Source organism: Magnolia sinica, chromosome 2 (genome assembly GCF_029962835.1).
Source record: "Magnolia sinica isolate HGM2019 chromosome 2, MsV1, whole genome shotgun sequence".
NCBI lineage: Eukaryota > Viridiplantae > Streptophyta > Magnoliopsida > Magnoliales > Magnoliaceae > Magnolia > Magnolia sinica.
Genome location: NC_080574.1, coordinates 114,123,729 through 114,195,817, shown reverse-complemented (window position 1 = coordinate 114,195,817; position 72,089 = coordinate 114,123,729). Strand labels below are relative to the sequence as shown.

At 39.7% G+C, this 72,089-nt stretch overlaps 1 protein-coding gene, 1 long non-coding RNA gene and 2 other non-coding genes across 4 annotated transcripts; all 4 read left to right on the top strand.

Annotated features, from left to right (window-relative positions):
* The first annotated feature begins 35,851 nt into the window (after positions 1 to 35,851).
* On the top strand, positions 35,852 to 54,714 carry LOC131226966 (uncharacterized). Its single transcript, XM_058222660.1, has 3 exons — positions 35,852 to 36,247; positions 54,576 to 54,596; positions 54,679 to 54,714. The coding sequence occupies exons 1-3, from the start codon at positions 35,852 to 35,854 to the stop codon at positions 54,712 to 54,714; spliced, it is 453 nt and encodes a 150-aa protein (XP_058078643.1).
* Positions 52,067 to 52,173, top strand: LOC131238246 (small nucleolar RNA R71). The gene has a single exon (XR_009167653.1). It is a non-coding gene; the product is annotated as a small nucleolar RNA R71 (small nucleolar RNA).
* On the top strand, positions 53,876 to 53,980 carry LOC131238444 (small nucleolar RNA snoR99). The gene has a single exon (XR_009167853.1). It is a non-coding gene; the product is annotated as a small nucleolar RNA snoR99 (small nucleolar RNA).
* Positions 54,715 to 63,892: 9,178 nt separating the features above from the next.
* On the top strand, positions 63,893 to 64,332 carry LOC131230240 (uncharacterized). The gene is made up of 2 exons (XR_009163939.1): positions 63,893 to 64,064; positions 64,162 to 64,332. It is a non-coding gene; the product is annotated as an uncharacterized LOC131230240 (long non-coding RNA).
* The last annotated feature ends 7,757 nt before the right edge of the window (positions 64,333 to 72,089 follow it).

The window sequence follows — 72,089 nt, the reverse complement described above, 5'->3', positions numbered from 1 at the left end:
CCCGGTCGAATTTTGGTGACCCTCGGCCTGTATCCGACGTTTGCACGTGATCTTAAGCCGAGTTCTATATATCGGACTTGACTCAACTTGAAACTTGTACCCTGGCGACCGCGCTATTGCCATGGTTCCAATGCCTTGACTCACGCATTGATCCGATACCCGGGCCAGGAGATGTGGGCCCGCGTTCATTCGAAGAAACAGCCCGCGTTGCGAATTTCAAGAGAATCTCTGTGACCCGTCACATCAATCAATCAAGTACACATCATTTCACAAGTCAAGTACAACCACCCATGCCCCATGCCACCTTACGCCTCACAAGTCAACTCTCTCTCCCCACCCATCCCTCTTTTACCCAAAATTTAACTAAACCCATACCTTTCCATTCCCTTCCTTACAACACCCATTCCACCCATCCCTTACCATCCCATCACTCCTCTCTCTCTCTCTCTCTCTCTCTCTCTCCCATTTTTAAACTTATTCTCCCAAGCAACCATGGGAGGTGGACATCCAAGTTCTCCATGAGAAAGAGCTAGGTGTGTCCCACCTTCCTACCTCCCATCTCCACCCTCCAAAATCAATCTTAACCATTGAATCTTGATTCCTTGGAGCTCTAGAACCTGTTGGTGGAAGAAGGAAGAAGAGATCTTGAGGTGAGTGATTTTATTATTTGATTTGTGATTTAAGGGCCCACATATGTGGGACCCATCTTAATGTATAAGTTGTATCAAAGAGGGACCCATAGTGACAGGGTCCCTTCGCTACTCTGATCTCTCTCTCCCTCTCTTTATTTTTCCTATTGAGGCCCACCTTGATGAATGGATTAAATCCACACCACTCGATCGTGAGGTCCACCTTGCTGCTGCATGTTTTTTTTTGGACGGACCCTGGATGAAAGGAGAACCTAGATAAAAGCTTGATCCAAACGCATGTGACCCACCATACTAGCGGATTGGCTTGTGTCCACACACTAGCTAGCTAGCTGCTGTAGTGACACAGTAAGTTCTGTGGACCCCTTACAGGTGTCGCAGCTCACCTGTCCATCCATTTTGCTGACAGTGAGGCCCACCTTGATGATGTATGGTATCTACATTGTCCATCCATCTTACCAGATCACCGACCCACCTTGATGATGGGTGATCCAAACTGTTTATATGTGGGTCCCACCAGATGCACAACAAGTTGCTGCTATTGATGTCAGCAGGGTGTGGGTCTGATCATGAAGGTATGTGTTATATCCAAACCGTCCACTTGACGGTGGGCCATGTTACATGTGTGGGTGCATCCAGCCATCCAGGCCTATTTGCTGGACACTGGTTTAAGCAGTTAATATATATAAAATATACATGCATAAAGTACATCTGTTGGGCCCTATGTGGGACCCACCTCTTTGAATAAAATCCCTGAGATCAGTGGGCTGATCACAAGGTATTTGTTATATCAAAACTGTCCATCCATCTGGAGTACGTGACCCACCCCTGCAGGTGCAAGTGGAGCCCATCATGGTGTATTTGTTTCATCCACACTGTCCAGACTTCTGGACGGTGCTAGATCAGTTGGACGATGTCGGGCCACCGTGATGCACGTGTTTGCACACCACGTCGTTCATATGTTTTGCTGGTGGGGCCCGTTGGTGTGTGTGTCGCCCACGCGTGAGGCCCACCTTAGATATGGTATCCACGCCCTCCATCTGACATGTACGACCCACTTTGATGTTCTATATCGGCACCGTCTGTGTAGTGACTCACCATGATGCATGTGTTGTATCTTCACCGTCCAACCATTTTAACAGATAATTTTATGGCAAGAGAAAAAGAATGAGACAAATTTAGTTATCCAGTGGAACACATTGCCAAAATAGTGGGATTGAACGTCTACCATTGACACTCTTTTAGGACACAAAAGTTGTGGACCAATAAGATATATATTTTTTCCTATTGGTTCTGGTCACCTTATGACCAGATTAGATGGATAATACATGTTATGATGGCCCTTTGTGAAATTTTTGTACAGTGGAGATCACTGTCACCATTACTATTTTTGATGTGGTCCAACTGATCATTTGATCACTACCATCACTGTTACTTGTGGTATGATCCAGATGATCTTTTGATATGATTCATATTTTTTTTAATATAATACTCTAAAATGACTTCTAAAAATAGATGAGCGGTGTAGTTGGCGCGGCCCATTGTATTGTAAATGAAGCCCATGTACTGAGGCCAATGTGACGTATGTATGACCCATGGGATGCGGCCTGCTTTGATGTACATGAGGCCCAGGTATGAGGCCCACTTGATTGTATTAGGCCTGTTGATACGACCCACTTGATGTATGTGGGCCCATTGGTGCGGCCCATATGATGTGACCCATTTGATGCATGTTGACCGATTGGAGTGGCCCACTTGATGTATATGAGGCCCATTGAGGCGTATTTGAGGCCCATGGGTTGGAGCCCAATGTAATGTATATAAGGATAATGAGTGGGCCCAATGAGGCGTATGTGAGGCCTTTGTGTGGGCCGAATGTAATGTATATGTTTTATATCGACACTGTCTAAATATCTAGACGGGATCCACTATGATGTATTTTTATCCACGTCGTCCAGGGCAAGCAGGTCATTGTGTGTAATTAGGGCCCATGGGATGTGGCCCTTTGTGATGTATATTAGGTCCATGTCAGAGGCCCATTGAGATTGTATGTGGCCCATTATGTCATGTATGAGGCCCTTGTGGGAGGTCATGATATGTTTGGTCTAATGTGGGCCACTCCTTGGGAGCAATGTTGGTTAAATGTCTTCATTGATGGGCAGTGATGGTTAAATGTCAACATTGTGATCTGCCCTTATGCCTGGTTAGGCCCATTCTCATCATTCTCTAGTGGGTTAACCCAAAAGAATGGGCCCCATTGATATTGCTTGGACCATCATCGGCAGTCCATCTATGAACCCCGCCTTACGTCGAGATCGATTACCGATTCTAATTATCGAGGTCGATTTTGATTGTCGAGGCCGATTCCGATTGTCGAGAGCAATTTTGATGGCCGAGGCTGATTGTCGAGGCCGATTCCATTATTGAGGCCGATTCCGATTATCAATTCCAATTGTCAAGGCTAATTATTGAGGCTAATTCTGATTCCAATTGTTGAGGTCAATTTCGGTTGTTGAGGCCGATTCCGATTATCGATTCCAATTGTCAAGGCTAATTATTGAGGCTAATTCTGATTCCAATTGTTGAGGTCAATTTCGGTTGTTGAGGCTGATTCCGATTATCGAGGCCGATTTCGATTCCTATTTCGATTGTCAAGGCCGATTATCTAAGCCAATTTCGATTGTCGAGGCCAATTCCAATTATTAAGGCCAATTTCAATTGTCGAGGCCGATTCCGATTGTTGAGGCTGATTCTGATTGTCGAGGCCGATTCCGATTATCAAGGCCGATTGTCGAGGCTGATTGTCGAGACCCATATGATGTATATGCGGCCCGTAGTTGAGGCCCATTATGATGTGTATTCAGCCTGTGATTGAGGCCCAATGTGATGTATATGCGGCCCGTAGTTGAGGCCCGTTGTAATGTGTATTCAGCCCGTGTTTAAGGCCTAATGTGATGTATATGAGGCCTATGTGATGAGGCCCATTATGATGCATATGAGGGCCAGGTGATGGAGCCCATTGTGATGTATGTTAGGCCTATGTGAAAGGCCCATTGTGATGTGAATTAAGCTCTCGAGTGAGGCCCATGGTGTTGTATATTTGGCCCTTGTGTGAGGTTATGAGTCCACTATATGTTAGGCTCTATGTGGGCCATTCCTTGGGGGCAATGTTGATTAAATGTCCACATTGTCGATGTCAATTTTTGATGCCGGTTATGGATACCGATTATGAGTATGTGACAGCATAACATCATGATACGTGCCCATATGCATCATCTACATGTTGTTATGAGATGTGGTTGACCATTGCATATGTCATTGGGCAGGTTGTTATGAGACTCCCTGATAGGCGGAGGTTATCTTACATGAGCGCATGGTATGTACAGGATTGATGCATGACTGAATTGTATAATTCATGCACCTTGCATTGTGTGTTGTGATAACTGTACGCCTTACTGACATCAGGGCTGTAGCCTCCACAGGCATATTATGGACGGCCAGATGGGACACTAGAAATCTGTTATTAGCATCGGGCTGCTATAGATGGCCCTAGGTGAAAATCCATAAACCCTCTTGGTACCATAGGATGCCCTAACATCGAGATCGAGTGGATACATGAGCGCCCGAGTGCTGAATACTGGGAGGCCGTGTCTCCCACTGTGTCATGGTCGGTTGGGAGCGGGTGTGGCCTTACCCACCCGAGAGTAGGCGGTATAGCTAGGCTAAGTTTGACCAACTCATGAATAGGTCTGTTATCGATGTGCCGGGTAGATAATGGTTGTCTACTGGCCAGACGAATAATGAGGTCTCTTCCACTTGCATGGTCAGGTGTCAGTGGGCGACGATTTGCATGTAGAGTGTACTAGACCCCGGTGATGATCCCAGAGATGAACAATACTGATATATGGACTTATTGAGCAGGAGGTGCATGCTCATTCATTCATTCATTCACTATCCACTCGGGCTGGTGGTGCGCAACTATTTGTTACGTGTACCTTCACAATAGCCAGGATTTTGGTTGGGGCGCGTGACTAACTTAAGATCAGGAGTTTACCACATTGAGTCTCCCTATCCAAATTAGGTATGGGACTGATTTAGATAGAAGTCCCTTGTAATGGACCCCATAGCCTTCGATACTACGTACTATCATTTTGACTTCATACTCTAGCATGGTCATTCCATTCGCACCACATATTTCATTACATCCGTGGCATATGACACTTTGGGTTACTATGTTTTTGCATTTATATGGTCTAGATACGACTGACGATATTTGTGAACTCATCAGGAATTGTATATTGCATTACATCCTCAGCATCCGATATTTGGCTCTTTATGACTCCTCATTTGCATAGCTGATCTATATTGCGTACTCTGATATTGTTTGACTCATGGACTTGTCAGTATTTTCACTTACTCTGATATTATATGATTCATGATCTTACGAGTATTTTCGATATTGTATGATTATGGCATTATATTGAATACTTGACACTTACCTTGTGCACACACTTACACCACCATCTAATCTTTCTATAAGCTTTTGTACGATAGATGCGCGCAGGTGATGTTAGGTTGCAGCAGCGTGGAGCTTGGAGCATGTAGCTGACTTCTGGAGCTTTGATTTTGACATATGTATTTCCTTTTCAGCATTGTATTTAAATGTTTATATTAGTGGATATGTAATGATGATGTTGCCTTTGTGATTTGGGTAAACTTGTGGTTATGCTTCTTACGAGATAAATGTACGTTGAAAAATCTTCCTTGTAGGATCCCAAGATCGGAACCTGACATATGGGCGCTGGAGCCGAGAATGGGATACTACGGAGGCTGTCGGTTTCGGATTTGGAGATCGGGATTTCTGTAAATCCAATTTCCGAGTTTGGGGAGTGACAGAAGATGGTATCAGAGCATAACTTGGGAATACCTAAAGATAACATCACATATTTGCTGATAGCTACCCTGCACTTTATGATTGCTAAGAACTTATAATGGTTAGATCCCCGAGTTCAGATAACTTAGAAATTTTCTGACATAGCTCCCTACTATTGAGATTATGAGGCTGCATAGTATTCTAGTTGTGATCGCTTCTGATTCGGAATCCGAGGATCAGTGGATTCATTGTAACGTTGATGAGGCATCCTGAGGGCGTGAGGTTCAGATTAGAGAGTGCTATTTGTTTATAGATTGATTATGCCTTGTATGGTATTGATTAGTATATGTATAGTCGATGCTTCCTCTTCCCTTGCTTTATCCTACGTGATAGTAAATTTCGAGGATGAAATTTTTATTAGGAGGAGAGAGTTATGAGACCTGTATCCTAGACCATACCATTCCATAGGCTTCAGCGGTCCTTCCGGTCGAATTTCGGTGACCCTCGACCTGTATCTGACGTTTGTGCGTGATCTTAAGCCGAGTCCTGCATATCGGAGTCGATTCAACTCGAAACTTGTACCCTAGCGACCGCGTCGTCGCCGCGGTTCCAACGCTGTGACTCGTGCATTGATCCGATACCCAGGCAAAGAGATGTGAGCCCGCGTTCATTTCAAAGAAACGTCGCGCATTGAGAATTTCGAGAGAATCTCTATGACCCTTCACATCAATCAATCAAGTACACATCATTTCACAAGTCAAGTATAACCACCCATGCCCCATGCCACCTCACCCCTCACAAGTCAACTCTATCTCCCCCCACCCATCCCTCTTTTACCCAAAATTCAACTAAACCCATACCTTTCCAATCCCTTCCTTACAACACCCATTCCACCCATCCCTTATCATCCCATCACTCCTCTCTCTCTCTCTCTCCCATTTTTAAACTTATTCTCCCAAGCAACCATGGGAGGTGGACGTCCAAGCTCTCCATGCGAAAGAGCTAGGTGTGGCCCACCTTCCTACCTCCCATCTCCACCCTCTAAAATCAATCTTAACCGTTGAATCTTGATTCCTTGGAGCTCTAGAACCCATTGGTGGAAGAAGGAAGAAGAGATCTTGAGGTGGGTGATTTTATTATTTGATTTGTGATTTAAGGGCCCACATATGTGGGACCCATCTTAATGTATGTGTTGTATCAAAGAGGGACCCATAGTGGCGAGGTCCCTCCGCTACTCCGATCTCTCTCTCCCTCTCTTTATTTTTCCTATTGAGGCCCACCTTGATGAATGGATTAAATCCACACCGCCCGATCATGAGGTCCACCTTGCCGCTGCACATTTTTTTTTGGACAGACCCTGGACGAAAGGAGAACCTAGATAACGGCTTGATCTAAATGCGTGTGACCCACCATACTGGCGGATTGGTTGGTGTCCTCACACCAGCTATATAGCTACTATAGTGACACATCAAGTTCTGTGGACCCCCTACACGTGTAGCAGCTCACCTGTCCGTCCATTTTGCTAACAATGAGGACCACCTTGATGATGTATGGTATCTGCACCATCCATCCATCTTACCAGATCACCGACCCACCTTGATGATGGGTGATCCAAACCGTCTATATGTGGGTCCCACAAGATGCGCAGCAAGTTGCTGCCATTGACATGAGCAGGGTGTGGGTCCGATCATGAAGGTGTGTGTTATATCCAAACTGTCCACTTGACGGTGGGCCATGCTACATGTGTGGGTGCATCCAGCCGTCCAAGCCTGGTTGCTGGACACTGGTTGAAGCAGTTAATATATATAAAATATACATTATATATATATATATATATATATATATATACATAAAGTACATCTGTTCGGACCTACGTGGGACACACCTCTTTGAATAAAATCCCTGAGATCAGTAGGCTGATCATGAGGTATTTGTTATATCAAAACCATCCATCCATCTGGAGGACGTGGCCCACCCCTGTACGTGTGGGTGGAGCCCACCATGATGTATTTGTTTCATCCACACCGTCTAGACCTCTGGACGGTGCTGGGCCATGGTGATGCACGTGTTTGCACACCACACCGTTCATCTATTTTGTTGGTGGGGCCCGCTGGTGTGTGTGGTGCCCACACGTGGGGCCCACCTTAGATATGGTATCGACGCCCTCCATCTGCCATGTACGGCCCACCTTGATGTTCTATATCAGCACCGTCCATGCAGTGACTCACCATGATGCATGTGCTATATCTTCACCGTCCAACCATTTTAATAAATAATTTTATGACATGAGAAAAAGAATGAGACAGATCTAGTTATCCAGTGGACCACACTGCCAAAACAGTGGGATTGAACTTCCACCATTGACACTGTTTTGTGATACAGAAGTTCTGGACCAATATGATATTTTTTTCCTATTGGTTCAGGTCACCTTATGAGCAGATTAGATGGAAAATACATGTTATGATGGCCCTTTGTGAAATTTTTGTACAGTGGAGATCATTGTCTCCATTGCTATTTGTGATGTGGTCCAACTGATCATTTGATCACTATCACCACTATTACTTGTGGTATGATCCAGATGATCTTTTGATATGATTCATATTTTTTTTTATATAATACTCTAAAATGACTTCTAAAAATAGAGGAACGGTGTAGATGGTGCGGCCCATTGAGCGGCCCATCGTATTGTAAATGAAGCCCATGTACTAAGGCCCATGTGATGTATGTATGACCCATGGGATGCGGCCTGCTTTGATGTACATGAGGCCCACTTGATTGTATTAGGCCCATTGATACAGCCCACTTGATGTATATGGGCCCATTGGTGTGGGCCATATGATGTGACCCATTCGATGCATGTTGGCCCATTGGAGTGGCCCACTTGATGTATATGAGGCCCATTGAGACATATTTGTGGCCCATGGGTTGACGTCCAATGTAATGTATATAAGGACAATGAGTGGGCCCAATGAGGCGTATGTGAGGCCTTTGTGTGGGCCGAGTGTAATGTATATGTTTTATATCCACACTGTCCAACTATTTGGACGGGATCCACTGTGATCTATTTTTATCCACGTTGTCCATGGTAAGCAGCTCATTGTGATGTAATCAAGGCCCATGGGATGTGGCCCTTTGTGATGTATATTATGTCCATGTCAGAGGCCCATTGAGATTGTATGTGGCCCATTATGTCGTGTATGAGGCCCTTGTGTGAGGTCATGATATGTTTGGTCCAATGTGGGCCACTCCTTGGGAGCAATGTTGGTTAAATGTCTACATTGATGGGCAGTGATGGTTAAATGTTCACATTGTGACTTTTCCTTGAGCCTGGTTGGCCTATTCTCATCATTCTCTAGTGGGTGAACCTAAACGAATGGGTCCCATTGATATTGCTTGGACCATCTACGAACCCTGCCTTGCGTGGAGATCGATTACCGATTCTATTTATCAAGGTTGATTTCGATTGTCGAGGCTGATTTTGATGGCCGAGGCTGATTGTCGAGCTGATTCCGATTATCGAGGCCGATTCAGATTCCAATTGTCGAGGCCGATTATCGAGGTTGATTCTGATTGTTGAGGTTGATTCCGATTGTTGAGGCCGATTCTGATTGTCAAGGCTGATTTTGATTATCAAGGCCGATTTCGATGGTCGAGGCCGATTGTCGAGACCCATATGATGTATATGCGGCCCGTAGTTGAGGCCCATTGTGATGTGTATTCAGTTTGTGTTTGAGGCCCAATGTGATGTATATGTGGCCCGTATTTGAGGTCCATTGTTATGTGTATTTAGCCCGTGTTTAAGGCCTAATGTGATGTATATGAGGCTTACGTGATGAGGCCTATTGTGATGCATTTGAAGACCAGACGATGGAGCCCATTGTGATGTATGTTAGGCCCATGTGAAAGGCCCATCGTGATGTGTATTAAGCTCTTGAGTGAGGCCTATGGTGTTATATTTTTGGCCCTTGTGTGAGGCCATGGGTCCACTAAATGTTAGGCTTTATGTTGGTCATTCCTTGGCGGCAATGTTGGTCAAATGTCCACATTGTCGAGGTCGATTTTCGATGCCGGTTATGGATACCGATTATGAGTATGTGACAGCACAGCATCATGATACATGCCCATATGCATCATTTGCATGTTTGTTATGAGATGTGGTTGACCATTGCATATGTCATTAAGCAGGTTGTTATAAGACTCTCTGATAGGCGGAGGTTATCTCACATAAGTGCACGGTATGCGCAGGAATGATGCATAATTGGATTGTATGACTCAAGCACCTTGCATTGTGTGTTATGATTACTGTACGCCCTAGCGACATCGGGGTTGTAGCCTCCACAGGCATATTATGGATGGCCAGTTAGGACACTAGAAATCTGTTATTAGCATCGGGCTACCATAGATGGCCCTGAGTGAAAATCGCTAAACCCTCTTGGTACCAGAGGACGCCATAACATCGAGACCAATTGGATACATGAGTGCCCAAGTGCTGAATACCATGAGGCCGTGTCTCCCACTGTGTCATGGTAGGTTGGGAGGGGGTGTGGTCTTACCAGCTCGAGAGTAGGAGGCATAGCTAGGCTGACTTTGACCAGCTCGTGAATGGGTCTGCTATCGACGTGCTAGGTTGATATTGGCTAACTACTGGCCAGGCGGATAGTGAGGTCTCTTCTACTTGCATGGTCGCATGTCAGTGGGTGGCGATTTGCATGTAGAGTATATTAGACCCCGGTGACGATTTCAGAGATGAACAATACTGATATGTGGACTTATTGAGCAGGAGTTGCATACTCATTCATTCATTCATTCACTATCCACTTGGGCTGGTGGTGCCCAACTATTTGTTACGTGTACCTAAGCAATGGCCAGAGTTTTTGGTTGGGGTGCGCGACTAACCTGCGATCAGGAGTTTACCACATTGATTCTGTGATGTAGAGCGGGTTGCGGACAGTTACATGGCCAAGATGGATCAGAAAAGGCCCGGTCGACGACAGAAGTGATCCAGACTATCGAACCTTAAATCGGGCGTATCTTGCAATCCGGAATGAGTTATCTAACGTAAAATATATGATTTTAGGGTAGAACAAGCTACTGAAGCCAACCAACCCTGCTATGCTAGGTTACGCAGCCCGAAATTGTGAAAAACCTCTGGATCGATGGTCGTTTCCCTGTTTTAATTTCGTTTTTACTATAAATAGTAAGTTTTAGTTTGATTATAACTCTTCATCCGTCGGGCTTTAGAAGTTGTGCCCAATGTGAAAAGAGCTTAGAATAATTAGGAGAACGGTTTGGTGAAGCCAAATAGGACACTTACTATTTTTGGCCGAAAACCTTGCACACTAGTAGACATCACGACCTTCTATAAATCGTAAGTTTACTATTTATAGTAAGTCGCGGATTCTAAGAGTTTGAGTTATAGTTTGATTCTAATTTCTTTCCCATTGCTTGGTACCCCTATTTAAAGGGTTGTGAACTCATTTTTATTCATTAATTAATCAATTTCGAATTTATTAGAATTTATTTCTATTTTCTGCTTTCTTTCCTCGTGGATTCGAGAAGTCTCTGTAAGGAGTCCAGAGAAGCTCCGTGGATTTGGAGTAGTTATCCTCATCACGTTCATCCCTGCATCAATTGGTATCAGAGCGAGGATTCCTCTCGGGCCGATGGCAAACAACAAAGGTATGAATCAAAATCCTGTGGACGGTGATCTAGGGATTCGTTATCTTTCGGAAAGAATGAAGGCTTTCAACCGGGAGAGTTAGTTGACCATGCAAGGGCTGCAGGCAACTCTCAACCGTCTTACGGATGCACTACTTCCGCCCCAAGCCCTAGGCGGTGCTCCACCACCCATGGTGGCTCCATCACTTATGGTTGCTGTACGACACAACCATGATTTTCATAGAGCACTACCAGTGGCAAACCGTAGGGCTACACCAGATGATTCAAGTTCTAGCGATGAGGACCTTAATGAGGGTTTTGCTCGACGACCAATCCATGGAGGTGATCATCTAGATCGTGCTAAAAGAGACTATCGAGGTAAGGCTGAACTTCCTAGTTTTAACGGTTTATTACGTATAGAAGATTTTCTCGATTGGCTAGCCGAAGTAGAGAGATATTTTGATTACATGGACATGCCAGATCATAAAAGGGTAAAATTGGTAGCGTTTAAATTAAAATCTGGTGCTTCTGCATGGTGGGAACAATTACAACTCTCACGAGCTCGCCAGAATAAGGCGCCCATCTCATCATGGCCACGGATGAGACGTCTTCTTTGATCACGATTTCTCCCTAGTGATTATGAGCAGATATTATTCCAGCAATATCAAAATTGCAGACAAGGAAATCGAACCGTCACAAATTACACTGAAGAATTCCAACGGTTGGCTACACGAAACGATCTGTCAGAATTTGAGTCATAGAAGGTGGCACGATTTATAGGTGGGTTGCGACCGATAATTCAGGACCGAGTCAGATGTACCCAGCCGGGACCATGGATGAAGCAGTTTAGTTGGCAGATAGGGCAAAAACACAACTTGCAAGAGCTCCTGCTCGTCCATATCCTTCAAATCGACCCCCCATGACGGGTCCTACGCAGGATCCAGTGCTGCCACGAGGAAAACATCCAGTACCTCAACTTCCTACAACTGCAAACCGTGATACGGTGAGCGGCTCATCTAGACCTCAATGTGCAGCACCCACAACAGCAGGTCCGAGTAAGATTCCAAATCTTTATACTCGGCCAAGGTCGAACAATTGTTACCGCTGTGGCTAACCAGGCCACTTATCAAAAACTTATCCTCAACGTCTCGCAGTGCACTTGACTATAAACGAAGGGGGCACTGAAGATGAGGCCGCAGAAGAAGACCATTCTTTGATGAATATGAACAAACCACTGAAGAAATAGCAGGTGGAGATGAAGTGACGGGCGAGGATCGTGGCGAATTTCTAGTTGTGAAGCGATTACTGTATGCCCCATGAAAGAAATTACATCCACAGCGACACAATATATTTCGTACTCGGTGCACCGTCAACGGAAAGGTCTGTGATGTGATCATAGACAGTGGTAGTAGCGAAAACATCGTTTCGAGAGTAATGGTAGACAAGTTGCGGCTACCAACGATGAAACATCCTTCCCTAAACTCAATTGGCTGGATAAAAAAGGTGAATGAGACTAAGGTAACTGAACAATGCACTATCTCGTTTTCAATTGAGAAAAATTATAAGGATCAAATACTTTATGACGTGGTCGATATGGAAGCTTGTCATATGTTACTCAGTCGACCCTGGCAGTCGGACCGTGATGCGACCCATCGGGGATGAGATAATGTCTACGAATTCGTCAAGAATAGTCGAAAAATAATCCTTACTCCTATGGCACCAGAGAATCACCCTGAAGCCTCTAAAGTGGAGGGTAGCTTCCTCTTGACCATTCGGGATTTCGTGGAGGAATCCAAGGAAACTGGCGAGGTATACGCCATAGTAGTGAATGGCGAGGAAGAGGAACCCTTAAACATCCCTCCAAGTTTAAGACTGTTGCTAAACGAATTCAAAGAAGTCTAGCCTAAGGATTTACCTGATGGATTGCCCCCCATGAGGGACATCCAACATCACATAAACCTCGTCCCTGGGGCTAGCCTGCCCAATCGCCCTCATTATCGGATGAGTCTGAAGGAGTGTGAGATACTTCAGGGGCAAGTGGAGGAATTGATCCATAAGGGTCTCTTGAGAGAGAGCATGAGCCCATGTGCTGTACCAGCATTATTAACGTCAAAAAAAGATGGAAGCTGGCGCATGTCTATCGACAGCCGAGCAATCAATAAAATTACCATCAAATATCGGTTCCTAATACCACGGTTGGACGACATGCTCGATATGTTAGAAGGGGCCAAGGTGTTCTCTAAACTAGATCTAAGGAGCGGGCACCATCAGATTCGTGTTCGACCCGATGATGAGTGGAAAACGGCATTCAAGACCAAGGAAGGGTTGTATGAGTGGCTAGTCATGCCCTTCGGCCTATCGAACGTACCAAGTACTTTTATGCGTTTGATGAATTAAGTTCTAAAACCGTTCACTGGCCGATTTATGGTAGTATATTTTGATGACATATTGATATATAGCCAGGATGCGGCGGAGCATAGGAAACATCTCAGGCAGGTGCTACAGGTCCTACAACTTAACAAGTTGTACCTCAACTTGAAGAAGTGTAGTTTTTTAACTAACAGCCTATTGTTTCTAGGATTTGTTATAACGTCCACAAGCATTCGTGTGGACGATGAAAATGTGCGAGCTATTAGGGAATGGCCGATCCCAACAAACATTCATGAGGTGAGGAGTTTTCACGGGTTTGCGACTTTCTATTGTCGATTTGTGTGAGATTTTAGCACCATAGTCGCGCCTATAACAGATTGCATGAAAAAAGGACCGTTCCAGTGGACTGATAAAGCTGATAAGAGCTTTCATGAGATCAAGCATCGTTTGTCTATAACACCGGTCTTGGTGCTTCCTAATTTCGACAAATTGTTTAAGGTTGAGTGTGACGCTTCATACGTCGAAATTGGAGGAGTATTATCACAGGAAGGCAGGCCGGTAGCCTTCTACAGCGAGAAGCTCAGCGAAGCCTGAAAGAAGAGGTCGACTTATGAGCTTGAGTTGTACGCAGTTGTTCAGGCGCTGCGACATTGGCGGCATTATCTGATTCAAAGAGAGTTTGTTTTGTACACTGACCATCAAGCATTAAAGTTTATTAATAGTCAAACTAACGTGAATCATGTGCATGCTAGATGGGTTACGTTTTTATAGGAATTCACGTTCGTTCTGAGGCACAAGTCAGGGCAGCAGAACAAGGTGGCTGATGCACTTAGCCGTCGTACATCACTACTAGTTACAATGAGCAACGAGGTAGTTGGCTTCGACTATCTTAAGGAGCTGTATGTCGAGGATGATGACTTCAAAGATTCTTGGATGAAGTGTCAAGAAGGTCACCCCAGTGACCTTCATATACATGACGATTTTCTCTTCAAAGGGAATTGATTGTGCATCCCCAAAAGTTCTCTGAGGGCGCAGATTATTCAGGAGCTACATGGAGGTGGCCTTGGTGGACACTTGGGGCGAGATACGATGCTAGCTCTTGTGGAAGAGCAGTATTATTGGCCGTAGTTAGTACGGGATGTAGGAAAAGCCGTACAACGTTGTCATGTTTGTCAGACCTCTAAGGGGCAATCTCAGAATACGGGCCTCTACACCCTGTTACCTATGCCTGACTGTCCTTGGGAGGATTTATCAATGGACTTCGTGCTTGGTCTCCCACGAACACAACGCGGCATGGATTCGGTGTTCGTGGTGGTAGATCGTTTCTCAAAGATGGCGCACTTTATCCCATGCAAGAAGACCCTCAATGCAACACACGTGGCGAATTTATTTTTCAGGGAGGTCGTTCGGCTACACGGGGTCCCCAAGACCATTACTTCTGATCGTGACACAAAGTTCATTAGCCACTTTTGGTAGACTTTATAGAATCGATTCGATACACGACTTCAATTTAGTAGTGCTTACCACCCACAGATTGATGGGCAGGCCGAAGTTGTGAATCACACATTGGGAAACCTCCTTCGCTATATTTTAGGAGAAAAATTGAAGTAGTGGGATTTGTCCTTGTCCCAAGTAGAGTTTACATTCAACAACATGGTGAACCGCTCGACAGGGAGATCACCGTTCCAGATTATCTACGGACGAGTGCCTCGCCACACACTTGACTTGGTCCCTCTACCCAAGCACCTAGGCAAGAGCGTTGCAGCAGAACATATGGCAGACAAGATCTTGGGCATCCATGCAGAAGTGCAGACCAAGCTACATACCTCGAACAAGAAGTACAAGGAACAAGTGGATAAGCATCGGCGATAAAAAGTGTTCGAGGTGGGAGACCGCGTTATGATCCATCTGCGCAAAGAGAGATTTCTGACCGAGACGTACAACAAGTTAAAAAATAAGAAGATTGGATCCATCCCAATCATCCGAAAGATCAATGACAACGCTTATATTGTTGATCTTCCAGATGACATGACAATCTCACAGACTTTCAATGTCGCGGACCTGACCGAGTATCATGAACCAGAGCATGACGAGAACTCGAGGACGAGTTCTTTTGAAGTGGAGGACACTGATGTAGAGCGGGTCGCAGACAGTTACATGGCTAAGATGGATTAGAAAAGGCCTGGTCGACGACAGAAGTGATCCAGACCATCGAACCTTAAATCGGGCGTATCTTGCAATCCGGAATGAGTTATCTGACATAAAATATATGATTTTGGGGTAGAACGAGCTACTGAAGCCAACCAACCCTGCTATGCCAGGTTATGCAGCCCAGAATTGTGAAAAACCCCTGGATCGATGGTCGTTTCCCTGTTTTAATTTCATTTTTACTATAAATAGTAAGTTTTAGTTTGATTATAACTCTTCATCCGTCGGGCTTTAGGAGTTGCGCCCAACGTGAAAAGAGCTTAGAATAATTAGGAGAACGGTTTGGTGAAGCCAAATAGGACACTTACTATTTTTGGCCGAAAACCTTGCGCACTAGTAGACATCACGACCGTTTATAAATAGTAAGTTTACTATTTATAGTATGTCACGAATTCTAAGAGTTTGAGTTGTAGTTTGATTCTAATATCTTTCCCATTACTTGGTACCCCTATTTAAAGGGTTGTGAACTCATTTTTATTCATTAATTAATTAATTTTGAATTTATTAGAATTTATTTCTATTTTCTGCTTTCTTTCCTCGTGGATTCGAGAAGTCTTTGTGAGGAGTCCAGAGAAGCTCCGTGGATTCGGAGTAGTTATCCTTATCACGTTCTTCCTTGCGTCAGTCTGTCTATCTAAATTAGGTATGTGACTTATTTGGATAGAAGTCCCTTGTGATGGACCCCATAGCTTGCAATACTACATACTATCATCCCGACTTCACACTCCAGCATGGTCATTCCATTCGCATCGCATATTTCATTACATCCGCGGCATATGGCATTTTGGGTCACTGTGTTTTTGCATTTATATAGTCTAGATACGGCTGACGGTATTCATGAACTCATCAGGAATTGTATATTGCATTGCATCCTCGGCATCCGATATTTGGCTCTTTATGACTCCTCATTTGCATAGTTGATTTGTATTGCGTACTCCGATATTATTTGACTCATGGACTTATCAGTATTTTTGCTTACTCTGATATCGTATGATTCATGATCTTACCAGTATTTCTGATATTGTCTGATTATCGCATTATATTGAATACTTGGCACTTACCTTGTGCACACACGTACACCACCATCTAAGCTTTCTATAAGCTTATGCATGATAAATGTGTGCATGTGATATTAAGTTGCAGCAGCGTGAAACTTGGAGCTTGGAGCTGACTTCTAGAGCTTTGATTTTAACATATGTATTTCCTTTTAAGCATTGTATTCAAATGTTTATATTAGTGGATATGTGATGATTATGTTGCCTTTGTGATTTGGGTAAACTTGTGGTTATGCTTCTTACGAGATAAATGTACGTTGGAAAATTCTACTTGTAGGATCATAGGATCGAAACCTATCATATGGGCGTTGGGAGCTGAGAATGAGGTACTACGGAGGCTGTCGGCACCGGATTCGGCGATTGGGATTCCTATGAATCCGATTTTCGAGTTTGGGGAGTGACAAACTGTGTCTTGGAAAAGCGTGAAATAGTCTACCACAGCCTCATCCACCATGGAAGCTGAATTTATTGCATGCCATAAGGCATCTAATCAGAGACTATGGTTATAGAGTTTCTTCTCAGGTTTGTGGGTATTGGAGCATATCTCGAAACCATTGAGAATATTTTGTGATAATTTAGCAACTATTTCCTTCTCTAACAACAACAAGCATTCATTAAGGTTGAGACATATCGACATCAAATATCTTTTTGTAAAGGAAAGAGTTCATAATCATCAAGTGTCCGTAGAATTCATTGGCACTAAGCAGATGATTGCAGATCCACTCACTAAAGGGCTCCCGATCACGCCATTTCAGGAGCATATGACATCCATGAGACTCATTAATCCCACAGATGTTTTCAAATAGTGGGAGTTGAGCGTACTTTAATTTTCACAGATATTTAAAGATTTCATTTTATACAGTTTTGTTGATTTTGATATAAAGATTTATTTCTGATTCTCTATATATATGCACAAATTTTGAGTAAGTAGAAGTACAGTTATGTCTCGTTGGAAACATGTAAAAGCTTCAGGACCTCTTAAGGATAGGCACATATCATCACACTAAGTATGTAATCCTTATACCGCATTCCCTAGTTCCTGATCTATGTCATTAAGGTTGAAAGTACTTGTGATCGCGCTTAGCCTTACTTCACCTAAATTAAATGTTGTGACGACTACCACGGTTCGATACTAATAGCCTTGATGGACCAGATTGAATGGCACTACATATATTGTTCAACAATTTCATTGGTTAACCATTTAGATATTTTTTTAAATTAAAACTTATTTTTCAAAAGTATTTCTACATGATTAATCATTGACGTTGCTCAGCGTGTCCCAAGTGGGAGAATGTAAGAAATCTATAAGGTGTGCCTATTGATCAACGGTTTAGATTGATCTGAATGTTGGACTGTGTGATTATCTAAACTAGTGAACCCCACTTCTATGTGATTTACGCAGATACTCCACATTAGGGGTGGAGTGCTATAGCCTTACGCAGGGCTGTTTGAGTAGAACTTGGATACAGCAATGTGGAGCAGAGAGAGAGAGAGAGAGTTATGATGGGATTCAAATTCTCATCTCCATAGATTTTATATAAGAGAGAGCTAGGTCCCCAATCCTACACAACGACAGAATCATAAGTCCCATCTATCATTCTGTATATTGGTGTGAAGGAGAGGAAGATTACAACATAGGTTTTCTGGAATTCTAATCTGGCATATATGGTGTCTCAATTAGGTATGCCGTTTAAACCCTATATATCCATGTCCTGTGTATGAGAAATAAATCCAACCTTCAGAAGTAAGTTAGATCTTATGAAGTAGAGACTATACATTAATTTGTATCAGCAGAGTGGGTGCTCTAACACCTATCTCTGTAACCATGGTCCCTGAACTCGAATCTCTGACTGCAGATTAAGAATTCATCCTAAGGGTTGGGTATCTTCGAATCATCTTCCTTAGTATTTTTATGGGGTCTGACCGACTCTAGAGGCAATGTAATTGGCTAGTAATGACTTTGGTCAAATATATCATCATTTTAAATGTACAGGCACAAAAGGCTCTTGCAAGAGGCAACCCATGGAAGCCACGAGTCGATTCCGTTCGGTAAGTGTTTACATGCTCAAGCGACTGTATTTTAAGTTACTTTTTGTAAGTTGAAAATCAAAAGAAAAAGACAAGAAATTAAGTTACTTTGTGTTATAAGTTACCTCATTAAGTTTAATAATTAAATTAACTTAAAACAGTAACTTATTAACTATATAAGTTAAAAAAATTACTTGCTGGCTGGTATCCGAACAAGCCGTGATGACTGCAATAATTCTTCACCGAGTCAACCCAATCCTATCATCGCCGAGTGAACCCAATCCGGCTCTTATGGAATAGAGTCGATCGAGTCTGTGTACTCGAGCTACCGCTGGATACTGGTGCACCTGCTAGTTCAGTACTCGTTGCAACACCTACCAAATTGTGAGACTCAAGCCGCTCGCTAGGTGGGCCCATCAGTAGATTTCTGGGCCATATATAACATATGGTTGTCTGATCGTTAGCTAAGCCCAACGGCTGAATTAAAATCTTAAGGGAAGCTGACTAATGATCGACATTCAACATACTTTTGTGGCGCACCATCTGATCCAATCTGCCTGAGTTTTGATAGAAAGATTCGACAAAGTGGGGCCCACCTGATGAACGGTTGAATCTTGCATGTCGGGCTACTTCGGCAAGTGGGCCACTAGGCAGACGGGGCAGACTACCAAAAAAATCACACTCACTGATCCTAGACATCAGATCAGTTGCCTATTTTTCACACAGACGCATTAATCGTCCAACCGTGGGGCCCACTTTTCAAACTAGGTGATTTGGAGATGAGGTGGGTCCCAATTTTAATGCCACACAACTCAACCACCCCCTCCCAAGTCAGGAGATGTGCCATACATTCCAAGGTCAGCAAACGACGCGTCATAAAACCACGTGTGTCATTTCTACCATTAAAGCAGAAAAGAACAAAAAAGATATGCATTGCCCATGTGCTCGTATGCAAGACATTTCAACTCATGGATAGCGTACCCATTCGAACCATGTGAAGACAAAGATTGAATAAGAGAGTTACGTTTATCCACGTGCTGCTGTGTGGGCTACATGGATGCATGTTCGGATGTTCAGATCCATCCATCACATGGATGCTATCAGAGATGGGCCATGGTACGACTTTCAGCAGAGGGGAGTACTGGACAACTGTACCACCCATTTTTATCATTGAATATGCCCACATTTTTCTCATGAAATATTAATGATTTTCCGAAAAGATACTATATATATATATATATATATATATATATATATATATACACACACACACACACACACTAATCTAGCTGAATGACACGTGAAAAGTAAGTCAAAAGTTGAAAATTTGTCAAGCGACAAGGGATAATTAGTCGGCGAAGAAATCGCCGCAGAAGGAGAAAAACAAGGAGAGCTGACACGTGAGATAATTGCCTGTGATGTTTGAAGGTGGTCCAACAAGTCATATACATGATCTACCAAATTGTAGGCTTAGATTCCGAGATCTGTTGAAGTGGTGGCTATTCATGGTACTAAGGCTGGTGTGGAGCGGTGCATCAGGACCATTTTCAAATATGAAACGTCTCTTCTCTCGTCTATCAACCTGTGTACACGTGAAGTCTAATTTCTTAAGTTTTAAGCAAGCTTTTTTTGAGTTTAATGGAACATATGTAGAAAGTGAAGGCATCTTCTAGAGTAATTTTTTAGTGATGGATTCCTTATGCAGTGGAAGAGAGAGAAGCATGCTTTGCCTTCTCTAATATCTCTTGTTTAGAAAAGAAAAACTTTCTTTGTTGTCCCGTGTGCGTTTGCCGAATACGGTAAATCCTTGTCTATCTCTCCGTGTGCACAATAATTTGCATTGACTGTATGGTGTTTTTACACAATAATTAATATCAAAGCGCCAAAGGTTGAAAAGCCTCTTAGCACAAAATCGATGTCAACTTTTGTCTTTTATGTGTTTCATATGATTAGATTGAAATTTACTAGATTCGAGCCTTTGAAGTTCGAGGGATATAATTACATATTGTAGAAATTGAAGATGAACATGGATTGGTGAAGGAAGGCTATGCAATTGCGATCAAAAGAAAAGAAAATAAGCTTGAAGAGATTAAAGATGAGACTTTTGAAAATAAAAATTAATTAGTTGGAAAACTTATTGGATGATGCAAGGTTTATAAAGTGTTTTTTTTCTTGGTTATGCAGATGGAACAAATCGATATATATTGTAAGATCCTACTGCCCATAAGTTATTGATCAGCTTAAATATCATTTTTAATAAAGATTTAATGTAAACTGACAAGGAACTATCAAGCTTAGACTTACGAGAGATAATTGAATTAGAATCTTCGAATGGTATTCGAAATCAACCCATTGACTTAGAAGATTTACAAATTGACGATATCGTTGAAGATGAAGTTGATACAGAGCGAGTAGATGATCGGATGCCAGATGTTAAAACTCAAAGTGATTATAATCGACTAAAAAAACTACAAAACCTTTCTGTTTGGCTGAAGGATTATATAACAAAAGAGCCAAGTCTTGTTAATTCATACAGAGAGGCATTTGAATTTATGAATGCTAGTAAGTGGAAACCATCTATGGAAAAAGAGATAGAAGATCTACATAAAAGCATGACTTTTTTTTTTTTTAATTGCCTAAACAGTAGAAGGTTATTAGTTGCAGATGGATTTATAAGGTCAAGAAAGATACTACTGCAAATGTTGAAATATGGAAAGCCCAATTAGTGGTAAAAACGTATAGTAAAAAATTAGGTATTGATTTTAATGAGATCATCTTTTCAATTATCTAATTTGTATTATATTTACTGTGTTGAGTATGGCAGCAACCCTTGACTTAGATCTTGAGTAGTTTGATGTAAAAATTACCATTTTGCATGAGAATCTTGGTAAAGAAATTTATATGATTCAAACCAAATATTTTATTGAAGAAAACAAGAATAACCTCTTATCAGTTAAATTTACTTTATAGTTTAAAGAAGGATCTAAGGTGTTGTTACAAGAAGTTTGATTTTTTAGTTTGAGAAGATATGTGAGATAAATAATCATACCTATATTCATAGCTATAGTGTCGTTAAAAAGGATGTCTTAAATCTTACTGTCCGAGGTTCTCGACTAGTCGAAGGTCCCTTCGACTGGTCGAAGCCCTCCTTCGACTAGTCGAGGGTTACGCAGACGGTGCGCAGTTTATGCGCGGACTGCATAAATTTGAGGTGGTTTCTAGGGAGGTGCGTAAGTGGGGTTTCCTCATTTATAAATAAGAGTCCCTGGGACAATTCTTAGGTATGTTAAGGCTTTCTAAAGTATTCTAAAGGGTTTCTAAAAGGGTTCTAGGGTTATCAAAGGGTGTAGCAAGGGTGAGATTCGAGGTTGTTCAAATCAGGTAAGTCCTTTCTCTTTGTAATTTATGCTTTCATAGTGAAATTCTGTCATTTTGTGCCATAGTTTTTTCCCGAAAGGGTTTTTCATGTTAAATCTTTGTATTCTCTTGTGATTGTTTAATGCTCTTGGATTGTCATCCTAGATCTAGATTTGTGTGATACCGCAACACAAATCCCAACAAGTGGTATTAGAGCAATCGTTGCGACACAGATCTGAATCTGAGGGATAAGGAATAATGGTAAGCATTAGGTATAGTATTGAAAAGTACTCAGAGAAAATTAACTGAGTGATGGAAGATCAAGATGATCAGTTCCTTAATCAAGTAAGGCGAAGACGGTGCTCTTGAGGAGGAAAGTCTACTATGACTGATGATGATTGCAATACTCTTGATAAGAAGACCTTATCCTCGATCCGTTTATGTCTCACGGATGAGATTTTCTATATTTTCATGAGAGAAAAAACTGCAGCTAAGTTATGAGCGAAGTTAGAGGATGTCTATGTGAAAAAATTCTCCGAAAATCGCCTACACTTGATGCTTCAGTGGTATAACTTCAAGATTGCAGAGGGTTGAGATCTGTAGGCTCACATCAGCAACTTTAATAAATTGGTTTGTAAATTGCTGGATATGGAGGAAGTGATGAAAGATGAGGAATAAACATGTATATTGCTGAATTCTCTTCTAGCATCATATGAATCATTCAAGGACACTATGTGCACCACAAATAAAACTATGAGTGTCGACATCGTTATCTCAACCCTTCAAGGAAAGGCCATAAGAAAGTTAAATGGCGACATGGGGACATCTTCTGATGCACTATTTACGAGGGTCAGGAATTCTAAACAAGGTACAGGATCTTCATGCTCTAGATTCAAATCCAATGGCAGGAGTAAAGAAAAGGTAAAGTATTGAAACTGTGGGATGGAAGGACACATGAAGATGATTGTGAAAATCCTAAATCGAAGAGAGAAGAATCTGAGGCTTCGTATAGGGAGGCCAACACTACCACGTTAGATGGATCAAGTGGATGTGATGGTGATGTCTTGTCTGTGTCTACGATCAGATGTCTATACAATAATCGTAGGGGCGAGTGGATTCTAGACATAGGGGCATCCTTTCACATGACTCTTCATCAGAATTGGTTCACTAGCTATAGAGAGCGCAATGGTGGACAGGTATTTATGGAAAAGACAGTGCCTGTAATGTTGTGGCTGTTGGTACGGTGCGTATCAAGATGTTTGATGGGATAGAGCATACCCTGACTGATGTAAGGCACGTTCTTGACATGAAAAAGAATCTTATTTCTCTTGATGTACTTGAGGCAATAGGCTACAAGTTCACAAGTATTGATGGTGCTCTTAAAGTATCTAAGGGGACACAGGTAATTATGAAAGCGCAGCGACTTAATAACATGTATAGGTTGATCAGGAGCACTTCAAAAGGTGGAACTGCAGTGGCTATAGTGGATTCCACCTCTGCATGTGTGTGGCTTGCTGGGCATGGCCACATGAGCGAGCAGGGCAGGAAGGTTATGACGCGTAGACAGAGATATGGAGTAGGTGAAGTAGCCATCTGTGAGAAGAATCACACAGCATAATCACAGGATATCGGCGAGGTACATTGACGACTCCAATATCTCATATGCTCTCATTATAGCGAGGAGGATCCGTCTACTATTTAGATGTCATTAAGTGAGCCTGGTGCTGAGAAGTGAAAGGTAACTATAGACGATTTGATGAACTCGTTGTACTAGATCGACACATGGGAGCTGGTGGAGCTTCTAATGGAACCGAATGTGGTTAGATGCAGGTGGATCTTTAAGGGAATTTGGTATAGATACAGAGAGAGGTTGGTAGTGAAGGGTTATGTCAGAGAAAAGGGAGTGACTTCTTAGAAATATTCACGCCAGCAGTATAACAGGTGTCTATTAGATTCGTATTGCCACTGGTTAGTCAATGCGATCTCGAGCTAGAAAGGATGGATGTGGAGTCTGAACTTCAGTAAGGAAAATTGGAAGAACAGATCTACATGAAGCAACCAGAGGGCTTCAAAGTTTAAAAAGGCTAAGAAAAAAGTTTGTAGGAGGTCGTTGTATGACCTATCTCCAAGGCAATGGTTTATAATTTAATTCCTTCATGTTGAGTTAGGTATTGTATGTTGATGATATGTAGATTTTCAATCATGATTTGTTTGAAATCAATGTACTAAAGACTCGGTTAAGTGGGACAGTCAAGATGAAGGATAGGAGAGCTGCAAAGAAGGTTCTCGGTGGTGATATTCATAGAGATTGGAAGAGGAGCAGGTTTTGGTAATTACAGGCAGAATACCTTGAGTAGTTATGTGATGACCAAGTAAAGACGGTGAGCATTCCCTACATGGCTTACTTTAAGTTTTTCTCAGGACATATCCCAAAAAAAATGAGGAAAAGCAAGATATGTCTCATCAGCCTTATTCGAATGCGGTTGACAGTGCATGCCATGGTCTGTATTAGACCGATTGTTTCATAGGCTATCGTGTTGTGAGAAAATACCCTGGCTAGCAACATTCGATGGTAGTGAGATGGTTACTTCGATACATTCAAGGTACAGAAGACTACGTCTTGCTTTTGAGAAGACAGGAGCAAAGGTGGTTGTGCATGTGGATTCAGATTCGAAAGACATGCTCACCAAGGTCGGTCCTACAGAAAAGTTCAAGTTTTGTGTAACTTCTCTAGGCTTGGCGATGGTGTAAAAGAAGGACGGAGTGTGCACGAGAAGCTATGATGTGATGCAGAGATAAGAGAAGAGGTCAAAAAGCTACACGGTTGAAGATTGAAGGCATAGTGGAGATTGTTGTTAAAAAGGATGTCTTAAATCTTGCTGTCGAGGTCTTCGACCAGTCGAGAGACTGCCTCAACTAGTAGAAGGTCCTTTCGACTAGTCGAGGGTTACGCAGACGGTGCGCGGTTTATACGCGGACTGCATAAATTTGAGGTGGTTTCTAGGGAGGTGCGTAAGTGGGGTTTTCCCATCTATAAATAGGAGTCCCTAAGGCTTTCTAAAGTATTCTAAAGGGTTTCTAAAAAGGTTCTAGGCTTATCAAAGGGTGTAGAAAGGGTGAGATTCGAGGTTGTTCGAATCGAGTAACTCCTTTCTCTTTGTAATTTGTGCTTTTATAGTGGAATTCTATTGCTTTATGCTGTGGTTTTTTCCCAAAAGGAATTTTCACATTAAATCTTTATGTTCTCTTGTGATTGTTTGGTGCTCTTGGATTGCCATCCTAGATCTAGATCTATGTGATTCCATAGTACAAATCCCAACATATAGTAATGGTGGCTTCATTATCTTGTTACCATATGTGGATAATATGTTGGTTGTAAATACTAGTAAGATATTATTATAGCATTAAAAGCTTATTTAGCTAGGAAATTTGATATAAATGATTTTGGTGCCGTTAAACAGATTCTTAGGATGACTAAATTTAAAACTAGAAGGAATAAGAAATTCTAGTTATGTTGAAAAGTTCTAACCATTCAATATACATAATTTTAATATAGTTAGTATTTTATTTCCCACCCTTATAAGTTATCTTTAAATCAATGTCCTAACACAAAATTCAAATGTAGATATGTCTCAAGTACCATATTAATCGGCAGTAGGAAACGATCTATTTGTCGTATTATGCATTTGACTAAACATTTCACAAGTAATGCAAGAAGTTAAAAAATACATTGTGAACTTAGGGAGAGATGATCAGACTGCTATGTAGTGAATCCTTCATTACTTGAAGGGTACTTCTGAGTTAGTTATTTGCTATAGTGGCCAAAATTTGGAGTTGGTTGGGTTTATGGATATAAATTATATAAGAGATCATGCTAAAAGAAGATCTATTACACTTTATATTCTCTCTTTATTGCTAATGCAATTAATTGGATATTGGGATTGTAGTTCTTGTGGGGAAAATTGAAATGGTCCCTCACATAGGAAGAGTGACCGTTATCTGCAGTGACATCCCTCCGAGTTGGGATGACCAAGGTCCAAGTTGAAGGACCATCAACAGGGAACGAGTAGTTCCTTCAGCTTAGAGACGAGCTATAGAGCTAAGCCGTTAGAGGGTGGAGCTCGATAAGAGAGGATTCGCACTGCCAGGAATGTCTACAACACAAGCAAGGAACCTATGGGGAAGAAACTCAGGTTCTGAGCCCCGTCCCCAGCATTCCAAGTTGATTAGGTTGATCACTGCCAGAGAGGCAGTATGAGAAATTAGAAGCGAGTCTCGCCTCGAATCTGAAAGAGAAAGATTCGGCCTTATCTCAGCTAAAGATCACTTCGACATATTTAGGCTCGGTCGAAGATCACTTTGAAAGATTCGAGCTCAGCTAAAGATCACTTTAAAAGATTCGTGCTTGACTGAATATCACTTCGGGAAATCTAGGATAGGAATCCCATTAGAATAACACTCTCTAGCGTAGCATGTTAAGAGATGGAGGTACAGAACCTCCTCCAGGACACTATATATACAACCACTCTAAATAAGAAAAGTGGGAGAAAAAGGTGACATCTAAACCCTAATCTACACATTTCAGATCATTATCTATAATTTTGACTTAGGCATCGAAGGGTCCACAGCCGGCCACTGGCACCCCCACTGCTCATATCTTCTCTAGCTTTTGCAGGTCTATTGGAGGGCGCAGTTCTACATTGATCTCATTTGTTAGCTAGAAATTGACAACAATAGATTGACGTCAACTGTAAGAATTTGTTAAAGTCGTGTTCTCACCATCTTTACCTATAATTATTTCTAATCTTCCCTCCAATGACAAGGAGAATAGGGAAGGCCCCAGCCACAACTGAGTCCTCCCACTAGGCCCTATCTGGGGAGGACCAGGCTTCATGGTCTCCTCCCTAGTTCCAACCGCCCTCGTAGGCCATGATCACAAATCATGGAATCAGGGAGGCCGACTTGGAGTCCTATCCTATCCCATTGGAAAATATATCAATAAAACCAAATCTAAACTTCCATTGTCCTAATTCTAAATGAAGGAGAACTATGATAATTGGCAAGGATTCCATCACCAAACCATGCCTAGGAGACGATGGCAAACAATAGGATTTACCAATCCCATAATCTCAAAGCAGGAGAATTGTGAAGATTAGGAAGGATTCCATCACCCTACCATGCCCAAGGAACGATAGTGAATAACAAGACTTACTAATTTCATAATCTTAAATCAGAAAAAGAAGATATTCAAAGCTATTGAAGATCTATTGTACTTTGAGTCAATAAACCATTAAAAACTGAAAGTATTCCTTAAATATCAAAATAGAATCCATGGAGTTCAACATAAACATGAATCAAAGCAATAGAAACATCCCATCATGCTACAAGCTTCACCTCTTAGCCTGAGCTAAGAGGTTTAGCTAACTATAGACATGATTGGGCCAAAGTCTCTTAAGAAAAACATGAAAACAACCAAGGAAGAAGAAAAAAAACTCATGACGATGATTTCTCTACCCTTTTGCTCCACTCTTTAAACCCTAGAAGATGTCTAAGAACATCCTAGGGAGTCCTATTTATAGTTGTGGAACTCCAACTTTCGCACCTAATTGGGAAACTCTAGAAATTATCTCAAATTTATGCAATTTACTAAAATAGACTTCACTCCATGCAGTTTCCCAAAATAGACTTCACTTTGCGCAATTTTAAAAAATGACCCAGAGTTTCAGAATATGCTTTTTCATGATGATTTCAGGATTCATTTTCTTCACTTCAAATCTTTGATTCTCTTAATTCCTCACTTGGTTTTCTTAGATCTTTGACATGTGAATTCTTCAATCTTGGTCTGCTAAGATCCATCCCTTTCCTTGGTGATTCTTAAGCATCAAATCTATGCTTTTAACACCCTTTTCAATCTAAACTCTTATATTCACCTTGTAACATAAACATGAGTAAAATAGAACATTAAACATTATCATGTTCATAAAACTAAGATATAAATGGTGGATAATATGTAATATTTGACCCTCAATAGATCTCAATCCGGTAATTCCCAATTACACGAGCAATGGTTGGGCTACCAGGATCTTTGTATTTCTGTGGCACATCTTGCTTCAGGATGACACTCACTTTTTCTGTTAAAATGATTTTTTTAATATTTTGCCGTCTTTTGGTCATACATAAGTCTTTCAGAAATTTAACATATGAAGGTATTTGTTTAACGGCATCCAGTAAAGGAATATTGACCTATGCTTGTTTTAGTACCTCTTGAATGTCCTGAGAGTTAAAGAGAGGTTTTAGTGCAATCAACTATTGGGGGAATGGTGCAATCGTCTTGCCTTAAAGTTCTGGTTCTAATTCTTATGGAGCAATGCTAGGTCTATCAGTTTCATGTATTTATAGGTCCTTAGACTTTTTAGCGCTTACCAAAATAGATTTTTCAGTTGTTTTTCCACTCCTAAGGGTGGTGATAGACTTAGCTTGCTCCATTTGATTTGAAGATCTTGGATCACTTATTTCGTATTGCAGTTTAGGATTGGGGAAAGGTTGAGCAGGAAGCATCACCTTCTCTATAACCATAACATGTGAATCCACCTTTTGTATAAATTTTATAAGTTCTTGTAATGCTTGGGTAAGCTCCTGAGTTTGTGTGGAATTTTGAACCGGTTCCTCTTAAGGTTTCCCTTGATTAGGAGTTTGATTAGGGAATCCTTGAGGAGTAACAGTTTATCCATTCCTCAAACTGAAATTTAGATGATTTCTCTAACTAGGATTGTATGTATTGGAGATGGGTGCATTGAAAGGCCTTTGGTAATTATTCATGGCATTATATTGCTCATTCAGTACCTCTTGAAAAGTAGGTATTGTTGGGCAAGTTTCAGTTGTGTGAATATTGCAAGCACAAATATTGCAAACAGTTTCCTTAGCCTTATCCTTCTTTAGTTCCATAGCCTCAAATTTCCTTATGAGATTAGCTACTTTAACACTGATATCATCATCCTCTTTCAGAAGGTATATTTGTAACACTCTACACTCTTGGTACACGGGTGTTACTATTTGAAGTTGTAGCTAAGGGTACCAACACTCGACTAATAAATTAAACTGATGCAGGATGAGACTTCCGGTCGACATTGAGGCCATCCATCAGGGTCTTTAGGAGTCAAAACACACCCTACATCAATTAAGAAGGTGAGGTTATCTGAACACTGCAAATTAAAACCACTATATCAAAGGATACTGATACAATACACTTGTTATCAACACTTGGGGATTACATAGTGACCAAAGAGGCACTCAAAGCCCCTCAAATCCTCGTTTAGCCATCAAAACAAAGTCTCAGACCCATTCGACCATTGGGTTACGACGTATGGGCCAAGTGGAGTCCCGAAGGGCATTATATGGCCCACCTGGGCCTCACTATCGGCCCAAAACTGGGCCTGGACCCCTACATGGGGATCCCAAGATGAATGGACGGAATAGATTTGTCACAAACATTATGGTGGACCCCACACGGAGTGCATGTGCCCCCCATGCGTTCCTACATGACGTGCACTAGGACAATGGACTCAGTCAAACGAGCTTTGACTGAGCTCCTTCCAAAAATGAGAGGAATGACGGAATTCTCCCGCCAACGTGCATTTCAAAACTGACGAATTTCACCTCCCAAAGTGGCCCACCCTGGACACTTTCCAGGTGATCCAAACTGTTCACTTTGCTTGTGGGCCCCGCCTTAACATAATGATATAGGCTTTTAAACCCACGTAAAGGGACGAAGGAGATAGGTTGCAACCATCCAATGGGTTGCATGTGGTAGATATCCACTAGGTGGGACCCATATGGGATAGTATGGGTGGCCCATGATCGTCCTGATTAGTCTATACCAACCATCCATCGCCCTAAGGGAACCATGCTCTCTCTTTTCCGAAAATGGCTGGGCAAGACCTGCATATGGGAAAGCAAAGAGGAGACTTTCTTCTCTAGGAAAGCATATGCTAGCATGATCTCAGCCATCCCCTAGCCACGTGGAGGAATCCCAACCATCCTTTGTAAAGAAAAAAAGAGATTTTGGAGAGAAGTTGCTCCATCTCACAGAAGAATGGTGAGAATCTGAATATCTCATGAGATATTCCCAAACTAACATTTGAGGCCTAAAAAGTGGATCCCACATTGATCAGAGATCTCATTTGGTTCGTCCAAACGAACCAGATCTCTGGAATATACTACATCTGGGGAGTTGCCATTAGTGGCTCCCTCATCTTCTTCATTAAAACATCCAAACCCAACCACGAGATGGGCCCCACCAGATCAGAAAAGTTACTTTTCTGATGGGCTTGGGGGTCAGCTATCCATCCTAACACGCAGATGTGGCCCATTCAGGGCCACCTCTTGATCTTAACCATTGTAAAGTGGACCGTCCTTTCCCAACCGTTAAAGCCTCCTCTCCCTTTTGCTATAAAAATGGGCACTGCGGCCTCAAAATTTGTTCCAGCAAGGGAAAAGGAGAGAGAGAGAGAGAGAGAGAGAGAGAGAGAGAAGGAGAGAGGAGAGGAGTGAGTTGAGTACGGGTCAGCCCGACTCGCCCTGCTCTCAGCTCAACTCGGTCAAGTTGGTGGCTACCCCATCGAGTTCTAGACCAGGTATCAGGCTATCATCCCCATTTTTCTCTCACAGCATGATGGGTAGTATACGATCTAAAAATTGGGCTAAACAATGGTTGTAGTTTGGGTCGAAACCATGCCAATCCATGGCTGCATTTTGTGCTGAAACAAGGCCAAAATTATAGCTCTGTTTCAAGTCGAGAGTAAGCCAAATAATGGCCAAGTTCTAGGTCAAAACTGTGGTAGAAACGGGCCTTGTTTAGTGTTGGGTTTCGAAGCTTAGACAGGTTAAGAAATGGCCGTGTATGGGGTCCAAAATCAGGCCAAACAGGGGCAGTATTGTTAGAAGAAAATAGACCTAGATACGGCTCTGTGTTGGGGCGGGATCAGGCCAAATGATGGCTGAATTTTGGGCCAAGATTGTGGCCAAAAGCAGGCTCTTAAACGAGTTTTGTATTAAGCTGAAATGGCCAGCAAGTAGGCCATGGTTTGAACAAAAAATCGGGGCATTATTCTAGCCTTCACCATGGCTGTGCAACGGGTTGAAACCTACCTTTCCATCTGCGTAAGTGGACCCAAAAACCAAACCTCAAGCAGAACTTGGTGCGGGCTGTGTATATGCTAAAAGCAGCCATCAGTTAGGCTATACTGAGAGCCGGTGTAGGGCTCTTAAAGTGGGCCCTGGACCAAGCTAGAAACCAGCCCAGAACTGGGCCAGAAATCAGCCCAGAGTTGGGCTGGTAACAGCAAGAAAATAGGTGGGCCACACCATAAATAATAGTGTGTTGCACCCTGTTTGAAATAGGTGGGCCACACCATAAATAACAGTGGACCGCACCCTGTTTGAAATAGGTGGGCCACACCATGTATAACAGTTGGCCGTACCTTGTTTGAAATAGGTGGGCCACACCATAAATAATAGTGGGCCGCACCCTGTTTGAAATAGGTGGGCCACACTATAAATAATAGCTTACAGTAATTTAAGTTGATCTATTTATCCTGCCTTCTACCTACATTCATGTTATTTCATCTGGCCTTTTTCATGCCTTTAAAATTAATTATCCTACCTTTCATATTTACATATTTTCTGGGAATTATCCTATCAATTGATTTAGTTAATATCATCACAATTATTGGCCCTTTTGGGATTATGACATGATGTCAAATACAAGTGATTTCTCTGAATTTATGTGGGGCCATGGATACAAGCCTTGCCCTTGCCCTATCAAATTTATTGAGTTGGCCCTGCCACTCGTCTTTATATTTGAGTTAGCCCTGCCACTCGTTTCTATATTTGAGTTGGCCCTAACACTCGTCTCTATATTTGAGTTGGCTCTGCCACTCGTCTCTTTAATTGAGTTGGCTCTTCCACTCTCCTTATTATTTAGTTGACCTTTGTCACTCTTCTCTTGTTATGTTAATCATTGCCACTTTTGTTGAGTTGACCATTGTCACTCTTCTCTTTATTATGTTGGCCCCGTGTTGTCTATCTTTAAGGATTGGGCATGTGCCTTGATATTCCAAAACCTCCATAATTCAGTTTACATTCTTTATAAGTGCAAGTGATATGTTAAGAGGTATCACAACTAGTAATTCAGATATCCTATCATGGACATAATGCGTTACGGGTAGTGGCCCTCTTAGTCGGCACATAATTCCATGGGTTGGTTGGTGTGGTGCACAATTAATGTATGTAAATCGGCATACATATTACATCAACTTTTCAGGATTGGATGTCGCAAATAGTCACTCCATGAACACATCGTGTTACGTAAATCCCCCAACCGCGTGTTGTGTTGCCTCGAGATGTTTGTGTAAATTCATGTTAGCGTTGATCATGCCGCCGAAGATCCGTAGTTATGGGATGCGGGTCGAGTTGGATTTTCTATAAATTGTATTCCACGTTGTGATGATCACTACGTATGATGAGCTGCACACACTATGCTAGGTATGCATCTTATGTAGTTTGTTGCGTATATTGATATCTCATATATTAATGAAGTGCGAGACATATCAGTACCCTTACTTAACTTTTATGAATCTCTTGAATTATTGTTAATCTTAAAGGGTAACCTTCACTATGAGTAGGGCATTGACCCTCTCCCAACCATATAGATAATGTAGGTGACAAACAGATGGAAGAACCAGAGGATCACCAACCCGAGAAAGAACATGATGAATAAAATAGTGAATGGGAATTAGTTTTATTTACATTTCCACTATTAATGGAATTTATGTTATGCTCCCATTGTGAGAGCCTTTGACAATTTATTTATTTTCTTTTTAGAATAAGAAAGGCAGTTAATTTCATTCTTATGGCTGGTTTCCATCACAAGTATAAATGAATGTGATATCGATGGGAGAAAATCTCAAGGCAAGTCCTCAAAACATTCTCACTTTACATTATTAACAACTGGTTTCCTCGAGCATGAGTATAAACTCTGGCCGTGAAAATTCGGGATGTTACACCCCTTCACTTTGAAAGGGAAGGGTAGACATAAAGAATTTAAGAGCTTGCAGGCTTTAGAGTAAGCCGAGACTATGGAAGCTACCATCAGACAAATACTAGTGGTACAAGACTTCCTCGAAGTATTTCAAGAAATACTAGGCTACCTCCTAAGCGGGCGGTAGATTTTTGCATCGATCTTAAACCAGGGACCACCCCTATATCACTTCTCCCGTTTCGCATGCCCCCTTGTGAGATGGAGGAGCTGAGGATTCAGATCGATGAGCTGCCGGCTTAGGGGTTCATCCACCCCAGCATTTCTCTTTGGGGAGTGCCAGTTCTTTTTGTCAAAAAGAAGGACGGGTCAATGCGGCACTGTATAAACTACAGAAGACTGAACGATGTGACGATCAAGAACAGATATCCCCTAGCGCATCTCGACGATCTATTTGATCAGCTGAAGGATGCCAAGTATTTCACCAAGATAGATCTGCACTTGAGATACCATCAGTTGAGAATTGGGGATGAGGATATCTCAAAGACGGCTTTTAGGACTCGCTATGGGCACTATGAGTTCTTGGTGATGTTGTTTGGCCTCACAAATGCTCCGGCAGTTTTCTTGGACCTGATGATAGGGTTTCATGTCTTAGATTAGTTCATGATCATATTTATCGATGATATTTTGGTTTACTTGAAAAGTCGAGAAGAGCACGAGTAGCACTTGCGCACAATACTGAATACTCTGAAGGAGAATCAGCTGTATGCCAAGCTAAGTAAATGTGAATTCTGGGAAGAGGAAGTGAAATTTCTAGGGCACGTGGTGATAGCGGAAGGAATAGCGATGGATCCAGCTAAGGTGGAAGTAGTATCTAAGCGGGAGCAGCTCGCTACAGTTATTGATGTTCGAATTTTTCTAAGCATGGCGGGGTACTACAGGCGATTTATTAAGGAATTCTCTAGGATTGTGTGACTACTCACCCAACTGACGAAGAAGAACAACTGGTTTATGTGGGATGAGAACATGAAAGCAGCTTTCCAAGAACTAAAAATGAGGCTGACTTCCACACCAGTACTCACCCTTCCACAAGAAGGAGAGACGTTCGTGGTGTACAGTGACGATTCTAAGTGGGGACTGGGGTGCGTATTGATGTAAAATGATAAAGTGATCGCTTACGCTTCGAAGCAGTTGAAGAAACACGAAGAGAACTACCCGACTCAAAAACTGGAGTTGGCAGCAGTAGTCTTCACCCTGAAGATATGGAGACACTACCTCTACGGAGAGGAATTTCAGTTATTCTGCGATCACAAAAGCCTAAAGTATATATTCACACAGAAGGACTTGAACATGCGTCAACGTCGATGGACAAAAACACTCAAGGACTTCCATTTCGACATATCTTATCACCCAGGTAAGGTAAACTCTGTGGCCGATGTGCTGAGCCGTGAGAAGAAGCACGAAGTAGTAGCCACCTTGATGATCAAGGAGTGGGAGATGATGGAATTCATACATGACTTTGACATCCAGCTTACCTTAGCCAAACCTAATGCTTATGTGGCTCTATTGACTGCAGAGCCAACTCTGGTTCGACAGGTAATCTTCGTTCAGGACCAGGATAAATGGCTTGTCAAGATGAAAGGAAGGTGTAAGAATGAGGAAACGCCTGGCTGGAGGGTTGGTAGTGATGGTGGTCTTCGATATCAGGGGTGATTATGCGTTTCAAACAACACCGATTTGAGGAAGTTATGGTAGAAGCTCACCATTCCAAATTAGCTATCCACCTGGGTAGCACTAAGATGTACAATGATGTTAAAAGGCAGTACTGGTGGAATAACATGAAGAGGGACATTGCAGGCTTTATGGCGAAGTGCATGGTGTGCCAGAAGATCAAGGTTGAACATCGTAAGCCTGCTGGCATCCTTCAGCCGCAGCAGCTGGCTGAATGGAAGTGGGACAACATCTCTATGTACTTCATATCCAGTCTTCCCAGGATGCAGAGGAAGCAGGACTCAATCTGGGTCATCGTCAATAGGCTGACAAAGGCTGCCTAATTCCTCCCGATTCGCACGATAAATTCCACCAATGATTTGGCAAAGTTATACATTTGGGAAGTTGTACGATCCTACGGAGTTCCGCTAGAGATTATATCAGATCGAGGCTCCAGGTTTACTTCTGCCTTTTGGAAGAGGTTGCAGGAAGAGATGGGCACAGAGTTCAAGTTTAGCACAACATTCCACCATCAGATAGACGGGCATATTGAGAGGGTGAATAAGATTTTGGAGGATATGCTGAGGGCATGCATTCTAGACTTTCAGGGTAGCTGGGACGATCACTTGGCCTTAGCAAAATTTACATATAATAACAGCTTCCAGTCCAACATAGGCATGCCATCGTATGAGGCTCTCTATGATCACCCTTGCTGAGCCCTCAGTGTTGGGCAGAAATCAGAGAAAGGAGCTTGTTAGGGCTCGAGCTTGTTCAGGCCAATACCTAGGTCATCGATGTGGTTAGGAAGCATTTGCGTATCGCCCAGAGCAGACAGAAGAGCTATGCAGACAATCGATGACACAACCTGGAGTTTGCGACTGGCGACCATGTATTCCTGAAGGTGTCGCCTATGAAAGGTTTGATGAGATTCAGACAAAAAGGGCAGCTAGTGCCTTATTTCATTGGACCTTTCGAGATCTTGGATCTTGTGGGAGCCGTAGCATACCGCCTTGCGTTACCTACTGCACTAGCTGGTATTCACAACGTCTTTCACATATCTATGTTAAAGAAGTACATGCCAGATGAATCACACATCGTTAGCTGGGAGCAAATCGAGCTTACAGATGACGCATCTTATACCGAAGAACCTATCCGCATCTTGGACCACAAGGAGCAAGTCTTGCGAACAAAGACGATACCATTAGTCAAGGTTCTTTGGTCACATCATGGAGAAGAGGAGGCAACATGGGAACGAGAATCTGAGGTTAAGGATAAATACCCCCACCTATTCAACGACATACCGCAGGTAATTTTGTGGACGATTTTTTTTAGGGGGGTAGACTGTAACACTCCGCACTCTTGGTACGCGGGTGTTACTATTTGAAGTTGCAACTAAGTGTACCAACACTCGACTAATAAATCAAATTGATGTAGTATGGGACTTCTGGTCGACATTAAGGCCATCCATCAGGGTCTTTAGGAGCCAAAACACACCCTACATCAATCAAGAAGGTGAGGTTATCCGAACACTCTAAATTCAAACCACTATATCAAAGGATATTGATACAACACACTTGTTATCAATACTTAGGGATTAGATAGTGACCAAAGAGGCACTCAAGGCGCCTCAAATCCTCATTTAGCTGTTAAAACAAAGTCTCAGACCCATTCGACCATTTGGTTGTGACGTATGGGCCAAGTGAAGCCCCAAAGGGCATTATATGGCCCACCTGGGTCTCACCATTGGCCCAAAATTGGGCCTGGACCCCTACATGGGGATCCTAAGATGAATGGATGGAGTAGATTTGTCGCAAACATCATGGTGGACCCCACATGGAGTGCATGTGAACCCATGCACTCGTGCACGATGTGCACTGGGACAATGGACTTGGTCAAAGGAGTTTTGACTGAGCTCCTTGTTAAAAAGGGAGAAATGGTGGAATTCTCCCGCCAACGTGCATTTCAAAGCTGACGGATTTCACCTCCTAAAGTGGCCCACCCTGGACACTTTTCGGGTGATCCAAACTGTTCACTTTGCTTATGGGGCCCACCTTAAACATAACGGTATAGGCTTTTAAACCCACGTAAAGGGATGAAGGAGATAGGTTGCAACCGTCCAATGGGTTGCACGTGGCGATATCCGCTAGGTGGGACCCATTTGGGACAGTATGGGTGGCCCATGATCGTCCTAATCAGTCTATCCCAACCATCCATCGCCCTGGGAGAACCATGCTCTCTTTTTTTCGAAAATGGTAGGGTAAGACCTGCATATTGGAAAGCAAAGAGGAGACTTTCCGCTCTAGGAAAAAAGATGCTGGCATGATCTCAGCCATCCCCTGGCCATGTGGAGGAATCCCAATCGTCCTCTGTAAAGAAAAAAAGAGATTTTGGAGAGAAGTTGGTCCATCTCACAAAAGAATGGTGAGAATCTGAATATCTCATGAGATATTCCCAAACTAATGTTTAGGGCCCAAAAAGTGGACCCCACATTGATCAGAGATCACATCTGGTCCATCCAAATGGACTAGATCTTTGGAATATACTACATTTGGAGAGTTGCCATTAGTGGCTCCCTCATCTTCTCCGTTAAAACATTCAAACCCAACCACGAGATGGGTCCCACCAGATTAGAAAAGTTACTTTTTTGGTGGGCTTGGGGGTCAGCTGTCCATCCTAGCATGCGGATGGGCCCCATGCAAGGCCACCTCTTGGTATCAACCATTACAAAGTGAACTGTCCTTTCCCAACCGTTGAAGCCTCCTCTCCCTTTTGCTATAAAAAAGGGCACTGTGGCCTCGAAATTCATACCAGCAAGGGAAAAGGAGAGAGAGAGAGAGAGAGAGAGAGAGGAGAGGAGTGAGCTGAGTACGGGTTAGCCCGACTCGCCCTGCTCTCAGCTCGCCCGACTCGCCCTGCTCTCAGCTCGAATTGGCCGAGTTAGTGGCTACCCCACCGAGTTCCAGACCAGGTATCAAGCTATCATCCCCATTTTTCTTTCATAGCATGATGGGTAGTGTAAGTACTATGGTTGAAAGCCCCTTTATGTTGTCAAATTTGTGGTGCCAAAAACACTACTTGTACTTTGTGAAATTACATAAATGCAAATGTTCGAGACACAGTACGGATGAAGCATGTATGGATGAAGCGAGTCTCAGTGTATGGATGTTGACTACATTAGTGATTAGTGAAGCACAATGCTCAACTCAAGATATGTCAAGCCACGACATTGTCTCGCAAGATCGACTTCGAAAGACAAGACATGTTTACAAGTCAAGACTCGAGAATGTTCAACTGAATTTACAAGTTACAAGTCAAGATTCAAGATTACGTAGTTGAAGCTTTTAAGGAAAAGCTACATCAAGATTTCAAGCTTTACTTTCTTTAAAGGTTACATATCTTAAGGGTTCAATGTCCTTACTTCACTATTAAGGTATGTTTGACCTTAGGTTGACCTTTAGAGCAGGTCATTTTGGATACATAATGCAAATGTTTTATATTTGGGAATCTGGTCTGCTCTAAGACTAGTCCTGGATCTTTCTCGACTAGTCTTAGCACTACTTCGACCTTTCTAAGATTTTTCTGGACCAGTCGTACTTGTTGAAAAAATTCAAAATTTTTTGTTAAGCTTCGACTAGTCCTAGGGTCTGTTCGACCAATCGTATGAACAATGTCAACTGTTCCTTCGACCAGTCGTGAACTTACAACTCAAACTATAGCGATGTATTTTGCTTGGCTTCAACTAGTCGTGCTCAACCTAAGACCATTCGAAGGTGTCCTTCGTCCAATCGTAGACTACCTACGACCAGTCGTGAAACTGCCTTATTTTATCGCGCTCAAATTTTCAAATATCCGTTGGTTCTAAGACCATTCGTAGCAATCTCTGGACCAATCGAAGATGCGATTTGCTCACCTATAAATAGAGCACAAATCTCTGAATATTGAGGACATCTGAAGTAATTGTAATCCGGCCTTCTGAGAGATAAGTCTGTGCTCCATTTTAAGCTAAGTGTGCATATTTAATATTCTCTTTCTTTAGCTTTTTAAATTGATTTTGTTTCTTGTATTCCAATTTGATATGAAAAGAGGAAGTGTTATTTTCCTTTTTTTGGAATCAAAATCAATTAAAGCTAGCCCATTTTGGTTTAATTTAAAATCTATTAGAACCTAGAACCATTATAAAGTGAGTATTGGACATTGAACTTTGACATTCAAACCTCTACTCCGACTTGGTTCTTCCGGGCTGCTACAAAGGAGAAATCCAGGTATTTTACATTATTGTAATTTATATTCTATTTTTGGTTACTTTTGAGATTAAGCCAGAAAAATCTCATTGTATTTGGTTATCTGAGGAGAGCTAGAAAACTCTGAAAGTGTGGGTTTTTGGATTATGTAAGCCCAAGTTAAAAAGCCACAACTTTGAAGGTTTTAGGTGAACCTGTGAAACCTATTTTGATAGTGAACGCTAATATCCCTTGTGTGAGGATATTAGGAGTGGAGTAGCATTCTGTGTGGCTATTGTTTAACAGTTGGTGAACACACGGGCGAACCACTATAACTCCTTATGTATTGTAGTTTGAATGTTTGCTTAATTTCCTATCTTTTATCATTCAAGTTGTGGAATGTATGTGTTGATGTGAATGTTGTAATATTTACATTTCAAGAACAATGGGGAATGTTGTAATAATTTAGATTTAAATTCTTACAAATTTTTAATTCTTTGCTATTTATTTATTCCTCTTTAGTTTGAGTTTTTGATACAAAGAACATTCTAGAAATAAGGTTGTCCTGCCATAAACCCTTGGTTTTTATGGTGTAAGGTTGTCCTTAGAACTGTATTTGTTTTAATCTCTCAATACTTGATTATTGAGGCTGCTTTTCATATTAAGCATTGTAAATTGATTTATTTTATTTGGTTATCATTTTTCCGCTGTTAAAGTCTAAATTTGGCATAGTCCTATTAACACCCCCCCCCCCCCCCCCCCTCTAGGACATATAGCTTGGCCTTTTCAATTGGTATCAGAGCTTAATAGCTCGTTTTTAATTCTTTATTCTTAAATTCATTTCCTGAGCTAACAATCTAAGCCATATATATAAGATGTCAAATTTTGATAGCCTTTCAGTCACTAGGCCTCCACTATTTGATGGCTCCAACTATATTTATTGGAAAACTAGGATGAGGATTTTCCTCAAATCAATGGATGAGAGTGTGTGGCAAGCCACAGTGACTGAATGGAACCCACCTACCACTGAAGTGATTGGGATCGATGGTTCAAAATCAATGAGAGTAACACCGTATTTCTCATGGATCACTTTTCAGAAAAATGAGAGTAATGTCAATGCAAAAGCACTAAATGCAATCACTTGCGCACTATCACCGGATGAGTTTAAAAGAATTATATCCTGTGATACTGTAAAGCAAGCTTGAGATATTTTAGAAATGACACACCAAGGTACTTCAATTGTCAAGAAATCTAAAGTCCAACTCCTCACAACCAAATTTGAAGAAATTCATATGGAGTAAAATGAAATGTTTATGGACTTTTATACAAGATTAAATGACATTGTAAGCTCTATGTCGGGTCTTGGCGATAAAATCACAGAAAGTAAAGTATGTGCAAAGATACTAGGCTCACTTCCTGAATGGTTCAACTCTAAGGTAACCGCGATCCAGGAACTTCGTGATATGGACAATATGAAGGTAGAAGAACTAGTTGGGTCTTTACAAACCTATGAATTAAATTTTAAAGATCTTAAAGGTAAATCTATCACTCTTAAATCTTCTAAATGTATTACTTAAGAAAATTCTGATTTAGAAAATTCTGAAGATGATATGGCGCTTTTAGCAAAAAAGTTTTACAAGATCTTCAAAAGTAAAAATAGAGTTGATTTTCAAAAATCAAATGATAAGAAACGACTTAAATCTAAATAAAAAACTTGAAAATCTTTGAAAGATAGTCAATGTTACAACTGCCAAGAATATGGGCATTTAGCAAACAAATGTCCTAAAAAGGAAAAACTCAAAAAAAAAGGGAATGTTGGCTACTTGGGATGAATCGTCTGATTCTAAAGCCTCTTCTGAATCAGAAGATTCTGAAACCGAGTCGGGCAATGAAGTTAAAGCTTTTATGACTCTAGCCAAGTTCGCTTTTTCATATCATGATGATTTAACTAGTGAAGAAAATCTGAATAGTGAACATGAAAATGAAGAAGATCTTCAAGATGCTTACAATGCCCTATACAAGGAGAGTTGTAAAATTGCCGTAAAACTAAAACTTCAAAAATAAAAGTTTTTAAAACTTAAAGAAAATTTTGAGTCTCTTGTTGTAGAAAAATCCCATATTTCAGACTGTTTTGACAAGACTAAATGCGATTTAGAATTCAAAACCTCCCTGATTAATAATCTGAAATCTGAAAATGAGAAACTTAAAAATGAAGTACCTTCTCTTCTGAGTTTGAAGGATACATGGAGGTATGCTCAATGTGATCTGAAGTTAGAAAAAACTTCTATCCGGATCTAGAAAATATGGTGATAGATCCGGGTTGGGCTATGATAAGAATATACCTTCTAAACAGAAGAATGCTCCTCCCAAGTTTGTAAGAGGAGAAACCTCAAACTCAAAAGGAAAAAGCACTAATCAAAGTTTTTCTAAAATCTTTTCAAAAATCTAAAAGCAACTATGTCAACTATAAAAATCAGAACCGAAATCCTTTAGCTAAAAAGATAGTTGATTTTCTTAAGGAGCTCTTAAAATCTAACTCAGTGGGTCATTACAAATACAAGAAGTCCAACTATACTTCTAAACCCAAAACAGTTATGAAATGGGTTCCTAAGGTTACTTGCTTAGTTGCCCATACCACTTTCAAAGCTACAAGTCATTTGAAGTGGTACCTTGATAGTGGATGCTCCAGGCATATGACAGGCGACAAGGCTTTATTCACCAATCTTAAAGATATGACTGATGGATTAATCACATTTGGTGATGGTAGCAACTGCAAGATTATTGGTCAAGGTACGGTTCAACTCTATAACCTCCCCTTATTTAAAAATGTTTTATATGTTGAGGGACTAAAACATAACCTGTTAAGCATATCTCAAATATGCGATAACAATCATAGTGTGAAATTTTCTAATAAATGTTGTGAAATTTTAAACAAAAAGGGTTCTGTAATATTAACTGGTCGCAAGACTTTTGAAAACTGCTATATTGTAAGCGATGGTAGCTCATCGAAACAATTGTGTTATATGGTCCATACTGATGAGACTGAATTATGGCATAAACGCCTTGGACATATACACTACCGTAATTTATACAAATTAAGCAAGAGAGAACTAATAACAGGTCTACCAAAATTACAAAAAGTAGACAAAATATGTGGTGAATGCCAGTATGGCAAGCAAACAAGGAGCTCTCACAAAAAGGTGAACTCCAATGCCACATCAAGACCACTCGGGCTTCTCCATATGGACCTTATAGGACCTACCAGGATGGAGAGTCGAGGAGGCAAAAAATACATACTGATAATCGTAGATGATTTTACCAAATTCACTTGGGTAGCCTTCTTAAGGGATAAATCAGAAACCCTTGATGAAGTAAAAAAGATTCTCAAACGGATCCAAACTGAAAAAGGCTCTCAAGTCTGTAAGATCTGTAGTTATCATGGATCTGAGTTTGGGAATAGGAGTTTTGAGAAATTCTGTAATGATCAGGAAATATTGCATGAATTCTCTGCACCCAAAACACCACAACAAAATGGAATTGTAGAAAGGAAAAATAGAGTGCTTCAAGAAATGGGAAATGTAATGTTGAATAGTATGAAGCTCCCTAGAAATCTTTGCGCTGAAGCCGTAAATACTGCATGCTATATTATCAACCGAGTGTATACATGTAAGTCTGATAATAAAACTACTTATGAACTTTAGCTTGATAAGAAGCCTGCCATCAAATACTTTCGAGTTTTTGGTAGCAAGTGCTATATTTTACGTGACTGTGAAAATCTGGGAAAGTTTGATATAAAGAGTGATGAAGGGATCTTCTTAGGATACTCTTTAAACAGTTGGGTATATCGTGTTCTGAACAACAGGACTGGTGTGATTTAAGAGTCCATCAATGTAGTCATTGATGATCACTTGAATACACCTTCCACAAGTTCAGATAATGATGAAGTTCTTTTGATTGAAAAATCAGATACTTCATCAAATCAAGTTAATTCTGAACTAAGGACTGTCAAAGATCATCTAACCAATCAGATACTTAGAAACCCTCTCACTGGTGTGCGCACTCGTAGACAATTAGAAGACATATGTAACTACATGTGTTTTACATCCCAGATTGAACCGGTAAATGTAAAAGAAGCGCTTTCTAATGAAAACTAGGTAATAGCTATGCAGGAAGAACTTAATCAATTTGTTCAAAATGATGTTTGGTATCTTGTTCATAGACCTAAAGATAAATATATTATTGGAACAAAGTGGATTTTTAAAAATAAGTCTGACGAACTTGGTAATATTATTCGAACCAAGGCAAGACTGGTTGTTCAACGGTACACTCAAATAGAAGGCATTGATTATGATGAAACCATTGCCCTAGTTGCTCGCCTTGAATCAATCAGACTTTTCGTATCCATTGCATGCTTTAAAAAATTTAAAATTTATCAAATAGATGTAAAGAGTGCCTTTTTGAATGACGATTTACATGAAGAAGTATATGTTGAACAACCTACAGGGTTTGAAGACCCTAAGCTTACTGATCATATATATCGTCTTAAAAAGGCTCTTTATGGTCTAAAACAAGCTCCCAGGGCATGGTATGAAAAATTGACCAAGTTTTTACTAAGTCATAATTTTTAAATGGGGAGTGTCGATAAGACGCTCTTTGTTAAGAAACATAACGATGATATTTTAATGGTTCAAATCTATGTTAATGATATTATTTATGGATCAACATGTACTAACATGATTGTTGAGTTTGCAGATTTAATGAAATCTAAATTTGAAATGAGCATGGTTGGGGAATTAAATTATTTCCTAGGGTTGCAAGTAAAACAACAATCTGATGGTATTTTTATTTCTCAAACCAAGTATGCCTTGAACCTGATTAAAATGTTTGAATTTGAATATGTTAAGAATTTTGATACTCCTATGAGTACAATTTTGAAACTCTCAAAAGATTCTGCAGGTAAAAATGTGGATCTAATATTATATCGGAGTATGATTAGTAGTTTACTGTATTTAACTGCTAGTAGACCTGATATCGCTCTAAGTGTTGGTATTTGCGCTAGATTTATGCGATCCTAAAGATATCGCACTTGATTGTCAGCGAATTATGAGACATGTGCTTAAGTACTATTAATCTAAACGAGTCTCTGGTATCCACTTGAGACTATTGTTCAAAATTAAAAATCCGGGTACTCGGATTGCTTGTTATTACTTGTAATCCTAGATGATAGAAATTAATCAACCATCTATTCGAGAATGGTTGCATTTTATAATCGAAAATTGTTTATGTTATCTTAGTTATTAGCATATGAAACAAAGTTCTATATCACTTTCAACGGCTGAAGCATGAATTATATCATGCATTTGGATCGCACTCAAATTGTTTGGATGAAACGTATGCTAAGTGATTATAGAGTTAAACAGGATTCTATATTATTATATTGCGATAATTCCAGTACCATAAATATTTTAAAAAATCCAATTCAGCATTCTCGTTCCAAGCACATTGACATTAGATTTCATTATATTCATGAATTAGTAGAAGAAAAGGTTATATCTTTGGAATATATCCCTATCGAGAATCAACGTGCTGACATTTTCACTAAACCGCTCGATAAAAGTAGGTTTAACAAATTGAAATTTGATCTTGTTATGTGCATTTTAAAATAATTATTTATGCCTATTTATATCATATTATATATATTTCGTTTAGATTTCAAATTTTGTAAAATATGCTGGAAATCAGATTTTTGGTGGTACTCGACCAGTTGAGGATTTCCTCGACCTGTCGTGACACGACTAGTTGAAGAAAGCCCACGACTAGTCGTAAATCACGCTGTTTGACTTAAATTGCAAAAAATTTCATTTCTTCCTTATTTCAACTTCCTTCTCCAACAAGCCGATGCCCGACCAGTCGAACCCACCTTCCAAATCCGTCGAGGTTAGTATTCCATTTACTTATTTCTTGTGGATTTGTGCCAAGTTTGCTTCTATTTGTTACTTGAAGTTGTCTATTTCTAATTTTGTTGAGATTTGGAGTTTTTCTTCACCCAAATCTGATTTGAGAAAATCCATTTATCAATCCATTGCAACACTTTGTTTCCTTCATATCTTTGTTACATATGGCATCTAGAGGTAGAAAGACAACATCCCGTGGTCCATCTTCTTCCAAATATACTCCTATTACCAAGCGTCATCTTCGGTTCTACGAAGAAGATCCATCTTATGTACGGGACATTAGATTGAGGAATGTTATTGTAGAACATCCTGTTTCTGTAGATCATGTTGCACCGTATGATATCCTTCGTATTCTTTAAATTATAGGTTGGGATAACTTATTGCATTGGGGTGGGCCAACATACCGATCCATTGCCCAGTCCATGTTCACTTGCATAAGTGAGCTTTCGTTAGAAAATTTAACTTTTAAAATAACCACAAGAGAAGGACCATTTGACGTTGATCGTCATTTGATTTCAGCTCTTATGAAAATTCCTGTGAATGATGAGGGCATTCCCATCCATATCTTATCTGAAAAACCCTCAGAAACTGAAAAACGTATGCTCACTAGATCCTTATGTAATTTGGACGTACATTGGACGCATAAGGGAAATGCGCACCCCTCAAAGTTTCTGTTACCTAAATACAAAGTTCTTCACAAAATCTTTGTGTCTAACTTGTATCCTCGATCGGGTAATAAATCCAAATTGACATCCTTCATGGTTCGTGTTCTTCATTACATTGCCAGAGGTGTTCATGTTTGTTTACCATCCTTGATTTGTCACTCCATTATTCAGTTTTGACTCTATCCAGGTCACAGTGACATCCCTTTTGCTTATTTGATGACTGTATTGGCTACACATATGTTAGTCGATATGCTTGTTGGAGAGGCCCCGATCCATCATTTGATATTTAACAATTCTAACCTTAATAAGACGAAGCTGGATTTACTTCCTGGCCAAGGTGATGGTAATGGTGGTGCTGAAGCTGGAAATGAGGAGGATGCTGGTGATCTTCCTCATGATGACATTAACATGGATGATATTTTTGAAGAACTTGAATCTGATTTTGTTAATGATCCAGATTATGAGCCTTCTGAGTTTGATGCGCGTTTATGTGCATTGGAGGAGAAGGTTGAGAATATGTATATTTTTAATGTCACGCAGTTCAAATATATGCACAAATATCTTAGGCATTTGAACAAGGGCATGCATCAACTTGATCCTTCCATCCCTACTCCTTCATTTGGCTCAAATTAGTTCTTTTTATTCTACTGGACTGTAATAACATTGTTACTCTTCTGCTCTCTCTGTTTATGAGATTGTTACTGCTTTTAATACATCTCTGTTTATGGATTATTATTTTTTTACTCTCTCTTTCATTTTAACTCATTTGCCATTTGATCCTTGCTTCTTTTGTCCTATTGTGACAAAAAGGGGGAGAATGGATGTCTAATGGATGTCTATGGTATTAGATTTATGTGATGTATGTTACTCAGGGGGAGTATGTGCAGGTATGTGCAGAGGTGGACTATATGTTGAATTGATTATGAATGTGGGCCAGTTAATAATAACCGGTGCATGACTCTTTAACCATATATTCTACTTTATGTAATATATCTTGAAAGTGTGTTTTGTCACTAATTTGACAAAGGGGGAGATTGTAAGTGCTATGGTTGAAAGCCCCTTTATGTTGTTAAATTTGTGGTGCCAAAAACACTGCTTATACTTTGTGAAATTACATAAATGCAAATGCTTGAGACACAGTATGGATGAAGCAAGTCTCAATGTATGGATGTTGACTACATTAGTGAAGCACAATGCTCAACTTAAGATATGTCAAGCCACGACATTATCTCGCAAGATCGACTTTGAAAGATAAGACATGTTTACAAGTCAAGACTCGAGAATGTTCAACTGAATTTACAAGTTACAAGTCAAGATTCAAGATTGCGTAGTTAAAGCTTTTAAGGAAAAGATACATCAAAATTTCAAGCTTCACTTTCTTTAAAGGTTACATATCTTAAGGGTTCAATGTCATATCTTAAGGGTTCAATGTTCTTACTTCACTATTAAGGTATGTTTGACCTTTAGAGTAGGTCATTTCGGATACATAATGCAAATGTTTTATATTTGAGAATCTGGTCTGCTCTAAGACTAGTCCTGGATCTTTCTCGACTAGTCCTAACACTGCTTCGACCTGTGTAAGAATTTCCTGGACTAGTTGTAAGTTTGTTGCAAAAATTTAAAATTTTTTGTTAAGCTTCGACCAGTCCTGGGGTTTGTTTGACCAGTCGTATGAACAATGTCGACTGTTCCTTCGACCAGTCGTGAACCTACGACTCAAACTACGGCGATGTATTTTTCTTGGCTTCGACTAATCGTGATCAACCTAAGACCAGTCGAAGGTGTCCTTCGACCAGTCGTAGACTACCTACGGCTAGTCGTGAAACTGCCTTATCTTATCGCGCTCAAATTTTTAAATATCCATTGGTTCTAAGACCAGTCATAGTAATCTCTGAACTAGTCGAAGATTCAATTTGTTCACTTATAAATAGAGCACGAATCTCTGAATATTGAGGACATCTGAAGTAATTGTAATCTGGCCTTATGAGAGATAAGTCTGTGCTCCATTTTAAGCTAAGTGTGCATATTTAATATTCTCTTTCTTTAGCGTTTTAAATTGATTTTGTTTCTTGTATTCCAATCTGATCTGAAAAGAGGAAGTGTTATTTTCCTTTTTCTGAAATCAAAATCAATTAAAGCTAGCCCATTTTGGTTTAATTTAAAATTTATTAGAACCTAGAACCATTATAAAGTGAGTATTGGACATTGAACTTTGACATTCGAACCTCTACTCTGACTTGGTTCTTCCGAGCTGCTACAAAGGAGACATTCAGGTATTTTACATTATTGTAATTTACATTTTATTTTTGATTTTTTTAAAGATTAAGCTAGAAAAATCTCATTGTGTTTAGTTATCTGAGGAGAGCCAGAAAACTCTGAAATTGTGGGTTTTTGGATTGTGTAAGCCCAAGTTAAAAAGACACAACTGTGAAGGTTTTAGGTGAATCTTTGAAACCTATTTTGATAATGAACGCTAATATCCCCTGTGTGAAGATATTAGGAGTGGAGTAGCATTCTGTGTGGTTGTTATTTAACAGTTCGTGAACACACAGGCGAACCACTATAACTCCTTATGTATTGTAGTTTGAATGTTTGCTTAATTTCCTATCTTTTATCATTCAAGTTGTGGAATGTATGTGTGGATGTGAATGTTGTAATATTTACATTTCAAGCATAGTGGGGAATGTTGTAATAATTTAGAATTAAATTCTTGCAAATTTTTAATTCTTTGCTATTTATTTATTCCTCTTTAGTTTAAGTTTTTGATACAAAGAACGTTCTAGAAATAAGGTTGTCCTGCCATAAACCCTTGGTTTTTATGGTGTAAAGTTGTCCTTAGAACTGTATTTGTTTCAATCTCTCAATACTTGATTATTGAGGCTGCTTTTCATTTTAAGCATTGTGAATTGATTTATTTTATTTGGTTATCATTTTTCCGCTATTATAGTCTAAATTTGGCTTAGTCCTATTCACCCCCCCCCCCCCTCTAGGACATATAGCTTGGCCTTTTCAGGTAGTATACAATCTAAAAATTGGGCCAAACAATGGTTGTAGTTTGGGTCGAAACCATGTCAATCCATGGCTGCATTTTGTGCTGAAACAAGGCCAAAATTATACCTCTGTTTTGGGTCGGGAGCAAGCCAAACAATGGCCGAGTTCTAGGTCGAAACTGTGGCAGAAACGGGCTCTGTGTAGTGTTGGGTTTTGAAGCTCAGAAAGGCCATGAAATGGCCATGTATGGGGCCTAAAATCAGGCCGAACAGGGGCAGTATTGTGTGAAGAAAACAAACGTAGATATGGCTCTGTGTTGGGCTGGGATCAGGCCAAATGATGGCCAAATTCTGGGTTAGGATTGTGGCCAAAAGTAGGCTCCTAAACAAGCTCTGTATCAAGCTGAAATGGCCAACAAGTAGGCCATGGTTTGAACTGAAAATCGGGGCCCTTTTCCATCCTTCACCATGGCTATGCAACGGGCTGAAAACCCACCTTTCTGGTTGCATAAGTGGACCCAAAAACCAAACCTCAAGCATACCTTGGTGCGGGCCGTGTATATGCTGAAAGCAGCCATCAGTTGGGCAATGTTGAGAGCTGGTGCAGGGCTCTTAAAGTGGGCCCTGGACCAAGCTGGAAACCAGTCCAGAACTGGGCTTGAAATTAGCCCAAAGCTGGGCCAGTAACAGCATGAAAACAGGTGGGCCACACCATGTATAATAGTGGGCCGCACCCTGTTTAAAACAGGTGGGCCACACCATAAATAACAGTGGGCCGGACATTGTTTAAAACAGGTAGGCCAAACCATAAATAACAGTGGGCCGCACCCTATTTGAAGCAGGTGGGCCACACCATGTATAACAATGGGCCACACCCTATTTGAAACAGGTGGGCCACACCATATATAATAGTGGGCTGCACCCTATTTGAAATAGGTGGGCTACACCATATATAACAATGGGCTGCACCCTGTTTGAAACAGGTGGGGTACACCATATATAACAATGGGTAGCACCCTGTTTGAAGCAGGTGGGCCACACCATAAATAACGGTGGGCCACACACTAACAGTAGGTGGGCCACACCACACTAAGGATAGGTGGGCCACACACTAATGATAGGTGGGCTGCATGTTATTAGTTGATAGGCTAAATCTGGGCTAGTAACAACCCACTTTGCAGGGTCACTACTACATGCCAGTGGATAGACCTAGCCTAGGCCCAATTCGGCTCTCAATGAATAATGGGTTTGGGCCCAAAGATGGGTCACCAGTTTTAACAAGAGTCTAATGGGCCTAGCTACCTTAAGTCGAGCCTAAATAGCCTTATACATGAAACCTTCCACATCTCACCAATTGTCCATATACTGGAAGCTCTAAGGACTTACTGTCTAATGCGAACAAACTTCTCTAGGGAACTATTTGAGCAGAGTGGGACCGCTAGCTTCTCAAGGGAATTCGTATCAAGGGACGCCCTACAACTTGTCTGGTGATAATTTTCTTCCCCTTGAGCTTTTCATTTTTAAACTAGATCAAGAATAGTCTTTGCTATAGTTACTAATGATCCCTCAAGGGTGGGTGATCATTCAACCTGTTTAATTAGCTGTATGCCTCATAGTTTAGTTACCACTGGTTAGCAATCGTATGCATATTTTTAAGATGGGTCAAACCCTTAATCTATGTTGACAAATTTATCACATGTTCCTGGAACCTGTTAAATCACTAATTAGCTTAACTTAGAAGCATGACTTGGATTTACTAAAATACTTGATTGTTAAATTGAGATTCACGCTTTAGAACTTGTTAAGTTAGGATTATAGGATTCTTGAACTGATTGTATACATGAGGTTTACTTTGATTATTAAAGCATATCTAAATCTCTATAAGGTTATACAGGTTGTAAAACATTCATTACTTGAAATCTCTCTATGAAGACTCCTATTTAAAGAAAGTTCGTGCTTAAGATGCAACCGAACTAATTATGATTAGACTTAACCCTTAACATGGAGGTTATGAATCATGACATGTGATTCATGGGGTTCACCATCTATAGAGTGATTCCGTTTACCTGATTAAGGAATGAACCTTGCGACATTTGCCATCATCGATCTTTACTTGTATTGAATCATGCATACTGCCTCATTTAGTTGTTGTATTTAAATGATTTCAACACTTCATTCCTAGTCAGCGTACGGTGGTGGTCCCCTTATCTAGAGAATTGATTGGCCACATGTTAATCGGTTCTTTGCACACCCTAAGGCGGTAGCCTCATGAGCCGGGGATGGTGGTATGGGACCTATGCCCGAGTTGTCAGCCTACGCTGGCAACTAGCACCTGTAGTGACCTTTTAGCATGTGCAAATTGCCTGGGTGTAATTGGGCTAATAACGTGTTAGTTAATCATGCATACATGGCATAGACCAACATCTATTTCTATCATACGTGATATACATATTTATCCGTCTGGATGTTTTTTCTAGGACAGTGATTTCATGGGTGATGAGCCCAATGTCCATCTTGATGTTTTATCCGGGACAATGATTGCATGGGTGACGAGCCCAATGTTCACATGAATGAGCATCCCTGGGGCAATGATTACATTCACGCATTCATGCACACAATAAGATTGCATTTGTTATGTTTTGGATTGACTGTACGTTTTATGCTATTTTTGTCTAGGGTGGTAGTGTGTAATCTTGAGGGGTGATCACACTGAGCTGGCCACTCATTCATCAATATTCAACCGTATAGAGGATACAGGGGCCGATGGACTCGTAGCAGATCCGGAGGCAGCTACAGTCAAGGAGGAGTCTTACAATGAGGAGCCGTTGCTTATTTTGGATTAAATCAGTAGACCATTTGTTTATTACCATTTTAGTACATTTAGAGATTTGAGGTTTTGTATATGGGCCCCAGCTAAGTGGCACTAGATATTGTTTACATTTTGATTGTATCTATACTACACTTAATTCCGTAAATTGCACTTTGATTTGGTTTGATTACCATTTAGGATTATCAGTTAACACCCGAGTTTTTAGGAAAATGAGTCATATACTCGGGTTTGAAAACCAGGGTGTTACAATATTCCACCCCTCTCCTTTGATTGAGCGGGCTTAGAGGTGGTGCTCGATTTTGAGGAGACGTCCCATGATTGTGCGTTTTCAGCAAGTCTATCCAAATAATCCCACACATCATCGACATTTTTGTTCATGAATTCCCCATTGCATATTGTCTTGACCAATTAGCACATGGAGGATGTCAATCCATCATAGAAAAAGTGTGTAATGCGCCATGTTTCAAAATCGTGTTGTGGGCATGAATTGATAAGATCCTTGAACCGCTCCCAACATTGGAAGAATGTTTCATCTTCCTTTTGGGTGAAGTTCATGATTGACGTTCTGAGGGTGTTCGTTTTATGGTGTGGGAAAATTTTCTTTATGAACTCCCTTGTCATATCGTTTCATCTACTAATAGATCGAGGACGTAGCGAATGCAACCATTTCTTAGCTTTCTCTTTCAAAGAAAAGAGAAAGTGTTTCAGCCTGACTATGTCATCAGACACGTTAGGAAAACATAAAGTGGCTATGATCTCATCAAACTCTTTCAAGTGTAAATATGGATTTTCATATTCAAGTCCATGGAATTTTGGAAGGAGTTGGATCACCCCTGGCTTGATATCCATATGTCCCGTATTTTCTAAAAAAATCATACATGAGGGCTTGCTCACCCCTGCCGGTTGTAAATAATCTCATAAAGTATGAGGTGGGGGTGCTTGATGCACCTCATTCTTATCCCGGATTTCCTCAACCCTAGGTTGAGGTGGATTTGGAGGTTGATTGGCCACTACCAAAAAATCGAGTAAAGGCTATGGACTTTGAAAGCTTTTAATCCATAGCAATTTAGCTACAGATTAAATCCATAGCTAAAGCCTAATTGGTCTGTAGCTAAAGCATACCTCCTCACCTAAACCTTATTAAACATAGCTGGTGCTTAAGGGGCTCCATGGGGTCCATTGGAATATACGTGTTTGATCTAAGCCGTCCATCAATTCTAATATATAATTTTAGTGGATGAGCTCAAAAATTATGTAGATTAAATGTGTAAGTGGACCACACCATAAGAAATAATAAAAATTAAATTTCTACTGTTAATATGTTATGTGGTCTCCTTAATGATTCGATCTGACTCATTTTTTGTATTATCACTTAAAATAATAATTTAAAATTAATGGAAGGAGTGGATATATAAAATGCATCACAGTGGGCCCCACGGTCCTAAAACTCAAACGTCCCAAAGGGGCCGTCCGTCATGCACCCCTCCAAAACCCAAAATGCCCTCCCAAAACCCAAAACCCGTCCATCCGCCCTTTTCTCCCGCGCGTAGTAGACGAAAACCTCTCTCTCTCCCTCTCTCTCTCTCTCACACTCAACCTCTCTCTTTCCCTTGCCCTCTCTCGACCTCCCGTTCTCCCCAACCCTCTCTCCTTGTCTCTTGGCCGCATTCCCCTCTCTCTGTTTTCAAAACCCCCTTTCGCCGTAAGAAGGAGAAGGAGAAGGAGAAGGAGAAGGAGAAGGAGAAGAAGCACGGTTAGTCTCTTTCTCTCTCTCTCTCTCTCTCTCTCTCTGTTTCTGAAATTTGTTACGTTTGGATGCTCAATCCTTCAATCCCTATGATTCCCTATGAATGGAAACTGATCATGTCGCCTTGAATCCTTCAATCCCTATGCATTCTTTCAATCTTTCAATCCGCATTTCCCTCTCTTTGTTTCTGAAATCTAAAAATGCTTTGTGGGCTCCACCATAATATGTGTATGCAGGCCATTCATTTTTTCAGCTCATTTTAGGGCTAAATCTCAGGTGGACCACACCGTAGGAAACTGTGGTGATTGAATGCCCACCATTAAATATTTCCTAAGGTCATAAGAATCCCTCATTTTGTGATTTTTGAATTTTTTTTAAAAGTGTGTTTTTGGATTTGTTGTCATATACACAATAATGTTTGTGTATGTGCTTGTTTGCTTTTTTACATCGTGGGTTATTCTATAGGTGGGTAGTTGGGTGTTTGTAGTATTGAGACTAAAACGTCTGCCCTATTGGCCGATATGTTGTGTGCCTCATGCGATGAACATGTCCCTTACATAGGACTCCCATCTCATTCACTTTGTTATGTAATTTCTATTTGGTATTTAGTTAATCATAGACGATGGGATGTTTCATTTTCTATTTTGTTTGTTTAATTGATACTTTAGTAGTGCATGCTTGATACACAGGCACATTGAATGAATTGTGGAGTTGTGAGTCGGTTCTGTTGAGCATTTCTAGCTCTTTTTCATCTACTATAGTTTTTCGGGTGTTTTTCATTTCTGACCATCCAATAATGTCCCTCCTATCCAATGATCAGGTACCCAAATAAGAATGATTGTTGTTCATGATGGATCTAAATTGGCACATGGATCATCTACTACCCTCTGCCAGAGTATCAAATTTTTCTCTTTGGGTTGTAGCATGTAGCATACAAGTATTCAAAATAAACTGCCCAAATTCAATAATTTGACTATCGGATTGGTGGACATTTATTGGATGGCTAAAAAATATCCAACAGTGATATTTCCACAAAACAGTGTACCCGAATCAGAGGTTGGGATTGTTCGGCCAATTTGATCTTGAGATTGTGACTTCGCGATAGAAGTCAACGAAAATTGAGATTTTTATATTTCTTTTGTTATTTTCTTACTTTTTGAATTTGGGTTGGATTTGTTGTTTGACTAATGTTCTTCTTTTGGGTAATGGGTTTTGGTCTTCGTTGCAGTTTTGGGTGGTTTCAGCTGAGGTTTTTTTTTTTTTTTTGTGGTATGATGTTGAATTGGGTTGTTTCTATATCTGTTTGGTTTTGATTTTTGTTTGTGTAGTAGGAGTGTTCGGGTGCTGGATTGAAACAAGAATGCTGATTTGGTCACACATTTTATAATGTGAAAGGTTTTAAGTAAGTGTTGATTTGCTATATTTGGCAAGGATTTGCTATATATGGCAAGCATTCAATCCTTGAATAGTATAGTCAAGTCTTTATCTTGAATTTTTATTCAATTGGATTTGGGTTGTCTTAGCTTAGGTAAAAGAGATCCAGAGAGAGTTACAGTGGGTACTTTGTAGAAGCATAAATAAAGAGGTTTGGGTTGGAAAATTCATGTGTCATTTCTTTTAGTTTCTTTTCTTTTTTTAGTGAAGGAAGTTTTCTCTTTTTTCAAACTATTGCTTCTAATATAGTTGAACGTGAATTTCTTCGCTCCCTTTTTTCCTACTATATAGAGAATTGTCTTTGTTTCCCAATCCCTACATGAGGACACTGGAATTTTCCTATATGCATTGTTTGTAAATAGTAGAGTCTATGCTTTGATTCTTATGGTTTGATCCTTTTTTGGTTTCAGGAGATCAAATTTCACTATTGGTGGATTTCTATAGAAATGTTTGCTTTGGTTCTTTTACTCATAATGCAACATAGTTCAGTTTATTTGGTGCTTTCAAGCTTGATGTAATGTAAAATGATTGTTGAAGTTCTTGATACAAGACCATTTGCTGTTTTGGCATCTGCTTTGAAAAGCTTAAAGAGTATCACAAAGCCTATTTAATTTGAAAATCTCAAGTATCTTAATGTTCCTAATGCTTGTTCTACCCATTTAATTTGAAAATCTCAAGTTTTTCTTTTTTATCACCGCATGGCCCAACTGATGGAACTATCAGATTTTTCACATGTTTAACATACCACTATGTGTGTGGATGGTATGGCCCGACGTGCATGTGTGCTAACATTATTGACAAATTCTAATCTTACGTGTCTATCTAGTTGTATGATGATAAACTCTAATGTGTACAAATCAATTCAATTCTTGAAACAGAATTCCAGGGCCACTAGACGAAAGAAATCTAATCCTAGGAATTGAGTTTAGTTCAACCAAATAGCAAATCTATGATCTCAAACTTCTAGGAAGTAATTGTTTCACAATCACAACCAATTCCACAAACAATGGATTCTACTACTGAATGGGTCATTTAGAATTGGCATCTTTCTTTTGAATTTTAATGTACTTTTATTATTCGATTATGTTTTCTGGCTACATGGACAAAAGGTCCTACACAAAGAGAACATGACACTTTCATTTCATACTTTGTGTTTTTCACATTTAAGTATCTTTAGAATCGACAAATGGTTTTTTTTTTTTTTGGCACAACAAATACTAAAGCTACTACAGTCACCTTGAAGCTTTGATACAACATGATAGACAAGAGAAGGATAAGTTAATGTAAATTTTCAAACTGAAATTTCATTAGAACCTCTCATTTGTGCAGAAATCATTGTAGAACTTGGTATGGGGCACACCTTTTCAATTGTATCAACGTTGAAGTGACTATGACACTTCAGAATCTTTAAATATATATCCTTTGCTTTTTGCATGTCGAAAGCCCTCATTTGAAGAAAACTCTTGGTTTTTAGAGTGAAATAATTCAGAGAATTCCATACAACATTCATTTTCCTGTGATACAACAACAACAAAGGTTGTCGTAGATTGACTTGAGGTGATTCAAAATTCTGCTTTCATTTGCTCTGCATCCACTTCTTCATTTTCTTTTTTCTTTTCTTTTTTATGTTGAACAATAATGAAAGCATTATTGTGAAAGAAATTTGTAAAGAAAGAAAAACCGGACAATCTGGACCCTCTCCATCAGGTCCAGTCCACCCTTCCTCTGCTACCATGCAATATAGTCCTAAATATCCATGGTTGGACCTATCTTCTATTCACGATCTGATTCATCCATTTTTGAATGCCATCAAATGGATGGTTTGGATCATCTGTTTAATAATGGTTCTTTTAGTACAACCTATGAAGAGTGGACTAGACCTGATGGACAGTCCCTAATCCTTGTAGGAGAGATGGATACCAACAAGTCCATATGCAACTATGTACATAGAAAGGTTCCCATGCACTTAACCCACTAGATCATTTCTCAATTAATGTTTTTACCAATCACAACTTTTTATTTCACTCACTAAATGGGGCATTAGGAATTTTGGGCAAAAGATGGCTCCAATGGGTTAGATGATAAATAACCAAACATAGTATCCAAATGGCAGCCTGGCCTTCATTCCTTCATCCCTTCCTATGGATTGGTCCATTTTGCAGATTTTCATTTCAACGAACGAAAATTATTTAGAATTATTTCTAACCACTGATTTCCATTTCAACGAATGAAAATTATTTCATTATTCCATAAAGAAAGATAAAAATAAAAAAAAACTGAAATCTAAGGTTCAAGAGTTTTAAATTTTTGTTTAGAACAAACACAAATCATGCAATCTTGAAATAATGTGAACACTCCTGATGGTAAGCATGACACTTGGTTTCGAGTAGTTAAGTCAATGAAGACACATCATGATTAGAAGTGGCATTGCATAAATGAATCATCAGAATTAGAACAGTGTGATGATGCAGGTCCATGAAAGAAAAATGAAGCATACACTTGAGATGAGGGAAACAAACCTGAAATAACTGTCAGGAAAAACCAATAGATCCAAGGAAATTTCATTGTTCTTGGGAAGATTCAAGAGTTCTATTTGGACTTGGATACCTTTTAAAGCATTTTATAAGCCTCCAACAATCAATTAGCAGCAGGGCCAAATCCATGCAACTGAGGCACTTCCATCATGTGTGTTCAAGGATGAATTTCCTACAAACCAATAACATTTGTTAAAAACTTCATTAAGCACATGAGAAAAGAGTGATAAGATTGTAAATAAGCAGAAACAAGAAACGAGTAACATGATGGAGAAAGAAGGAAAACATTTAGATATTTCAACTAATTCAGCTCAACCAAACCTTTGATCTCTGCATCTGAAATTCTAGAATGTCATAGATTTTGTTTTTTAGAATGTCAAATCAGATCAACCAAAGCTCTGATCTCTGCATCTGAAATTTTACAGAAATAAACCACCTTAACATTTATCCGCTGCAAATACATCCAAACTGCTTCAGAAGCAGCATCAATCCACAATAAACAACTTCAGGATTCTCAGCAATATCTAACAGGGACCCCACATTTCCTGTCTGGCTATGGCTTCTCAATCTCTTTGATGCAGTATTTGGCCAAATTTTCAGTAACATCAGCTTAATTTTGTGCAACTGACATGTTGTTGTATGGATAGAAAACACATGGCCTAAATGTAAGAGAGTTCCATCTGTGGGTTAGTCAATGTGCTAGTTAAGAAAATGAGAGCATCATATCAAGCATAAAATGGCAATATCAGTACATGGGTAAAGAGGCATGTTGCCTCCCAAGTGGGGCAGCTGTCACACCATTTCCATAGTTGACACGGGAGGATGTGATGAGGTCGATCACCATATTCCTCAAGGGTAACTATTCTGAATCCACGGAGCTCTCTAGATTCCTCACAGAGTTTCCTTGAATCCACGATGAATAAAATAGAAATAAATTTTATTAAATTTGAAAATAAATTGATTAATGATAAAAAAAAAATTGAATTTACAATCCTTTAAATAATGAGCTCAAACCTAGGACAAAGTTTGAAATGAAAATCTCTTCTATAGTGAATGCTATGCCTTTCTTCCTTATGCGTGTTTTGGCCTTCTTGGTCATTTTAGGATTGGCATGTTTCTTTAGAACATTAGCATATTATGATCAATGCTTTGTTTTTGTGATTGCATTGCAGAAATGTCTTACATGAGAGATCCTCTTTATTCTTTAAACATATTTTCTGTTCTTAGGTCAACTAGAGAGAACATTCTTTAAATTTCTTTAAAATATGAGGTTATTCTGATAGTTTGATGCCTTAATTTTCACTTTAAATTACATAAATGTTTGATTCTATTTTGCAAGATATTGAGGAATTGCAAACTTGTGTTGTGTCAACATTTGTTCCATTAATCAATTAAATCTTTCCTTGCATGAATTGCCATCATTTCTTTGCTGGCAAGTCAATTCAATTGTACTACAAAATGCATCTTAGAACTTTTTGTTTCTATTCAATATTTTTATTTGTTGATTGAAACCTATTTGGTTTAGGGATGGAGTAAGCGAGTCCCAATTCAATCAAGTCCTGAACATTGAACTTGACCAGATCATCAAGGTACTCTTGCCTGCAGTGGCATTGCTCTTCGTTTTCTTTTCTTTCTTTTCTAAAATGCATAACAAATTCTTCTTGTATGTTTCAGGGGCCATCTGCACCTTGGAAGCATAACAAATCCAATATGTTCATATATACCTTCCTTGTGTGTTTCATGGGCCATCTACACCTTGGAAGCATATAATGGAAGGTAAGGAAAACCCTCGAGTTTCCTTCTTTGAATCATGAAAAGGTATTTGTGATGAACTCTATGCATTGACAATAGTAGGCATGCTTATGAGCAGGACATGCATAATTCCGTAAAAATTGATGGAGTAGACCCGGAAGTGCGTCGGAGCTATCCGGATGTTGAGCGGGGGTCCCTACAAGGTGTGAACCGCTGTTATGACCATGATGAAGTTGTCCATTTCCTATGGACAGTATTGGAGTGGCCTGGCTATTTGGACAGGCTGTGTTTATGTATTTGCTCGAAATTAATGGAGTAGACCCGGATGTGCATCGGAGCTATCCGGATGAGTGGGGGTCCCTGGAAAGTAGGAACCGCTGTTATGACCATGATGAAGCTGTCCATTTCCTATGGACAGCATTGGAGGGGCCTGACCATTTGGACAGGTCGTATTTATGTATTTTTTTAAAATTAATAGAGCAGACCCGGATGTGCGTCGGAGCTATCCGAATGAGTGGGGGTCCCTGGAAGGTCGGATCCACTGCTATGACCATGATGAAGCTGTCCATTTCCTATGGACAACATTGGCGGGGCCTAGCCATTTGGACAAACCATTTTTATGTATTTGCTCAAAATTAATATAGCAGACCTGAATGTGCGTTGGAGCTATCCGGATGAGCGGGGGTCCCTGAAAGGTGGGAACTGCTGTTATGACCATGATGAAGCTGTCTATTTCCTATGGACAACATTGGAGGGGCCTGACCATTTGGACAGGCTGTGTTTATATCTGTATTTGCAGGTACCACACCCTTAACCTAAACTATACCCTAAACCTATTCTCAATTCACTAAAGCTATAACCTATAACCTATAACCTAAACCTAACCCTAAACCAAAACCTATAACCTAAACCTTAATCTAAACATAAACCTAAACCTAAACCTATAACTTATACTTATAACCTTAACCTAAACTATAACCTTAACCTATAACCTAAACTTATAACCTTAACCTAAATCTATTATCAAATCCCAAAACCTATACTTACAACCTAAACCTAGTCCTTAACCTACACCTAAACCTATACTTATAACCTATAACCTAAACTTTAACCTATAACCCAAACCTTAACCTATAACCCAAACCTTAACCTATAAACTAAACCTATAACCTATAACCTATAACCTAAACCTATACTTAACCTTAACCTATAACTTAAACCTAAACCTATAACCTAAAACCTAAACCCAAACATAAACCCGATCCCGAACCCGAACCTGATTTCCTAAACCTAAACCTTAACCTACAACCTATACTTATAACCTTGACCTAAACTTATTCTTAAATCCCAAAACCTATACCCATAACCTAAACCTAGACCTTATCCTAAACCTAAACCTATACTTATAACCTATAACCCATAACCTAAACCTTAACCTATAACCCAAACCTTAACCTATAAACTAAACCTATAACCTATAACCTATAACCTATAACCTAAACCTATACTTAACCTTAACCTATAACCCAAACCTAAACCTATAACCTATAACCTATAACCTAAACCCAAACCTAAACCCGATCCTGAACCCGAACCCGATTTCCTAAACCTAAACCTTAACCTATAACCTATACTTATAACCTTGACCTAAACTTATGCTCAAATCCCAAAACCTATACCTATAACCTAAACCTAGACCTTAACCTAAACCTAAACCTATACTTATAACCTATAACCTATAACCTAAACCTTAACCTATAACCCAAACCTTAACCTATAAACTAAACCTATAACCTATAAACTAAACCTATACTTAACCTTAACCTATAACCCAAACCTAAACCTATAACCTATAACCTAAAACCTAAACCCAAACCTAAACCCGATCCTGAACCCGAACCTGATTTCCTAAACCTAAACCTTAACCTATAACCTATATTTATAGCCTTAAGCTAAACTTATTCTCAAATCCCAAAACCTATACCTATAACCTAAACCTAGACCTTAACCTAAACATAAACCTAAAACCTAACCTAAACCTTAACCTATAACCCAAACCTAAACCTATAACCTATAACCTAAAACCTAAACCCAAACCTAAACCCGATCCCGAACCCGAACACCTAGACCTTAACCTAAACCTAAACCTATACTTATAACCTATAACCTATAACCTAAACCTTAACCTATAACCCAAACCTTAACCTATAACTTAAACCTTAACCTATAACCTAAAACCTAACCTAAACCTTAACCTATAACCCAAACCTAAACCTAAACCTATACCTATACTTATAACCTATAACCTACAACCTAAACCTTAACCTATAACCCAAACCTTAACCTATAAACTAAACCTATAACCTATAACCTATAACCTAAACCCAAACCTAAACCCGAACCCGATTTCCTAAACCTAAACCTTAACGTATAACCTTAACCTAAACCTATTCTCAAATCCCAAAAACTATACCTATAATCTAAACCTAGACCTTAACCTAAACATAAACCTATACTTATAACCTATAACCTAAACCTAAACCTAAACCTTAACCTATAACCCAACCTAAACCTATACTTATAACCTAAACCTATTCTCAAATCCCAAAACCCATAACCTAAACCTAAACCTTAACCTAAACCTATAACCTAAACCAAAACCTATAACCTAAACCCGAACTCAAACCCGAACCCGAACCCGAATCCCTAAACCTTAACCTAAACATATAACCTATAACCTATAACCTGAGCCTATACTCAAACCTAAAACCTAAACCTAAACCTAAACCTATAACTTAAACCTAAACCTATAACCTATAGCCTAAACCTATAACCTAAACCCTAACCTAAACCATATAACCCATACCCTATAACCTAAACCTATAATCTAAACTCAAATCCCTAAACCTTAACCTATAACCCAACCTAAACCTATACTTATAACCTAAAACTATTCTCAAATCCCAAAACCTAAACCTAAAACCTAAATGTATTCTCAAATCCCTAAACCTAAACCTACACCTAATCCTAATCTCAACTCCCTAACCTAAACCTATAACCTAAACCTAGACCTTAACCTAAACATAAACCTATACTTATAACCTGTTACCTAAACCTAAACCTAAACCTAAATCTTAACCTAAACATATTCTCAAATCCCAAATCCTATACCTATAACCTATAACCTAAACCTATAACCTTAACCTTAACCTAAACCTAAAACCTAAATCTAAATGTATTCTCAAATCCCTAGACCTAAACCTACACGTAATCCTAATCTCAACTCCCTAACCTAAACCTAAACCTAAACTTGAAAACCCAAACCTAAACCTGATCCCAAACCCGAACCCGATTTCCTAAACCTAAACCTTAACCAATTCTCAATTCCCAAAAACTATAACATATAACATATAACCCCTAACCTAAACCTAAACCTAACCTAAACCTATAACCTAAACCTAAACTGAAACCTATAACCTTAACCTAAACCTTAACATATAACTTATAACCTATAACCAAACCTTAACCTAAACCTAAACCTAAACCTAAAACCTAAACCTAAAATCTAAATGTATTCTCAAATCCCTAAACCTAAACCTACACCTAATCCTAATCTCAACTCCCCAACCTAAACCTAAACCTAAACTTGAAAACCCAAACTTAAACCCAATCCCAAACCCGAACCCGATTTCCTAAACCTAAACCTTAACCTATTCTCAATTCCCAAAAGCTATAACCTATAACATATAACCTATAACCTAAACCTAAACCTTAACCTAAACTTATAACCTAAACCTATAACCTTAACCTAAACCAAAACCTATAACCTAAACCTTAACCTATAACCTATAACCTATAACCTAAACTTATAACTTATAACCTAACATTAACCTAAACCTAAACCTAAACCTATAACCTAAACCTAAAACCTAAATGTATTCTCAAATCCCTAAACCTAAACCTACACCTAATCCTAATCTCAACTCCCTAACCTAAACCTAAACCTAAACTTGAAAACCCAAACCTAAACCTGATCCCGAACCCAGACCTGATTTTCTAAACCTAAACCTTAACCTATTCTCAATTCCCTAAAGCTATAACCTATAACCTAAACCTATAACCTAAACCTAAACCTATAACCTTAACCTAAACCTAAACCTAAAACCTAAATGTATTCTCAAATCCCTAAACCTAAACCAAAACCTATAACCGACAACATTAACATAAACTTATAACCTAAACCTATAACCTACAACATTAACCTAAACCTATACTTATAACCTAAACATATTCTCAAATCCCAAAACTATAACCTAAAGCTAAACCTATAACCTAAACCTAAACCTTAACCTATAACCTATAACCTCTAACCTATAACCTAAACTCAATTCCCTAAACCTTAACATATAACCTAACCTAAACCTAAACATATAACCTACACTTATAACCTAAACCTAAACCTAAACCTAAAACGTAAATGTATTCTCAAATCCCTAAACCTAAACCTAAACCTAAACCTATAACCTACGACATTAATATAAACTTATAACCTAAACCATATGGTGAGACCATTCCTTGGGAAGTGGGTACTTGTGGCTACCGATGTTCCTCCTTGCGAAAATCATCCAGACGTTTATTTTGGCCCTACAAACCATATGGTGAGACCATTCCTTTTGTGTCAATTTCATTCCTCTTTGATTTTTTATTAATTCATTAAGAAAAAAAAGAAAAGAAAATGGTTATACATGATGTACTTCTTTCACTTTGTTTTTCTTTCCCTCAATGGTCATTTTGATTCATGAATGCCATGACTATTTGTAGGATGATGGAATATACGAAGCTGTTGCAGGAACTGACTTTGTCATTATTAGAGTTGCATTTCAAGACAACTCTTCAAAGTACTACATAAATGACCATGAGAGTAATTTTACAGAGGTCACTAAGAAATTGAAAGGAAAAGAGTGGACTTGGACAACAATCGATTTTTGATTCTTCAGGTGGGTGATGGCTGAAAAAGGCCTATGTACTTGTGAAAAAAATAGCATACCGTCAAAATATATCTTCTCTTTCAATTCTTTATCATTGAAATTTCAGGGTGAAGTCGAGCAAATTTCTCTAATGAAGCCAAATATTTGTATTTTCAGCATTATTGTAATTGTAATTGTAATTGATTGAATGAAGGATTGTAATTGATTGTAAGGATTGTAATTGATTGTAATTGTAATTGATTGAATGAAGGATTGTAATTGATTGTAATTGAATGAATGAATGATTGTAATTGATTGTAACGGAATGAATGAATGATTATGCAGGTGGTAATTGAATGAACAAATGATTATATATATTTTTTAATGTATGAAATAACTACGGATATTGACCGTTGCCGGTAATCTGACAACCGTAGCCATATTAAATTTGGCATATTGCTATGGTCTTTTAGCTACAAATAATATCTGTAGCTATTTATGCTTATAGCTATAGATATAATTGCTACGGATTATATCCGTAGCTATTGCAACCTATAGCTACGGATTAGATATAGGTTCCAGACCTACTGTTACGACATCTACGACTACGGTCATGCTACGGACTAGAACCGTAACCACAGGGCTATGGCCTTTGCCCATTTTTCTAGTAGTGGTTAGCAATAACTTCAGTTAACTCTATGGATCTCAAGTGGTGTCTATTCCTGTGATGGATAGATAACCCCTCAACCAATCCTCCTTCACTCAAGAGACGTCGAGTATTGTCACGGACCCACTTGGGCATGAAATACTCTCAGCCCTCAATTTCAAAATCTAACCTAAACCTAAAAGGAAAGAGGGAAATAGAAATCTATAAATAGAAAGAGAGAGAATTAGAAAGAAGTCACTAAATTAGAAGTTTCTATATTGGGATCCTACAAAAGAAAAAAGAAAACAAATTAGTTTCTAAAGAAGAAATAAGAAAGCAACCCAGTTTCTAAAAATAAATTAAGAAAGTTTCTAATTTTAAAAATAGAAAGGAAATTAGTTTATAAAAATAAATCACAAAAACCCTAACCCAAAAATAGAAAGTAAACAAACCCTAATCTTAACCTAATTCTAAAACTATTTAATCTCAGAAAAATGCAATTGTTAGTCCCTGGCAACAGTGCCAAAAACTTGTTCACAACCCCAAGTGTAGGGTCGCAATGTAGTAATAATATTAGTGAGACCGAGGTCGAATCCACAGAGACTAATCTTGTACGTTTCTGAAAGTAACTAGAACTAGAACTAGAAAAAGATGTGAATCTAAATCTGACTTAATTGAGAAAGTAATTGCGATTAAAGTGATTATAACTAACAAATTCAAAGGTGGTACCTAGGGTTTCCAAGGATCTACATGTAGAGATCAGGGAGCCCTCTTACTTAATTCAAATCACACGATTGGAATTGGAGTCCTATCTTATCCAATTGGAAGATATACAATTAAGATCAATCTGAAGCTTCCTTAACATAACTCTTAGTGGAGGAGAATTGTGATAAGTGGAAGAGATTCTATCACCAAACCATGCCAATGGGACGATGGCTAACAACAGGATTTACCAATTCCACAATCTCAAAATTAGGAAAGGAAGATACTCAAAGTTATTGCAAATCTACTGTAATTTAAGTCACAATAAACCATTAAGAACTGAAAGTATTCCTTTAAAATCAAACTAGAATCAAAGAAGCTTCAACATAAATATGAATCAAAGTAAAAGAAATATCTTATCACGCTACAAGCTTCACCTCTTAGCCTCAGCTAAGAGGTTTAGCCAACCATAGACATGATTGAACTAAAATCTCTTAAGAAAAGCATAAAAACAACTAAGGAAAATGAAGAAAAACTCTTGGCGATGACTTCTACACCCTTTTGCTTCACTCCTCAAACCCTAGAAGATACGTAGGAACGTCCTAGGGACTCCTATTTATAGTTTTATAACTCCAACTTTCGCACCGAGTTGGAAAAATCTGAAAATTACCTCAAATTTACACAGTCCGTGTGCTGTCTGCATAACCTTAGACGAGTCGAGGAAAACCTTTGACTGGTTGAGGATCGCGTGAAATTAAAAGTTCATGTTACTGGAGTTCGAGTTGAGGAATCTTCGACTAGTCGAGCAGGAGCCTTAGACTGGTTGAAGGAGGGCTTAGACTAATCAAAGCAGGCAGAGTTTTATGGTTCCTTTTCTTCACTTCAACTCTTCAATTCTCATCAGTCTTCACTTGGTTTTCTTGGATCTTTGGCATGTGAATTCTTCATTTTTGCTCTCATAAGATCTATCCTTGCTTTGGTGATTCTTGAGCGTTAAATCCATGCTTTTAGCATCCTTTTCAATCAAAGCTCTTAAATTCACCTTGCAACACAAACATGATTAAAATAGAACAGTAAGCATTGTCATGCTTATAAAACTAAGTAATAAATGGGGAATAATATGCAATATTTGATCCTCAACATCGGCCCGGGATGCCTCTTAAGCCTTTACGGCTGCCAACAACTTCTGGGCTTTCGCTTCAAGGTTGGCCATAGAAATGCCCACCTAGTGGTCAACCTCTTTGATCTGGCCCTTTAGGTCAAGCACGAGTTGCCAGATTGCGATGGTGGCAAGGCCCTCCTGCGATAAAAAAAAGTCGAGTTAGTAGGAAAATAGTAGAAGAGAACTATCCGACATTCTGATGACTGACATACTTTGATAGTTGGGGTTGTCATCTTCCCTAGGAGGTGATCTAGATGCATCGATAGCAGGGAGTTCACCTCTTCTTCGAGCACTAAGCTCCGAACCTAGTTGAGCATGATCAAGTGTCTTAAGATGGGCGAGGATGGTCCACCTACAACAACCCCCCAGGAGATGAGCTCTGGTGCTCAGAAGTACCATATGAACCCAGAGCCTCCTTGTCTCGAGCTTGCTCAACCCTTTAGGAGAGCATATCACAATCAACCACCTCTTACGACTGAGTAGGAGAGGCAACATCAATAGTAGGAGAGGCCTCAACTGTTGTGGGATTAACTATGGGCATAGCAGTAGCTCCTAAAGAAGCATGGGGAGCAAGAGAAATTATGCCTGAACGAGCATAAGGAGCAGGAGCAGGAGCTACTTTCTTCATGGTAGCTCTCAGCCTATCCAGATCAGTCCCAACTACAGCCCTCCTCTTCTTCGACAGAGAATGATCAGACATCTCTGTGAAAAAGTGAAGATTCAGTTAGAAAACTACCAACCAATAACAATGAGTTGTCAAATTAAGAAAATTACCACTTGAAGTAAGGCTGAATTGATGCAAAAGCTCCGAAGTGACCAACCTCCTATAGTCCCATTGATCAACAGGTCGTGATTTGGCAACCCCAACCTATTGCAGAAGATAGTCATAAAGGCTAGGCTGCAAGTTGGGAAAAGTTGCAGACAGAAACAATATGACATCAGTACCAAAAGGAAGTGAATGAGATGCCAGTACAATATCTTGGTATGTGTTCCGACCTGACATGGTGTAGGAGGTTAGGACTGAAGATGATAAGCCCTCCAACTCAGCCACTAGAGCCTCCCATTCTCTATATGTAAAAACCACCTGTCCTTCCAACCCTTGTTAGAAGACGGATTATTGGTAATAATGGCTTGACCCTTGCTTGACCAAGAAGACAAATAATTCCAGTCATGAGATCATGGGATACTGTTGGTTTGGTATAAGTAAAAGAGCTCATCCACTATGAGATTGGAGTTCCCGACCAACTGTTAGAAGATGCAGTAGATGAAAATAGCTTACCATACCGTGGGGTTCAACTGTCCCAAGGCGACTACAAGACAACAGAGAACCTCTCTCACTAAAGGAGAGAGAGGTAGAGGAAGACCTCAGGTAAAGAAAGTAGGATACAACGTGACCTCCCACTTAGGAGGCTAGCTTAGGGAAGGCGAAGACCTATTTGGCTGGGAAGACTATAGACTGACTTAAGAGTTTGCAGGTTGACCATGGTCAAATTTGACATGAAGGTATTACTTGTAACGCCCCGAATTTTCACGGTCCGAGTGTATACTTGTGTCTGAGAATTCCGGGTGTTAATAATGTTAAAATTGGATGCTTTAAAATCGCACCTTTTTTTTAAGTCACATCCAGTTACATTCACAAAGGTAACCATTCACGAGAGTAAAATCAACTGTATTTATTATTTCATTAGAGTAAAAAAGCATATAAATAACTGTTTAATGCCCTCTTAATGGGAGATTATTACAATATCAAAGTTGCAGCGAAAAATAAATAAAACTAATTGTGCACTATTCTTCTTCTCTATTTGAACCCATCTTCCATAGAACGGTCGTCGTCCTTTACCTTAACTTGTGATTCACCTGTAACATCTGTACGGTTGGAGAGGGTTAATGCCCTACTCATAGTGGTGGCTGTCGGTGGTTGTCCTTTAAAGTTTTCAACGATTCAACCGATTCACAAGAAATATAGAAGGGTTTTGATACATCTCGTACCCCACAAATACAAGTGGTATCGGTATGTGTAAACATTCTATATGACATGCATGCCTAGCAAAGTATGCACGGTCCATCACACTCAATGGTCATGATCATAATGTGGAAAGTAGTTTAAGGATATCCGGCTCGCCTTGCATTCTCACACTACGGAGATTCAACGGCACGTCCAACGTTAACGTGGTTTTATACAAACGTCTCAAGGCGACATAATAATGTGATTGGGGGACTTACGTGACACGATGTGCTCATAGAGTGACTATTTGCAACATCCAATTCCGAGAAGTGATGTAACATACATAACGATTTACTTATATCGATTGTGCACCACTTACCAACCCATGGGATTACATGCTGACCAAGAGGGCTGCTACCCATAACGCATTGCATCCACGATATTATATTGATCACTAGAAGTGGGATTTCCAACATAATACTTACGTTGTGTGATATAGGTGTAGTAACTAAAATTACGTAGCAATGATTTGCATAGTGAAGATAAATGGCATCAAAACTTGAAGCAGGTAAGAAAGGTGCAATCAAACAAATTAAGTTGCAAAATTTAAAGGAAAAACTCTCACCTCTTAAACTCGATCACACTCTAATATTGCTAGATTTGAATATATGCTTGTCATACCCAACTCTAGCATAATAAACATGATTCATACGGTTATATCATCCCATTGCATAGATTGTACGGTTAGGATCAATCTCAAACTATGGTTTAGTATAGGTGTATATTTAGGGCTAGGTTTGAAGTAGTTTCCAATCTAATTGATAATCTCAATTTGATTAAATCGTAGATCTTCACCTACCTTGATCCGCCAACGTTCTTAGTTCAACGAATTTGCAGTTCAGTGTGTTTTTACACTGAGTCGACTTAAATTTGAACTCAAATCCTATCGAAACACTTGATGCATAATATAAAGTAGGAGGAAAATTGCTATGTGGATCTTACCAACTAAGGTGGCTAGCTGGAATCATTCCAACTCGGACACAACTCGTTGCTGGACTCACTGATTTCACTATGTCGACCTACAAGTTCCCTTTCTCTCTTGTTTCTTTCTCTTTCCTTCCTCTCTCTCTTTTTTTCTCTGCTGCTGTGATTTGTTTTACTAATGAAGCAGTGTTTTTATAATGGCTACAGAGAGTCATCTTGGGAGTAAACTTGTCGGTCGACACGGTTCTAGTCCATGTGCAGCTAGCGTGCGGAAAATGGTTTGTGCCAGCAGATTTATACGTTGCTTGATATTACTGTTATGACCTCAATTGTTGTTTTATCTCTTCCAGTTTTTCAATTTTAGGTGGGCCAACAAATGAATGGTTTTGATCATGGAAGAGTGTAGCCTTAACAATTGACGACCAACGTGTAAATGTAAAAGATGACTATTGCTTTAATGGTAAATTTCATTCCTGCCGGTTTCCCTTCAATCTGATTTTGTTGAATGGTTTAGATTTACTGTAAGAAGCTCATAAATGCCTCAAATTGAATCTCCAGAGCCATTCACTTGGTGTGTTCAGTAAAAACTTGTGGCAGGCATTTTCTACACATCTTTACAACCAAGTCCACGAAACTCAGCAATCCCAAGTTTTGTGGGATTCTCTCGGTTCCTCTGGAATTTCAAGTTGAATTTGGAAACATTCCCGGTGTATAATGGATGGTTTAGATCGTTCCATGAAAGCTTAAGGTGGTTTAAGATCATAGTTTCGGGCCAACTTCCTTGATGGGTTTGGCCACGAATTGTTAACGCCGACTTCCTGTTGTTTCTGTGAAACATGGTAGCAGTTTGAGTTTTAGTAAGTTCCTTAAGATGGGATCTGGTGTTGGAGCATTTGTGGTGGGTCCATGATCCTTACGTTTGAGGGACTTCCAAGTTTTTCGATCACTGTTTGAATAGGAGATGTGAGCATAAGTTTCTACCTCGAATCCTCCTTGCGCATGACTTTCCATTTTTTGTTGATAAGGTTGTCTATGGCTCATGTGAGGGTCCACTGTAGTGAGTTCTTGGGATATCTACATCCTTCATTGGTTTCGTAGAGTGACGTTAGGCCATGGGCCAAAAGATGGAGTTGATTAGAGGCTTATCTTGAAAGTTCTCCTAATGAGTGTCAAAACGGTCTTGATCTCAATTAACGATCCGTGCTTAATGATTAGGGCCCAATTTTAAGAGAAATGTATGGTCAAAATAGAAAAATGTTTAGGCAAAATTTGGTGGTTGATTGATGGTGGAAACCTAAATCTGAAATTTCACCTTTTGCACAAAAAGGAAGAAATTAGAGTGAAGGCGGTGATCATTCAACGGTGTATGATCATAAATCAAGGTGTAAATTTTGTATGATATTATAGTCATATGAAGCCAACGTGTGGTCCAAATTTGAGTTGTGATGGACGGTAAGAAGTAGTTAGATCGGAATGTCCAGATTTATAAAGATTTGATAAGCCTAAAATGATAACTTCGCGCCTAAGGAAAAGCCTACCAAGGTAGTGTTCTCATATTTCATACTTAGTCTATAGGATAGAAAATCTAAGTCATTCATATGAAGGAAAATATCCTATTACAACTGCTCATGACCTTTCTTCACTTGATGGACACCAAAATCAATGGTTAAGGGGTTGGTTTGTTAGTTGGGCCACTTTTACAATGATTTAAAGGCTAAAATTCAACGTGTATGATTAATTTATGATAAATAGGCATGGCATAAAATTTCAAATCAAATAGATTATGAGAACTATATGATCTAGAATTCAGGGGTATATGTTAATGACATTAAGTATTTACGATTTTGCCATATTTTATTTCTCCATCCGTAACGTCGGATTAAACCATCCAAATGCATTGAAATAATTTTTCATTCTCTTTCCATCGCCCCATTTTGGGCCTTTATCGCTTAAAGATGACCAAGATATCTTTTTAATGAGCTATACTGCCTCGAGGTCTAAATCAACACTTTCATATATCTAATAGAGAAGTCAACCGACAGTTGTGGTATATACCTTACAATTTTTGAACTGAGTAATTCATTCTGATATTTAGGCGGCTCATTTAATGAATCCAAACATGATGAATGGTCAGATGACATGTTAAAAATAAGAAAACCTGATGGTTAGCATTCTGGTCATATATCTAGGTGATTGTATGATCAGTTTTGTGAGCGGAAGAACACAAAGTGAGTTTCTACAGTGGTCAAAGGTAGAACATGGGTACTATTAGGTTCAAGTGACATATTCGTATATGTGAGTTTCTTACATTGTACTTTTGATGGTGGGTTAAGCCTATTCATAGGTGGTGAACAAGATGAACAAATCAGAATCTTAACTGATGTATGTACAAATGGATGTAGGGATCAAGTAACTAGTTTACTATGATCAGGTGGTCCAAAATCAAAGTGGATAGTCAGATGTCTTTATCTAGCAGTGAATATTTGACTGAGTGGTTGATTATGATGGATAAGTGAGGATACTTAGATATATGATGGTCTTGTCTTCAAATCAACGGTCAGATGGATTGATCTATGGATGAAGATCATTCTCAATGATCAGATTCATGTTGGAGAA

Coding starts and splice junctions, on each gene's coding strand:
- LOC131226966 (XM_058222660.1), top strand. CDS start 35,852: ATGAAAGGTTTGATGAGATTCAGACAAAAAGGGCAGCTAGTGCCTTAT. Junction 36,248..54,575: donor TATTCAACGACATACCGCAG/GTAATTTTGTGG, acceptor TCTTCGTTGCAG/TTTTGGGTGGTTTCAGCTGA. Junction 54,597..54,678: donor TTTGGGTGGTTTCAGCTGAG/GTTTTTTTTTTT, acceptor TTTGTGTAGTAG/GAGTGTTCGGGTGCTGGATT.